Here is a 72089-nt window from a genome sequence, read left to right on the forward strand (position 1 = left end):
TTCAAACAAGGGACAAAACACAGAGAAACAGGGAGACGGCCCCAAATACATTGCATTAGCTCTTCAACAATGTCAATACAGACATGTGCGGAAGTACATGGAACAGACACCCACCATAAATCTTAAAATAGAGAAGTGAACCACATCAGTACTCAGCAGAAATTGTCCAGAGTTACCTTTAAACATTGAACCAAATTGAAAAATAAATAAAGAAGACAAAGTTTGGTCTAGCTATGAAGATAGTAAACTAAGTTTCCCAATAATCCAAAATCACTACTCTCGGAGTCCATGATGATCCTTCATGAAAAGAATTTGCAACATTAAAAGTCAACATATACTAGGAGCCAACTAAAACAAACTAATTTATGCTGACCTTTTGCTGAATTAACTTGGCTAAGAAGGTAATCTCTTTCATTTTGATCAAGTAATAATTGCTGAGCTTTGGCTAGTGCTGCAGACAAGTGAATAGCCCATCAAACATTAAAAAATGCAGACACTATTCACAAGAGCCATCTAGCCATGAAACTTATAATAATAATCGATATCCACTATCAGAAAACGTCAACTGCAGAAATAATAACAGAGCATGCACATATATACCTCCAAAAGCCTCCTTTGCCTGTGGATGGTTACACTTGTCAGGGTGAACCATCAATGACAACTACAACAAAACAAAAAATCATTATAAGATGTCCATGGAACAGTCAAAATTATCCCTTGCATTGAAAGAATTTACCTTACGGTATTGCTTTTTCACATCATCAATCGATGAATCAAATGGTAGGTTCAGATACTCAAATGGATTTAGCTTAAAGCAAGACAAAATCCTGTGGGGAAAAAACATAACAATTAAGTCAACTAAAATGTTGATCAACAGAGTGTATGTAGAACCTCATACAAATGAAACTAGCAATAACATAAGCATAAACCTAGAAATTGAAACTCCAAAATAAGTAATACTTATGCTTGCAGTCAACATTACCCCTCTCATAATCACAAACTTATGCCTGTCACCCTTTTTTTTTCCTCTCAATAACAACACATTCATAACCATAACCAAAACGCTACAACTTGGCTTGTTGTTCACAATAACATCAACACTCTCACTTAAAATCACATCACTCCCCACCACAATTCAACAATGAGAGGAAAAAACACCGAATTGAATCAAACAACGCAAAATTTCAAAATTCTGCATACAAATGTAAACGTCGCAGCTCATTAAACCTAATAACCTCAAATTAGAAACTATACAAATAACTGCAAACGAAAAAAATTATATATATAAAAAAAGAAACCCTAACAGAAGTAACCTCCATTGCAACAGAGAGAGGGAGAGAGAGAGACCTGAGGACTTCGTTATCTCTCTCAACCTCGCTGACTTCGGCGAAGAAAGCTTTGAGAAGAAAATCGTCGTCGACGGTGGAGCTCGTCTCTCCCATTTCTCGATCGATAGAATGATTATTCCAAATTTCCAATCGCTCCCCAAAATTGGACTCTGACTCGATAACCCTCTTTGTTTCTCTTTGTCGAAACGACAACCAAATGCGGCGTTTACGACATTTCCTCTCCAAGCCCAAGACGCTGCAGAAATCAGGATCTAGGGATGCCAACGACAACGTGTTTTGATTTTAGTTTTGTATTCTATTTATAGCTAATCCCGCTTTTCATCCTCATTTTGTATTAGTTATATATTTTATAGAGTAAAATATTGTTTTTTTTTTCCTAATCAGTGGGATAATTTTAAAATTGTTTCTAATATTTAAATTATATTATTTAAGTTTTAACGTTTCAAATTTTTAATATTATTCTTTTGTTAGTAATTTGTTAACAAAATTAATAATAGAATAAAATTGAGATGATTTCGAAACATTAAAAATTTAAATAAAATAAAAATTTTAAAAATAAAAACTTTACATTAATTTTAGAAAAATCATTAAATCAAATAAAATTATAATAAATTTTAATGAAATGAATTACATATTTATACCTTTAAAATTTCTGGTATATAAAGTTTTGAGAAAAAAAAACATAGCATATATAAAATATAAATTATACTTTTTATTTTCTAAAATACCGAATTTTTTTAATGTTTAATTTAATTAAATTTTGTTTCTAACTTTTAAATAAATTTTAATTTTTTTACGATAAATAATTATTTAAATTATTTTTTAATTTTGCTCTTAGTCAAAAATAAATTTACTTAGAATGAAAGTAATGTGATTAAGAATAAAATTAAAAAATAAATTTATTTAGAATAAAAGAAATATGATTAAGGGTAATTTATTTAGATGTAACAAATAAATAATTGAATAATTATCTATTGTAAAAAAATGACATTATTAAAGGATAAATTAAAATTTATTTAAAATTAAAAATAAATTTAAGTAAATTAAATATTAAAAAATTTTGGTATATTAGAGACAAAAAGATATAATTTATACTTTATTGTTTATTGTATATGTAATCATGTTCTTGTTTTTATAAGTTTATGTAGTAGTCATTCTATGAATATTTCATTATGAGTAAAAATCTTTAAGAGTAAATTTAAGAAAAATAAATTTAATTAAAATAAAAGTAATATAACTAAGAGTAATTTATTTAGATGTGATTAAAAAATAATTGAATAATCATGTATTGTAAAAAAATATTATTAAAGGATAAAATTAAATATTTATTTCAAAATTTAAAAATAAAATATATTTAATTAAACATTAAAGAAGTTGGATATACATTAGAGACAAAAAAATATAATTTATACTTTATTATATATGTATCGTATTTATTTTTTTTTTAAAAGTTTATCTGCTAGTCATTCTACAAGTATTTTATAATGAGTAAAAATCTTAAATTCGTAATATAATGTATTCCATTAAAATTTATTTTTATTTTACTTGATTTAGTAATTCTTCTAATAGTATTATTTTCTTCCTCAATGTTTTTGTCCTATTTAAGTCTCTAATATTTCAAAAATCATCTCAATTTCATCTAACCGTCAATTCTGTTGATAGATCTCTAACGATAGGACAACATTAAACCAATTTTAAAACGTCAGTGACTTAAACAATAAAGCACTATAACCAAATAAAATACTTAACCAACTCCAACCAAGTTGTTATAACAGTTTTTTACATCACGCATGCACTCTTCTTCTTCCTCTTCCTCCTCCTCCTCCGTACACCTCCCCCTACTGCTGCTGGTGCTTCTACTTCTTCTACTCCTCCTCATTTTTTCTCATCTTTCTTTTTCATTATATTCGTCGTCACCACCACTCAATGACAGACCCAAAAAAATTGATTGGCGGGGATAAAAATATATAAAGATAAATTTTAAATAAAAATATATTTATAATTTAAAATGAAAACTATATATATATATATATATATATATATTAAAAAATTAGAAATATACATCAATACATACATGCATATATACATACATAAATTAATTAACTCGTAAACAATATATTAATTTAAATTATGATTCTTTCTTTATTTTTAACAAAATTAAATGTTATTTTTATATATATATTATTAAATAATTATTTAACTATTTATTATTTCTTACTCAATTATGATGTTTATTTCTTATAACATTTATAGTACAAATAAAATTTTTAACTAAAATAATTATTATAGAAAAGACCAGTTTAATAAAAAATATTAATATATAAATAGTATATTTTTAGTGTTAACTAATATTTAAAAAATATTACTAATAACTAAAGTTACATTTAATTTTAAAATTAAGTTTTAACATGATTATTAACTAATTTGCCAGTGTAGTGAAGTTAATTATAATTATTTGTTGATTAATTTATTTATTTTTTTTAAAAAACATAATCTAATAAAAAGACAAATATATACATCTATATATATTTATTAATTACTTTATAAAATATTTGTGGGGGCAAGTATTCCCTCTCTACACCACTTTAATCTGTCCCTGCCACCACTTTCATTTCCTCCTTGTCGTCCTCCTTCTCTCCTTTCTTTTTTCATTTGAATTTTTTAGATCTTCTCCTCCTTCTCCTCCATCGTCATTATTATCATTGTTATCGTTATTGTTATTGTCATGATTTTCGTCTTTTTTATACATATAACATTTTTATTTTTGAAAATAATATATGATAAAAGTTCAGATCAGTTAAACCAGAGTAAATTAGATTATTGTTTTGAATCGAATCAACTCGACGAAGTTTAATTCATTTTTTTCATTAATGTAGTTTGTGAATAGTTGATACTCGTATACTAATTTTGTATATGAGTTGAATCCTATGTTTTTGTAGTTTTTGTATGCTAAATGACACCATAAGCACTACAATTATCTTGCATGGATTAATTACACCAAATTCAAGTCAATGAGACTAAGTGTATCTTATTTAAATTGAAGAATGCACCAAAATTATTTAATGATAGTGATACAAACTCAGTTTAAAACAAGTATACAGACCAAGTACACCTTACTTAAATTTAGAATGCACCGAAATTCTTTAATGATGACAACACACAAGCAAACTCAATTCAAAACAAACACACAAAACTAGATTTAATCATCTACTAAAGATACATGCATGTAAAATTTAAATCCAGAAAAACCATCAATATGGCTTAAATAACACCAAAAATACACAATAATTATCTTGCATGAACTAATTACACCAAATCCAAGTCAATGAGATCAAGTGCACGTTATTTAAATCTAGAATGCACCGAAATTATTTAGTGATATCAATATACAAACAAATTCAATTTAGAACAAGCACACAAGTCTCAATCAACCATAAAAATACATGCATGTAAATTTTAAATCTAGAAAAGTTATCAATATGTTGCTCATAATACTTGTGTCAGAGTTAAAAAATTTTAGTATCAAAATTAAGAAACTTTTGTGTAACAGTTAAAAAATTTCGGTGTTATTTCTTAATAAATTTTGCATAACTCAAAACTCCTCCCCTCTTTCTCCTCCTCTTCTTCTTTTCTTTTTCATCTTCTTTTTCTTGTTTTACCTTTTTATGATTCTTCTTGTTTTACTCTCTTAATAAGAATAAAAAAAATTAAACAAAGAACAAGAAACACAATGTTACAAAATTACCAGAAAGAGAAGGAGAAAAAGAAATAAAATAGTAACAACAGCAACAATAAAAGAATGACGATGAGGAGGAAACACGCAAAAAAAAAAGAATGCGAAGATGAAAGATGAGGAACACAAAAAAGAAAGAGAAGAAAAAGGAAGAAGAGGAGGATGGTGAGATACGAACGTTCACGTTAGTGGGGATAGTTGAAACGTGTATTCACTCTCTCACTAATAAAACTGATTTTTGTTAGAATTTGACCAATTTTGTTGGACTTTATTGTTAAGAAAGTTTGAATGTGTAGTAAGACTAGGACTTAAATAGAAAAATTTAAATATTAGGAACAATTTTGAGAATTACTTCAAATGTTAGAGACAAAATAATATTTTATTTTATATTTTAAAAGATTTATAATGACGTCCCTAGCTATATTAATTTTTTTTTAATTACAGTAATAAATATATCTAATACATCAACCTATATTACAAATATTTTGGTTTGATTGAATCTTTTTCTTAAGTATACACAACAAAAAAATTTGATTGAATAATGGATTTCTAGGGATTTAATCGAAAAATTGACATTATCCAAAATTATATTATAACATGGATTTTAATAAAAAAATGAGGTCAAACTATAAAAATCTATAAATTGAGGGACAAATTAGTTCATCATTCAAACGGGACTGAAAGATTGATTTTGTTGGGCTATGAAATTTTGATTTAGTTATCTTTGGGTCACATCCAAATTATGTTTTGAATTGAATAGTATAAGAAAAAAAATATTTTACATGTACACAAGTATAGTTATTTTTTGAAAAAAAAAAGAAAAGAAAAAGATCACCATAACACATTGAAAATGGTGTTGTTTGAGTGTCATTGTTCTATTGAAATAAAATATTTTTATTTTTATTTTTAAATTTTTGACATGTTTAAAAGAAATTCTTTAGTAAAAATAAAATCATTAAAAAAAACTGCAAAACATCTTTTTAAGAAAATTATGCCACTAAGTTTGCATCAAAAGCAAGAGAAAGGAAATCAAAACATTGAAGTATTTAACTCTCCAAAGAATGGTCATGCATGTTTCTTTTGATTATATTACATTAGAAGCTAAGAAAGTAGGTATGCATAACCTATATCAAATTATGGCAAAATTTAACAATAACAATGTTCAAGTCTAAGTCAAAGTCTTCTGATCTAGAATGCATGGAAAAATTATTTATAACGAAAACTGACCTATAATCTCACTGCTGCTGGTGCACGCAATAGTGTAAGGTATTGGGTTCATGGACATAAAAGACAAGGTAAATAAAGGAAAGGTTCCTTCTTCTAGGGCCCCAATCAGAGAAGAAAGAAGATGTAGATAAGATAACAAACTGAAGGTTAATACCAAAAGTCGTTCGATCAAGTGACATGTGAATCATGCAAATATCCAAATACCATTTGCAACATATTTGAAACCAAAATCACATCCAGTTCCATTTTAATTAGTCATTTATTTAATTATTTCTGCCACTCAGTTTTGTATTCTTTAATTTTTTTTAATTTTATGAATTTAATTTTAATATATTTTAATTTAAAATAACGTTTAAATCACATACATCTAATTACGTAATATTATTATATAAATAAAAATAATTACTTTTAAATTAAGCACACGAATAATTATTTAAAAAAATAAATATAATTAAACCAGGATATAAAACGTTTTAGATTATCTGGCATTAAAATTAAATTCTAATTTTATATTCCGCTCGTCCCCCACCTACATAAAAAGGCAGCTTAAATACATTTCAGTTAAAGTTGATGATGCTGTCATCATCCTTTAGAATGTACTTCTACACAACATAGCATTTGGATTCTCTTTTGAAAAAGTCTACGGTCCAACAATTTTTATGTTTTTTGGTCAGTATTTAACCATCAAAATAAAAGTGAATTATCTCTTATCATTAGATGTAATCTCAATCATTAAAAATATTATTGATGGCTAATTAATTGTTACAAAATACCAAAATTACTGATCCCCTAACATTCTTCTTTCCTTTTTTCTTAAGTATTTCTATATAATTAATAAATTAATAGGTATTTAGATACAATTTTTTTAAACAAATAATATATTTGTTTTTTAAAAAATAAGAAAACTTTAATAAATTATCTATTAAACACTTCTTATATTTTCTATCCAAATACAAAATTATCTTTTAATAACATTTTTAAAAATAAATATTTAAAGAAAAACTAATCCAAATTAACCCTTAATGTTTAATCATATCATATATCATATCAAATGAGTTTATGATGTTGCTAGACACATGGCTCTCTAACCGCTTTTTATTCACTTGTATTGGCACTTGCTAGAAGTTTTGTTTTGTGACCTTAAGAAAAAATAATTATTAAGTTAATGACTATTGATATTGGTTATTATTTCGAGATGAAAGTGATAGTGACAAAAAGTGCACTTTTTGTTTAATATTGGGCTAAAACGTGGTGTTAGCTACCAAAATGACTGAACAGGAGAGTTTAACGACGCTACGGAAGCTGTCAGATGCAACAAAAAAGACGTCGATGCCGTTATGTAAAAAACGTTACCGATATTTTGTTGTGCATAATCAATATGTGACAGGTTCCTCTTTCTTCTCACACGTTGTTAAAAACGTCAACTCCCTTCTTCCTTCGTTCTTTCTTCTTCGGTCCATAGTCTCCATTATTCATTCTGTTTGAAGAAGCTAAAAGTTGCCATTTTATTTATCCATATTCCCACAACAACAAAAAAATGGCAGCCCCACATTCCCGCAACAAAGAAAACGGCAACCAATCAAAGATAGAAAAAAGTTAGTATTTTAAACGTTTTATTAGTAGTTAGTTAGGGTTAATTCTATTGTTTTGAACTAAAAGTTTTAAAAAAATAGTATATAATATTTTTAAAATAATTTTTTGATTACGTAGATAAATAAATTAATTAGTAGTTGATTAGAAATAGTTAAAAATATTTTTTTGTTATAGTTATAATAATAGTATTAATTGTTAGCCTTGATAAATTATCGTTAGTGTATATTATTCGTTGATTGTTAGTATATCTTTTTTTAATTTTAATTTTGTTTAATTAATTTTTTTAAAAAACAGAATTTTTATTAATTTTAGTTTGATTTTATATAATTTATGTGAGAAACAGGTCGTTTTAGAATTTTAGTTTTGTTTTAATTTTTACTTTTTTAAAAAACAGACGTCTTTAGTGATTTTAGTTATATTTTAAATAATTTATTAGAAAAAATTTAATAATTTTAGTTTTATTTAAAATAATTAATTTTAAAACAGAATTATTTATTGAATTCGGATATAATTGTTTAGTGATTTAGATTTTTTGGTTAAAATTTAACTAAAATATATAACCTTGATTATTATTTAATGAGTATGGATTATTTTTTTATTTTTTTATATAAAATATTAGATGTTTCAGTTTTTATTAGTTTAAATTTCTAGTTAATTTATATGTGTAGTGCGTGAAGTTTTTAATAATAAAATTGAATTATTATTATTATTATATATATATATATATATATATATATATATATATACCGTTACTTTTTTATTTTAATTAATTATTGAAAAACAAAATCATTGTTATTAAATTTTAGTATGTTTAGTAATTTTAGGCATTTTTGTAATATATATTGAAAAATAATGGAAACATTTAGATCGGATAACTAGTAATTCTTAGGATATGTGTTTAGTAAATAGATTAAGAGTTATTATTATTGTTTTCAGTAAAAAAGAAAAAAGAAAAATATAAGTAATTTCTTTCTATATTATTTTAGTGTAGCGTTAAAGACAAAAATGGGAAAGCGTGATATCACACGTGCTGACGAGCATATATCAAAATATCTTCGACATCCTGTATATGTAAGTAATTTTTGTGTTTACTGTTATGCTTAATAATTAATAATTCAATTAGTAATTATAAATTATTTGGATTTTTAGTAATTATTAATTATATTTGTTACTAAACCGAGTATTAATTTAGTAATATTGACTAGTTCTGATTATTGATGGTTAGTTATTATTTTTGTTTTCAGTGTTCAAGAAATTTGCACACTAGACACTTACACCAAATAGACTCATATGATGCCAAAGTGGAAGAACAACTCAGAGAGAGCGGATTCTATCATGTATCTCAAATTGGAAGGATCATGCCTCACGGTCCAACTATAGATGCACTAGTTGAAAGGTGGCGGCCTGAGACGCACATGTTTAATCTTCCACACGGCGAGTGCACGATTACGTTGGAAGACGTCGCCATGATTTTTGGACTCCGAACTCACGGCTTGCTAGTTACTGGAATCAACTGACCACAGCACAAGTGGGTTAAAGAACGAGTGCATACCCAATTTGGTATTGCTCCTGGCTCAAACGACCATAGAGGAAGCGGAGTCAAGCTAGCATGGTTTCGCACCCTAAAACGGCGCCAACATTTGACTGACACAGTAAGTAGGGAAATTTATATAAAATGTCACATAATGTGTCTATTTGGAACAACGTTATTTAGTGACAAGTCTATAATCAGTGTGCACTGGAAGTATTTGCCGTTGCTTCGTGACTTTTCTCAGATTCACAAGTTTAGTTGGAGTTCAGCTTGCCTTGCACACATGTATCGATCCTTATGTCGAGCATCTAGGTATGATTGCAAGGACATTGATGGTCCTATGCCATTGCCCCTTGTATGGGCATGGTTATGAATGCCGTCAATAGGACCACTGCCGATAGATACTAGCTTTCCATTTGTTCGCAGGTAAAATTTAGCTAAAATGTGGATTTAGTGATTTTTTACTGTAGTAACTGATATTACGAATCACTTTGATTTAATTTGATGACATTGTGGTTGATGGTTGAAATGATTTATGAATTGAGGGAACCTTTAAGGGTGGTTAAGTCCACTTTTAGGGGAGGTTATGTCCAAATTTTTATAAATATATGGGTTGTTGCAATATGTTAGCTGGAATGATTATCAATCAGCTATCGAGCAGTATAAAAATTGGACAACTGCTAACGTCAGGAGAAGGTTGGACGATCTTTCTCTGGACGTGGTATGTGTTTCATCATTTAAATTTTTTCTTATGCTATATTAAATTCATGATTGCTCATTTATAACTTTGAGATTTGATATGTTTTTACAGTTTGTGTGGGATGCATATAGTCCCAACCGAATTACGCCGCATTTTACTTCATTTGAGATCAACAGTGGTGCAGATCTCTGGAGTGCGACTGTGTCTTTAATATGCTTTGAGACTGTGGAGTGGCATCCCACTGATAGGGTCAGAAGACAATTTGGTTTTCATCAAGACCCGCCAGTTGAACCGATGAAACTCGGCACGTCCCACAACATAGTGCTTACGGGACCCAAAAACAAGAACTGGGGCGTAGAACACAATAAATGGATCTCACAGTGGTTAAACAGTCCTCCATCCGTATTGACAGGTGCACATGGCGACCATTATCAACCTTTTGAGCAGTACGTGGACTGGTATGTTCGTAATTTTGGTCATCACCTGCGTCTCTCCGAGCATGTCAATGAAGACCAACAACCACAGCAAGAGCAATCACATCAACAAGAGCAACCAGCTCAGCAACAACACCCACCACGGCAAGATCAATAACTATATTCACAACCATATACATACCCACCGTATCCGTACCTACCACATCCACAAGCATATGCATACCCACCATATGCATAACCATATTCACAACCTTTCACTCAGCTTGTTATATTATATCCACCATACTCACAGAAATATGCACAACCTTTCACTCAGCCTACCATACAGCCATACACACAGTAAGTATAAACGATTCAAAGTATGCATAAATGATGGCTCTCTCGATGGATGTTGATCTACTAGTGCATTAGCAACATCTGCTACATCTCCCTCAACTGATATATTATCTTCTTTCACATCTTCAGTTGGACCAACAACTTCATAATTATCTTCAAACCCTTCGTCACTTTCGGTATTATAACCCATCCAGTCTATATTGGGTTCTAGAAAATCAATATCTTCAATTTCTTCGAACTCAACGTATAACTAGATAAGTGAGGCTCGTGCTCTAGTTTGATGGTAGGTTGAAAATATTCCTTGTATACTAGCTTCATCAGCCACGTGCATTATTTGAAATTGAACGAAACCACCAAATACTAACACAGGCTGCCTATATAAAATATTGGTCACTCTCTTCAGGCTTTGCTGACCTACACTCTGACAGAGTACACTCTTAAGTCCTTCATATGTTATTGAAAGAGAAACAACAATAACACATGGATTCTCACACAAAAAACTCACACCCTCATGTGTATCATACAAAATCTGACCATTGAAATATATTCTTAAACTAACATAACTCTCCATTTTATACACTTATTACATTTACCCACAACTTATTTCACTCAACAAATGCAGAACAACTTCAACTACTAAAGAATGAAGAACAACTTCAGCAGCTAAAGAAGTAAGAACAACTTCAACTGTTAAAGAAGAAAGAGCTCTAAGCTCTTCCGAAATTTGAAGGCAAATAACTATGTGTTGTTCACTTTCTACTCTACTCAACGTGTTTCTCGCATAACACTAGCATACCTTATATAGCTAATTTTATATTTTTTTATTCACACTTGTACTAAATGTCACTACCGTTTTAACTATCTTCAACGGTAAAATTTGTTTCAACATAAAACAGCACCGCTATTTTCTATTTTTAAATTAAAAAAATTTTGCCCCCTTGACAAAATGCAACGCCGTTTTCAACTTTGCTCATTTTTTTAATTATTTATTTCTAACAAAACGGTAGTGCTGTTTTGATTTTATCCATTAAAAAAATTTAAATCACATGCAAAACGTCTTCACCGTTTTGTGGCTTTTGACAAAAAAAAATTTTCTCTCATAGCAGTGTTAAACTCACCTAAAGAAAAATATTAAAGAAAAACACACCTTTTTACAATATCTAAAAAATTCAGCCACAAAACATAGAGGAAAAAATAAATAAATATAACAATACAGGAATGCATGAACAAGTATTAACTGATATAAAAATATTTAATAATAAAAAAAATAGATTTGGATCCTCTAAAGTTTGAATTTTACTTTAGAGAGTAAAATGTGATCTCTCACCATTAATTTCATAGGTGAGACCAAGAATAAATATGAAAGAGAAACTATTCAAGAGTAGAAAATCACACTTTACTCTCTAAAGTGAAATTTAAACTTTAAAAGATCCAAATCCTAAAAAAATAAATTAAAAACAGTTAAAATTTATCTTATTTAATATTTATTAATAATTGTAATAATTAATAAATATTAAATAAAATAAGTTTAGCCAGTGCATTACTATCACTGTTATTTCTGGTACGACATATGAGACAAACAATTATTAGTTTGTAATATATATATATATATATATTTAGTTTCATTGGTTGAACATGATGAATTAGTTACTTGTCTTAAAGCAAAACTTAGGGAGGGGCAAAACAAATCAAGCAAGTGATCATGTTGTTCCCGAAAAATAAGACCAACAATTAAGCAGGACAAGACCCCTATTGGAACCCCATTGGCTTCAATTTATATCAAAAGTTATAGAAGTTATGGAAACCATGATATAATTTAGATTTTAGAAGCAGGACAAGACACCCTACCAAGTCAATGATGACCTAAGATTACAATTTTCATAATGTAATCATAAAAACAATAATACTAGTAATAATGTAATGTATTATTATTATGTGTATATAACAAACTGTTCATGTCATTAATTTCTCTGATCTTACAAGACAAGGGAGTATCAATCTCTCTCACTATATTAAACCTCTCTCTCCCTCTCACTTTCTCTCTTATTTGACTAAAGCTCCATGAATGAGTGGAGCTACACTGAGATAAAAGGATGGAGTAATAAAAGTGTATAAGAAAATGGAATTAGCAAAGTGGTGGAGGCTTATGTTATATACCTCAGATAAATGTTTGGGAGGTTCACTCTTTTTTGTAGTGATTGGATGATGATGAGAACAAAATGACTATTAATAATTAATCTGTTAAGTTTTCTTTTTATGCAATTGGAGTGTCTCTCTCTCTCAGGAAGTGGCAATGCAATAAGGTTCCCAGAAGAGCAAGGACCTTCTAGAATCCTTGCAGCCCTTGAAATTGTGAACCAAGTAGTCACCATTCTTGGCTCTTAGCACCAGCAACTGTTGGTGTTGCTCATTGTTGTTGTTGTTGTTGTTGTTTGGAAGTTTAGAAGAAGGTTTTGGTGTCTTCCAAAAGTATTCATAGGCATTGAGATTGAAAGAAGGTGGTGGTGGTGGTGATGCTGCTGATCCTGGTGATGAAGGAATCAACCTTGCAACAACACTAACATTCACATCCTCCAAATTCATGTTCATCCCTTTCTTGTTGAACTTGTCTGACCAATTTGGATTCATGTTTCTATTCACCAACCCAATTGTTTTGTTGTTGTTGCTGTTGTTGTTCATCATCAATGTTAGCCTATGAAGATTACCACCGCCACTATTAACAGTAGTAGTGGTAGTAGTAGTAATCCCACTTGACATTAATGGCGCTTTCTTCTCCATAACAACTTCACTTTCCTCCTCCTCCTCTTCTTCTTCTTCTTCTTCATCATCTTCTTCTTCTTCTTCTTCAAACTCCTCCTCTTCCTCCATACCTTCATCATCATAATTCTCCTCTTCTTCGACTTCGGGAACTTCCTGATCATTGGCGAAAGTGAGGACGAGACGACCGTCTTGACGTTGAGCGTTGAAGTTGTTGTTTGAAGGGAGTGATACAGCTTGAAGAACCAACCTTCCATTGTCACGGTGCGGCTTCATGTGCAGTGAAGAGGAAGAAGAAGAAGAATCTTCCTTGTTCTTATTACAACCACGGAAAGAAAGTGAAGGAAGTGGTGGAGGAAAACACCTTGGATGCGATAACAACTTACTCTTTGTTATTGCAGCAACATGAATGTTCTCTTCTTGTTCTTGTTGTTCTTCTTGTTCTTGTTCTTGTTCTGATTCTTTCACTACCTTCTCTGATTCCCCTGAAGGGAAAGAAGGAGAAGAAGAAGAAGAGGAGAAGAGCAAGGAATCAGAGCCAGTCTCTGATCCAAGACTCTCAGTGCAGATTTCAAGGCTCTTATCACTGAGAGAGCTCTTCGATCTCTTCACAAGAGGATGAACATAAGGTGTAATCGTCACACTCACCGGCAACGATTTCGTCATTTCAAGGCTCTGATTGTTCTTGTTGTTGCTGTTGCCGTCGCTGTCGCTCTTCATGGACATGATTGATCCCCATGTATCGAACCCTCCCCTGGATTTCTCTTGCTCCTCTTTCTTGTTCTTAAGGATCGAGCTCCAAATGGCGAGCCTCTCCCTTTCTGCTTCCTCCTCCTCTTCTTCTCCTTCGTCAGAAGAAGAAGAAGAGGAATATGAATTATTGGGAAGGTGTTGCGTGAGCTCCTCCGACGAAGCGATCTTCTTCATCTTGAAGGAATCTTGGTTATCTTTTTCCTCTTGTTGTTGTTGTTGAAGATCATGCATCCATTTCTTGGAGGACATGTCAGCAGAGAGTGTCCTCCTTAAGGAAGAAGCAGAGGAGGGTGTTAAAATGGTGACTATGCCTTGCTTCAGCTTCACCATGCTTTCATCTTCTTCTATTTTCATCAATGGTGGTAGCATGCTTTGATTTTGGATCATGTTGCTCATCATACTGTCTCTTCAATAACCCAACGGTTAAGGAAAAGAAGAACCTCACTTAGCTGCATACAAGTAATCACAATTTAGAATAAATAATAAATAATAATAAACAAATTAATTGCTGTATGTCCTAGGGAAATTCAAATTTCAAGTTACAAAGCAAATTTTGTCAGCTACATGCATGTGGGATACTATTGGTTACAAGAAAAATAAAGAAATAATATAAAAATTTGGTTATTAAATTAATTACCTGATGAGGCAACTAAAAAGCACCCAAGGGCTCTACAAAGAGACCACTTTGGAGTGCTATGAAAGTATTTTTGTGTTTTAATTTTGTTGGTGTGGGTTAAGTAAGATATGGAAGATGATGAAGAGTGTGTATAGTAGTGTATGTGTATGTGTGTGTTTTGAGAGGAATGGGTGTGGTTTGATGGCAATGGAGAAAGGGGGATGAGGGTATTTGTAGGGGGCCAAAAAGCTTCTAAGAACCATGTTCAGTGGGCCCCAACTACGCACCACGCCCAAAAATAAAAATAAATAAATAAATCAAAATAAACTCCATTAAATATTGTTCACAGTTTCAATGAATATGTGGTTTTATGGACAAAGGTTCGTTTCATGGATTCTGAAAATGATAATATGTTTATCTATTGGGAAAGTATGAGGAGCCAATGAGATATTTATACAATGTGTACAATGGAGGTTTATAGAGTATTAGAAATATAATTATTAGTGTTATATTTTCCCATCAGCTTTTGGGATGAGTGGTATCATGACATGGTATTAAAGCGCTAGATCCGAAAGGTCAAGAGTTCGATCCTTGGTGAACCCAAAAATTAACTCAATAGCCATTGTACACATTGTACAAATAGTCTATTGTCTCCCTAGCGGGATCCTTATCTATTAAGTTGGTTTCTTGTTTTACATAGTTGTTTTTTTTATAACCCTTTTGAATATGAGAGAGACTTAATATATTCTATTTATGATCCACTAATTAGAAAGGATTTGGAGTAATATAGTAAATCAGAGAAGTTTTAGTTGGATAATTTAGTTTTGAGTAAAGTATTAAAATTTATTTGTGTCTCTGATGTTTAGATCGTTCTATTTGTATTTTTAATATTTGTAAAAGTAATTCAATGTTATCCTGTCATCAATTACATATTATGAGCTTTAAACATTAGGGATACAAATAGGACGATTTAAATTTTAGGAATACAAATAGAATTTATTCCAAATGTTAGGGACAAAAACGATATTTTATTCTTTAATTTTTAACAAATTTTAATTATCAAATTAATTTTTTATTTTTTATTTTATTAGACGTATTAATCTTTCATCATATTTTGATAAAAAGTTAAATAAATCAATCTCTATTGTTATTTCATAAAAACATAATAGTTCCTAATAATTTTTAAAATTTTAACATTAATTTTACTGTATAAACTAACCATCTAATATGAAAAACTGATTTGTCTAATAAAATAAAAATTTTAAAATTGATTTGATAATTTAAATTTATGAAGAATTGAAGTGTCTAACTAAAAATTCTTAGAATATGATATAGAGTATTATTCAGGGATTTATTATTATTTTTTTATGAATTTTTAAATTTAATTTTGATTAAATATAAATATTCAATTTAAAAATTAAAATAATTTAATATTAATAAAATATAAATTTTTGGAGATAAAGTAAATTGAAATTATTTCTTTTCTATTGTTATTTCATTTCTTTTAAAGATAAATTTTAGTTTATAGCAAGTGGGAAGGATGCCATCAGTATTTAACTATTGAGGAGAGTATGGAGAAAGCAGCCTTAACTAGTTGAGAAATTTAAAAAAACAAAAATTCAACAAAAAATGATGTTTTCTAACATAATAATATCTTTGTTATTATGATGATGTTTTAATAAAATAAGAATAAAATTTATAATTTATTACTAATAAGTAAGGATAGAAATAAGATAGAATTTTTGTTAAACTTTTAGCATTTTTATGTTTTATTTTTTTTAAATAAGTTTTATGTTATTGTATTGTTTTTTATTTATAAATTAATGAGAAATAGGATAACTCTTTGGTTTTGAATCACATGACATGAAGCGCGGTCCTAGATACCACACTTGATTGTAACAATCCATTCAGCTGTATACTCTGACTAAGATACGAGTATTGTACTGACATAACTAAAGGGTATGGTCCTCCCACCTTACACACACATTTATTTTTTTTAACTCTAAATACAATATTAGTATTCTACATAACTAAAGGTACGGTCTTTGCTCCATACAATTTGTTATATATTAATTTAAATAAAATCCAATCTAATTTAAATTAATTAGTATTGTTTTAATTCATTTTCAGTTTGAATTGAATTAAAAAAATAAATTTATTTAAATTAGTTTAGATTTAAACTCTCCTAATAAACCATGCAAGAACGGGTTCTAAATTGAAGCTCGGATTAATATAATTAAATCAAACTTAATGCATGATATATGCAAGTTGACTAGAGAATGAGATGGGATTCGTCTAGCTAATTGTGTTTCAACCGAATGCATGTGTAGTCATAACTATATTATTAATTGTGAGTTAATGATGTTATATTAATGGGTGCCAGAAATCCAGAGTGAGTCATAATAGCTCATCGGTAACTACTATTTGATTTTGCGTTGATCTATCAGTTGTTCTTCAATATTTTTTAGTCTAATATTAATTGCATAATTGAAAAACAATATAGGTCACTGTACTTGAATCTTTGACCACTAAGAATAAGAAAATGTTAAAAAAGTAATATTTTAGGATAAGTATTGTTTTGTCCCTCACATTGAGGGTTAGAATCGAAATCGTCTCTCGTGTATATTTTGATTTAAAATTATCTTTAAAGTCGTATTTAAATTTAAAATCGTCCTTTATAACATTTTTGGACATAAATGCCCTTGCGTCGTTATAAGACAGTTATGACCACCGAAAATAATTATAAATATATATATGTATAGAAAATTAAAATGAATGGAAAAGTTTAATAAGTATACATTGAATTGAAAGGAAAAAAAGGTAAAGCATCGTGGAAGCCACTGATGCAGAGTAGAGATCACTGTGGAGGACCTGCTGGACGGAGAACACCATGGCTACACAAAGCTCAACCTCGTCTCGTAGGCTTCGTCACATGATAGGCTGCTATTTTGTTCCCATGGTAAGAAGCCAGTGTTGCGAATCTCAGGGACCAAGGAGAACCCAAGTCGCAGATTTTGGGGTTGTGTCTACTTCGAGGTTTGTTTTGTTACCTTTCCTCTGAATTGGGTCTGTTGGGTGATGGAATGGTGGATGATCTTGGTGGGTATGTGCAGGTGCAACAAGGCTGCAATTTCTTTCGTTGGACAGATCCAGAGACAGAGGTGGAACATTCAGAAGTTGCCAGAACAAGGAAGAAGCTTTCGATGATGAAATCAAGAACCAAAGCGGCAGATTGAAAGCTGAAGGTCCTTGCAGTGTTAGGGTTTTTTGGGTGGGTTGGGTTTCTTTGTTTGTTGTTGCAGAGTTGGTCTAAAGCAACGCAATAGTGTGTAATTCCATTGAACCTGGTATGAAATATGTGTAGGTGTATTCTGCTGTTGTTATTGTTGGTGAATTGGGTTAGGATTTATCTATTAGGGGGTTCCTGATTGTGTTATGTTGAATCTATTTCAACATGTATATATGATTGTTTTGTAAGCATGGTTGAATAATGAAATGAGATTGAAACTTTTTCTTGGCACAAACATGAGTTTTATTACTGATCAATAACATAACAGTGTCATTAAAATGGTAAATGTCTGAATACATAATAAGCATAAGCAGAATGTTTGACATTAGCAGAACCTTAAAAGAAACTTAAATCAAAATAAAGTAACCATCAAAAGGATTGGTTGGGAACAAGCCAATAATTCAGTACAAGAGTTTGACCAGAACCTTAACAAGCAAAATATAAACAACAAAAAGTAACCAACAAGTTCACATTGTTTAACCAGAACTGTAACACAAACTTAAAGCAAAATAAACCAACATCCATAGTATATAACTATGACAATTTGATGCTAAGTGTTGTCATTTTCCTAAAGCAATTCCCATTTTTTTGGAGGCAACTTTGCCATTAACTTCAATTTCCTGGGAGAAACATGAGGTCCTCCAGTAAGGCTGATAGAGAAGTGCCCAGTGATTTATACTCTAAATCAACGCTGTCACTATCACTATAGTTACCCATATCAGCTTCCAGATTAACATCATCACCACTCTCACTATTCTCTGCCCCAGAGATATCAGCAGCTGGTTCAGCATGTTTTAAATCAGCATGTTCTCCTCCATACACAACCAGCTGTTGTTCCTCATCATCCATCCTATGATCCCCCCAACATCAATGTAGCTAGAAGCAGGAAACACGTCTTCTTCCTCAACCTAGCTTGTGCACTACATACAACTCAATATAATCTCTTAACTCAGCTATTTTGCACATAGCAATGAAATCTGCATCAGATTTAAACAACTTCAAATTTTTTTTCCAATTCTTCGTGTGTAGGATCCTTGAACCACAACGAAGGGATATTCTCCTGCACATAACCAAACTGCCTAAACTCTGCATAGGCTTTAAATATGGACCACCGATCACCATCAATCTCTTCTATCACTGTTGTTTCTCCCCCCACATACTGTAACGGCCCATTCCGATAGGTAAACAACCCTCCATGGTAGACTTTCAGTTTAAAGTACACCATTGTCTTCTCCAACAACCTATAGTGCCATATCACAGAAATAGAAGAAAAAATTAAAAAATAAACCGCACAGTGATGTTTATCCCTAATCTCAGTAAACAGCGAAACATACCTGAATGCATGTGCACGACCCTGCCTTCCAGTAAAACAGACTCGGCTTTGATCTTCAGTCTAAGAAAACCTTCTGTCATTTTAGATTCTTACTTAGGGCACGGTGCAACTATATTGGTGAAGTGAAATGTTCTGATTAGTTTTGGTGTTTACGTTGAGGGTTTGGAAGCATATGAAGGGGTGAAGTGTTTCGCGCGTAACACTTCAAGGTCAGAAGGGTACTATCGTCATTTAGAAAAAAGTTTACACTGTAAAGGACGATTTTAAATTTAAATATGACTTTAAGAATGATTTTAAATCAAAATATACACGAGGGACGATTTCGATTCTGACCCTCAACGTGATGGACCAAAACAATACTTATCCCTAATATTTTTAATAAAAAAGTTGACTACTATTAATTTAAGAGAAAGTATGAGGAGCCAATAGAATATTTATACAATGTGTACAATTGAGGTTTATGGAGTATTAGAGATATAACTATTAGTGTTACCTTTTTCCATCAGTTGAAGCTTTTGAGATGAGTGGTATCATAACATAGTATTAGAACGCTAGATCCGAGTTCGATCCTTGGTGAACCCCAAAATTAGTTTAAACTTTTGGGAAGATATTTATTATAATTATAGTACTCGGATGGTTATTTTAGATAGTATGAATGATATTCATTTTATAACTCAATAACACATTGTACAAATAGTCCATTGTCTCTCTAGCGGGACTCTTAAAATCCCTAATATTTTTGCTAGCTACAAATTTACCACCACAACTACTGGCTACTAATTTTTAATTTTATTGTAGATTTATAATTTTAATCTTTTAATTTTGGTTGTAGACCTTCTAATAAGTTTTAGAGTTCACCTTTTTATTTATTAAATATGATGAATAATAATATATAAAAATTAATTAAAATGATAAATATCTTAGTTTTTAATTAAAAATATTGGTTTTATATATATATATATATATATATATATATATATATATATTTATTGTGGTAACTATAAAATTTTGAGAATATTTAAATAGTATTACTAAAATTAAGGTCCACTTTTTTAGTTTTTAGAAACACTTTTTAACTTTAAAAAAATAAAAATTATTGTTAAATAATAAAAAATATAATTTTAATTTTAATAATATTTTTTAAATATTTTTAAAATTGTGTAATCATTGTAACTTCATAATAATATTTTTAAAAAAATAAAATTATACGATAAATATTTTTTTTATCAACTATAAGATATATATCCAAGTAAGAATGTGAAAAATAATGCTAATCTAACGTAACATGTAGAGCCAGGCTAATTAGCTTTTAAATAAAATTGTGGTGATTGCATGTCCCTACTGCGTGCACACGCCCCATTGATATGAACATTATATTGATTCAATTTATAAGTCACTTTCATGTAGCTGTCCACTACTAATTAATAACTTACTGAAAATGTAAAAGTTTTAAAGCGTGCATAGCTAATAATCTGTTGGTTTAGTGACATAAACTCCCTTTTAATTTGAATTAGTAAGAGGACCAAAAAGTTGGTCTACTATACAAAAAAGTAAGAATAAGTCATCATTCTCCTCCATACCTCCCCTCCCCATCCCTAAAGAAAAGAGATCCTTTTTCAAATTATATATATCATAACAAAGTAATGGTCAAATGCAGGTGAGCAGTAATATAAAGAAATTATTAAAGCAAATGTAAAGTATAAGCCAACGATAGTAGCATTAACAGGCGTTAATATTAAAAAGGTAAAAATCATAAATTGAAATACTTAATTACAAAAAAACCTTTTTTTAAAAAAAAACTTTTAAGACTTTAATTAAGTCATAAATTCTAAACAAATTATCTATAAATTTTAAATATCATTTGTAAAATCAACTAATACCACTATTTGTGGTTTTTTTTAATATATATTCCACATATTTTTTAATAAAAAAATAATCTTTAAAGTAATGAAGTTTATTTAACAACAAAATAATCACTTTTTACAGTAGATATAATAGTCAAATTTTCTTGCAAGTGAATAATAAAACTTTTTATAATAAATATTAAAAATCAATCGTCACTTATATTTTTGTATTTTTATTTGTATTTTAGCTATAAATACGAATCACTTTCAATTATGTAGTTTATACCATTTGATTATAAATGTAATCTAATTTGATATGTTTCATGAAATTTATTATAAACATAAACTCATTTTATATTAATCCCATATATACATATGATTAATTAGCTAGTAACATATTTTCAATGACTATGTAATATAATTATTCTTTTGAAAGTACAAGTATTTCAATCTTTTTCGATCTACTAAATAGGAAAATTTTTGCCTATTCTTTTACCATGCATGAGTGTTGAAGCACAAATTTAAAGAGAAAATTTTAATCAATATTATAAGAGTCCAATATTTATGGACCACAAACAATAAAAAAATATATAAAAATAATGAACTCTTTTTTTGGACATTACAATAATGAAATCATATGAATTCCTTTATACATAATTAAACATGATATGTCTTATGTCTACCAACAAAATTTGGGGACCAAATAACAAGAAGGGACTCTTATACTCAAGAAGATTGTGAACTTGGCGAGGCTATGGCCCCTTTTTAATGTACTTATTTGATTTTAAAATAATTTTTTATATATTAAAAATTAATATATTTAAATAATAAAAATACTAAAATAACAATTATTTTGAAACAAAAGAAGTATCTATCTCTGCTCATGTCAAATGGACTTGGAAAATAATAATAAGAGTTGTAGTTTCATTTGTTCTTTTTCCTTAAATAAATTTCGGTAAATTTTATCTATAGAAAAATCAATAGTATTAAGAGAGTCTTACTTTCTGCAAAATTTCAAAAATTTAAATAGAATTGTCTATAATAAATTAATGCATGCGATTTTACTTAGAAAACACAAAATATAAGTGTATTAGAATTTCTCTTACTACTATAATCTTTCCTATCAGCGGTGTATCAAAATTTTATGGCTTAGCGATAGATGTTCATGTTAGCAATAAAATTAGCAATAGATATTATCTATCAATAAAAGTGATGTCGCTAATAATTATTGACAAATTTTTTAACGGCCACTAGTTTATGACAAAATTTAGCGATAGATATTTGTTCGGTTGTCGGGTTCCGGACAGATCGGGTATACGGGTGAAGGGGTGAGGACGCCTTAGTTTGGGTCGCGCTGGTTGCGGGTTTGCCGAGTAGACGAGCACTTGTCCTGGAGAGAGGATGAGGGGGGTGCCACCTGCAAAGACACTCCGACGCTCTAGTCAGCTAGTATGCAGGTGGGAGAAAAGGATACGGAAAGGTGACATACCTCGGGGGAAGAGCCAATCTTCCCTTTATATACATGTCAGTAGTGGGCCCCTCATGGGGACAGGCCCATATTCTCAAGGACGTTGTCCTGCAGCCGCGTGTGAGCCGTACAGGACGCGTGTCCGGGTCGGTTAGAGGGCGCGTAACCGGGCCGGGTGGAGCTTGGGCCGGGTCGACCCGAGCGAATCTTGGGCCAGGCCGTAACAGTGCCCCCACGCGCCAATGGTAGTCGTGGGAGCTACCAATGGCGTGTCGTCTCGCATCTCACTTGTGCTCGCTTGGTCGGCCGCTCGTGTGAAGGATATGCCCCCGACGCGCGTGTCCTTTGGTTGCACAAGCAACCGTTTCATCGCATCGTTCCCAGTGCCGAGCATTAAATGCTCATAATGGGGTGGAAAACCCTTGCTGAAAAGACCATTCTGCCCCCAAACGTTTCGCGCTTCCTGGGGAGGTAGTTTTTTAAACAGGCCAGTTTTGGCACTATTTTCTTTCTTTCATATCTTCCTCTTTCTGCCTTCCTCTTGCTGCCAAACCTCAACATCTCTTTGTAGTGTCCCTGCGCGTCTCTCCCTTCGCATCTTCCATTACCAACTGCTCCGTCTCTCTTCCGCTAATTCAGGTAATTTTCAAACTATTCTCCCTTTTATACATTGCTCTTGCATGTTTGCTGTTTGTTTTTCGTTGTTGTTGCGTAGCCTTTTAATGGCGGTTAGATATGTCAGGGGGGAAAGTACCATTCCAGGGTAGGTTTTTCTTGGTCTTTTCGTGTTTTAATCCTGTTTGGGCCTTAGTCGGGAAGTCGTGGGGGTAGTGTTTGTATTCGGCCTGAGCAACCGATCTCTTAGACTGACTGGATAGTCCCCCCATATAGGTATGGCTTGCACGGTTTCCCGGGCTTCCCCTAATCCCGCGGCGTACGATCCCTATGCTTGGGTCGTTTCCGACGTAAAGGATTCGCCTAACCAAATGGGCGAGGAGGAGCTCACCGAGTTCCGACAAGCCGAATACTTGTGTGGAGGGACTGACGAGGAAGCTAATTATGACGTTTTTGTCCCGGCCCCTCACGAACGATTATATGAGCTCAACTTCCAACCCCGCCAAGTCGCCGACTGGATTTGGTTCTACAAGTCCATGTTCACCCAAGTCGGGGTTCGTATTCCGTTTTCAGCCTTTCAAATGGCGCTCTTAGGTCGGATTTCCGTGGCGCCGTCGCAGTTGCATCCGAACAGTTGGGCCTCGATCCGCTGCTTCGAGATGGTTTGTGAGTACCTCGAGCTGCCAGTGTCCGTAGATGTTTTTCTCTTCTTCTTCAACCTTACGAACCCTTCGAAGGAGGGGAAACAAAAAATGGGGTTCATGTCCTTCCGGTCTGCCCAGGGTCGGAGGATCTTCGGTCTGTTTGAAGATTCCTACCATGGGTTTAAGGACAAATATTTCAAGGTCCGCCCTGTCAAAGGTCGTCACCCCTTTTGGTTGTCATTGGAAGGGGTACGGCTTATCCCGACCTATTGGAGTTTCGGGGCGGGGTCCAATACCTTTCTCAAGGTAACCCGTAATAACATGTCGGCGGTGGATAGGAAGATCGCCGATGTGTTGCTGGCGGTTTTCGGGAGGAATCACGTGAATCCTCACCTTCTCATGGGTGATCGGGAGGCCGGTCGTAATTATATTTGTGAGAACCTCCGCTCGTCTTGTCTTATATATTTCCTTGCTTTTATTAATAGTTTGTTGTGACTAACCGGCTTCACGTCCTCTCTCCCTCTCTTTTTTACAGTGGAAATGTCTGCCGAGGTAACGGGTCTCCCTGACTTGTTCCAAACCTTCCTAGGTGGAAGTGACGACGAGGAGGGTAACGAGAAACCCGCCGCTGGGGAGCCTGCTACCCCTCCGGAGGACAAGGCTGCTCCCGAGCAGACAGCATCTGTTCCCGAGGCCGGTACCTCGGCTCAAGGCGCCACGACCGAAGGTGACCAGGCGGTTCATGCCTCTCCATTTCGCGAGGTCATTGGCACTGGGGGTTCCACGCCCAATCTGGATGCTGATGAAGAGGTGGAAGAGGTTCCCAACTTGAAGAGGAAAAGGAAGGCGTCGTCCAGCCCTGAGGGGGCCCTTACTGTCATGGAAAGGAATTTTGACGCCGGGAACTTCATAGACTCCCAGCTGATTCCCGGCACTGAAGAGTATTTCCATGAGTCATCCCTTGCCGGGCAGGCGAGATGGATGTATCGCACCCTCCTGCGCGGCGCAGTGATAGCTCGGAAGGCCGAGTTCGAACTGTCCGGAATGGAGTCTCTACGCAGGAGGTTGGATTCTGCCGGGAAGGCTAACAACGGGCTAAAAAGTGAAGTTGAGACCCTTCGGGAGCAATTAACCCAATCTGCGGAAAAACTGGATGCCGCCGAGAAGAAGGCCACCGCTGCCGAGCAAAAGGCTACTGCTGCCGAACAGAAGGCCACCACTGCTGAAAAAAAAACAGGAAGAGTCGGACGCGACGGTTGCACGTTTGGTCGAGCGCGAAATGGCTTTGGAGAGTCAGGTCGGCGCGGCGCAGAAGCGTGTGGCCGAAGTCGAGAAAGAGAAGCAGGCCGTGGAGGCTGAACTGGCAACATGGAAGGCGAAGTATAAAGACGTCGTCAAACAGGGCAAGGGTGCGATTTTGGCTACCGAGGAAGCCCTCAAAGCTGAAGTTAAAATTGTGGCCCCTGAGTTCGACACGTCGACAATCAGCGTTTTTAAGGTCATTAAGGACGGCAAGATCGTTGACGTCCCCAAGAAATGAACTTCATGATGAATATTTGTAATGTGGCCGTTTTATTTTGGCTTGTGAACAATTTGACTTCTTAATCGTTTGTCCGTTTTAATGTAATTAGCATTTTCTTAATCGTCTGGTCGTGCTACCATCTCTATTAACCGTTATTGGTTTATAGTCGTCGCTTATATTAGTAGGTCGTGGCCTTTTGCGTGGCCGTTTTCAACCACGATGGTTGACGGGCTCCCGGGGTGATCAATCCCGGGGCCGCGCATTGTTGTCGGGTTGTGATGGGGTGATTCGTCTGGAAAAAGGAAAGGGAACAATACACGAGAGAAAATTTGCACAAGTATATCTTATTCGGTAATCGCATAAAGGACTCATAGGTTACTATGAAAAGTTCAAAATTTAAATTTGCAAACTAACTACTTAGCTAGATTGGTCGGTTTGTCGAGTCATCCTCTAGGAGTAGAATCTTCTTAGGTTGTCCGCGTTCCATGTTCTCGGGACTTCTTTGCCGTCAAGCCTTTCTAACTTGAAAGCTCCTTTTCCCATCGCTTTTTTGACTCTGTAGGGACCTTCCCAGTTCGCTGCTAGCTTGCCTTCTCCGGGGGTCGGTAGGCCGATATCGTTTTGCCTCAGGACGAGGTCGTTCGGCTCGAATTCTCTCTTGAGCACTTTGGTGTTGTAGCGCAGAGCCATTCTTTGTTTTAGCGCTGTTTCTGTCAAATGGGCCATTTCCCTGACTTCATCTATCAGGTCCTTTTCTACGGTTTCCTCCACTCCTTTCAAGAGTAACCGTGGGCTCGGTTCACCGATCTCTACGGGTATTACTGCGTCCACCCCGTACGTTAGCCGGAAAGGAGTTTCCTTAGTGGAGGATTGTTCAGTTGTTCGGTAGGACCAGAGAACCGCTGTTAGTTCGTCGGCCCAAGCACCCTTTTTGTTGTCCAACCTCTTTTTTAGCCCTGAAAGGATAACCCTGTTGGCGGACTCCACTTGTCCGTTCGTCTGAGGGTGTTCTACCGAAGAGAACCTTTGCCTTATACCCAGGCCATTGAGAAATTCCGTGAACTTTTTGTCAGTAAATTGCGTGCCGTTGTCCGAGATGACGACTTCCGGTATCCCAAATCGCGTTATCACCTGCCTCCACATGAATTTCCTGCAATTGGACGAGGATATGCTAGCTAGTGGTTCGGCTTCTATCAATTTGGTGTAGTAGTCAATTGCAACTATGAGGTATTTGACTTGACCAGGACCGACTGGGAAGGGCCCTAAGAGGTCGACTCCCCATTGAGAGAATGGCCGGGAGGTCGTTAGCATGCTTAACTCGGAGGCCGGCGCCCTGGCAAAGTTGGCGTTCTGTTGGCACTTCGCGCATTTTTTGACAAACTCTTTGGACTCCGCCATCATCGACGGCCAATAGTATCCGGCTCGGATTAGTTTCCTCGCTAGGGCCTTGCCTCCGATGTGGTGCCCACAGCAGCCCTCATGGACTTCCCTGAGGACGTAGTCCATCTGGTCGGGGTGTAGGCACTTCAGTAGGGGTTGGTTGAGCCTTTTCCTGAACAACTGTCCTTGGATGACGGCGTATTTGGCCGCTTCCCTTCTCAATTTCGCCGCGTCCTTTTCATCACCAGGGAGTTTGCCGTGTTCTAGGAAGTCGGTAATGGGGTCTAGCCATGAAGAACCTAGGCTTGTCATGTGCAGTGTGATTGCTGGTTCTCTCGTCATGCCTTGGATGAGAGACCGGTTCCCTTCTCCCGGCTTTGTGCTGGCTAACTTTGATAGGAGGTCTGCCCGTGTGTTCCTTTCTCTAGGTACGTGGTGGATCGTGACCTCTTCGAACTTTTGGCTCAAGCTTTTAACCTTATCCAGGTACTTCTGTAGCAAAGGGTCCTTGGCCTGGTAGCTACCGTTTACTTGGGAGGTGACAACTTGGGAATCGCTGCATATTTCTAGTCTTCTTGCGCCGACTTCTGCTGCTAGGGTTAGGCCGCCTATAAGGGCTTCATATTCTGCCTGGTTGTTCAAGATGGGAAACTCGAATCTGACCGACTGTTCGTATACAACCCCAATCGGGCTTTCCAGGATGATCCCGGCACCTCCGAAGGTCTGGTTGGAGGCTCCGTCCACATGGAGCTTCCACCGTGTACTCATTTCTTCACTTGGATCCCCCGTTACTTCTACTAGAAAATCCGCCATCGCCTGTGCCTTGATGGCTTGCCGGGGTTCGTATCGTATGTCATACTGGGAGAGTTTGATAGACCAAGTCATCATTCTACCCGCCAGATTGGGTTTTTGGAGTACTTGCCGGATCCCTTGGTTCGTTCTGACGACAACTTGGTGACTCTGGAAGTACTGCTTTAACCTTCGTGAGGAAGTTAGGAGTGCTAGGGCTAGCTTTTCCAACTTGCTATACCTTATTTCTGCCCCTTGCAAGGCCCTGCTTATGAAATAGACTGGCTGTTGAGCTTTTCCGTCCTCCCGTACCAGAACTGCGGCCAGGGCTTCACTCGTTATGGCGAGGTATAGGTATAGTGGTTCTCCGTCCTTTGGCTTCCCGAGGACGGGTGGTGCCGCCAGGATTTCCTTGAAGTGCCGAAAGGCCTCTTCACACACGGGCGTCCACTCAAACGCCATCCCTTTCTTCATAAGGTTAAAGAATGGCAGGGCTTTTGTTGCCGAAGCTCCGAGAAATCGGGATAATGAGGTCAACCGCCCCGCCAACCTTTGGACGTCCTTGATGCAACCCGGGCTCTTCATCTGGAGTATTGCCTGGCATTTCTCCGGGTTAGCTTCTACCCCTCTCTGAGTTATCATGAATCCCAGGAACTTGCCGGCTTCCATGGCGAAGGCGCACTTGAGGGGATTCAGCCTCATACCGTGTTGACGGAGGGACGCGAATACACTTGCCAGGTCGTCCAAGAGGTCGTCAGGTTGTGTCGTTTTTGCCAGGATGTCGTCCACGTAGACTTCAACTGTTTTCCCTATGAGGTCGTGGAATATCCTGTTCATCAGCCTTTGATATGTCGCCCCCGCATTTTTCAGGCCGAATGGCATTACCTTGTAGCAGAAAGTTCCTCCTGGCGTTATGAACGCCGTCTTGTCTTCGTCAGGACGGTGCATCGGTATCTGATTATAACCGGAGTAGGCGTCCATGAAACTTAGATACCGATATCCTGCTGCGGCATCGACGAGTGCATCTATGTTAGGGAGGGGGAAGCAATCTTTGGGGCATGCTTTGTTGAGGTCAGAATAGTCCACGCACATTCTCCACTTGCCGTTGTGTTTTCTCACCAATACCACATTTGAGAGCCATGTCAAGTAGTCCACTTCTCGTATGAAGCCTGCTTCTAGGAGGCTGGCCGTCTGCCTGGCCACCTCCTCTGCTCTCTCCGTCGACATCTTTCTCCTTCGTTGGGCCACCGGGCGTGCTTCCGCCTTGACGGCTAGATGGTGTGAGATGATTTTTGGGTCTATGCCCGGCATGTCGGCTGGAGTCCAGGCGAACAAGTCACTGTTGGCTCTTATCATTTCGATCAAAGGCTCCTTCAACTCATGTGGGAGGTTCTTGTTAACAAATGTGAACTTTTCCACTCTGTCACCAATTCTAAACTTCTCCAGATCCCCTTCTGGTTCTGGCCTCGGCTTGTCGTCCACTCTGGCATCAAGGTCGGCCAGGAACACACCGGATGCTTCCTTGGACTTCTTTCTAAGGGAGAGGCTGGCGTTGTCACAAGCGACCGCCGTCTCGAGGTCTCCCCTTATGGTCCCTATGGATCCGTCATCGGTAACGAACTTCATGACTAGCAGCTTTGTGTTGATTATGGCTTCGAAATCGTTGATTGTTTTTCTTTCCAAGATGATGTTGTAGGCAGTGGAATCTCGGAGGATTACGAATTCGGCCATCGCCGATCTTCGGCCTTGGGCTCGCCCCACCGAGATTGGTAGGGATATTACTCCGTCCGGTTTGATGAAGTGGTCGCCCAACCCGATAACCCCGTGCTGGTGAGTCGTCAAGTCGGCATCTTTTAGTCCTAGTGCGTCGAACACGTTACGGAACATGATATTTGAATCAGCTCCTGTGTCGACGAGGATCCGTTTGACGAGGCCGGTTCCCACTCTGGCCGTAATGACCATGGGGGGATTTTCCGGGGCGTCGTTGAACCATTGGTCTTCCGGGCCGAAAGAAATGGAGGGAGGCTTCTTAGAGCTTTGCACCGGCGGGGATGAGATCGTTAAAACCTTAACGTCTCTCCTCTGTGCCGACCGGGATCTTGGTGCGGCATTTTTGGCCGTTACCACGTTTATCACAGTGAGGCCGTGGTCTCTGTCTTCGGGTTCTTGTTGCCGTTTGGCCGAACGGGTTTTGCCTTCTTCGTCTTGATCGCGATAACGTCTTCTCGGCTCCCTGATGAGGTGGGAGAACGCGGCTAGCTTTCCTTCCCTTATCGCTTGTTCTAGTGCATCCTTCATGTCAAAACAGTCCTGTGTTTGATGGCCATAACCCTTATGATAATCACAATAGAGATTCTTATTTCCTCCCGTACGGTCCTTAAGTGGTCGGGGTTTCGGTAGGATTCCCTTCTCCGCTATTTGTTGATAGACTTCCACGATGGGGAGAGTGAGTGGAGTGTAGTTAGTGAATTTCCCGACCCGAGGGAACGGTCGAGGTGCCCTGTTTGGTGCCTCCTCCCTGGCTTTTTCTTTCGCTCTCTCTCCGTCGCCTGGTTGCCGGGCTTGGCTGTAACCGGACTGCCGCTTATTGGCAGCCACGACTCGGCTGACTTCCTCGTCGTTTATATACTCCTTGGCTACCGTTTGGATCTCATGCATCGTCCAAACCGGTTTCGTGGTAAGGTGTTTTCGGAAGTTCTCGTTGAGGAGGCCGTTTGTTAGGCAAAGACTGGCCACCGAGTCGGTTAAGCCATCGATTTCCAAGCATTCGTCGTTGAACCGATCTAAGTACCTCCTCGTCGGTTCTCCTTGTCTCTGGGTTACCCCTAGAAGGTTGATAGGGTGCTTGGCCTTCGCGATCCGCGTTGTAAATTGGGCCAGGAATGCACGGCTAATGTCCGAGAAACTGTATATGGAACCTTGTGGGAGGCCGTTAAACCATCTGATCGCTGGCCCTGCTAGGGTTACCGGGAAGGCGCGGCATCTTACTTCGTCCCCAACTCCCTCCAGATTCATCCTGGCCTCAAAGGCCGTGAGGTGTTCTAGAGGGTCTTGAGTTCCGTCGTACCTCATGTCCGTTGGTTTGTCGAAGTGTTTCGGCAACCGGACCTCGAGGATAGATCGGTGGAACGGGGTGACGCCCATTATCACGGGTTGTCGTGTTCTCTCGGATCTTCCTTCCCCGTCATCGTGACCTCTTGCCGCTCGACGGGTTGGTCTGCCGCGGGAGTAGATGATCGTGTCATTTCGTCTTCTCATTATGGGTGACTCCTCCCGCGTGCTCTCCGCTTCCGTCCGGGATGCGGATGTACGCCGCGGGCGGCTTCGGCGAGAGTCTTCCTCTTCGCTCCCGGGAGATGGGGTATAGCTGGGATCGGTAGACCGTCCATCCCGCTCCCGGTCGGCCAGCTGTTGTTCTAGGTTCTGGACTCTGTGGCGTAGCTCCTGCATTATTATGGCGCTATCGCCGCCCGTTCCCCCGAATGGTCGTGTTCTCGTGTGTTGTTGGGGGGATCTCCGCCCCCCCCCCTTTGCGAGGCGACGGAGGCTGCCCCCTCCGCTCCGGCTGCTCGAGCTCGGTCGCCGAGACCCAGCGCGACTTCCATTTAGGCAGGGGTTCCCACAGACGGCGCCAATGTTCGGTTGTCGGGTTCCGGACAGATCGGGTGTACGGGTGAAGGGGTGAGGACGCCTTAGCTTGGGTCGCGCTGGTTGCGGGTTTGCCGAGTAGACGAGCACTTGTCCTGGAGAGAGGATGAGGGGGGTGCCACCTGCAAAGACACTCCGACGCTCTAGTCAGCTAGTATGCAGGTGGGAGAAAAGGATACGGAAAGGTGACTTACCTCGGGGGAAGAGCCAATCTTCCCTTTATATACATGTCAGTAGTGGGCCCCTCATGGAGACAGGCCCATATTCTCAAGGACGTTGTCCTGCAGCCGCGTGTGAGCCGTACAGGACGCGTGTCCGGGTCGGTTGGAGGGCGCGTAACCGGGCCGGGTGGAGCTTGGGCCGGGTCGACCCGAGCGAATCTTGGGCCAGGCCGTAACAATATTTTAAAATATCCTTCGATAATTTTGGCCAAAATATGTTTTTGACAATTAGTGATAGATTTTTTCGGTCGCTATTGCGATCCCATGAGAAAAAAATTGTTTGCGACGGAAATATATCTGTTGCTAGTTGTAAAAAAATCCAATTATTTTCTTAATTTTTTCTTGCAATTTTGAGCCTAATTGTATGTTAAAATCAATATTTAAAATCTAGTTACACACATTATGATTTTCTTGTAAATTAAGGTGATGCTACTGCTTAGAAATTAACATTTAGTAGGTAATTAGATACCATGGGTAGAAACACATGATTGTCAAACCACTGATACAAAACCAAGAAACAAGCAATGACACAGAGTAAAAACATGAATCGAATTACTATATATAGCCATTGTATGAGATCAGATGGTAGTGTATGTTTTGAGTCATGCATGATTCTATTACAAAATAGATGGATAAGCATCCTCATATCTCATCAACTTTATTACTCCCATGAAAATGATCAATATAGCATGGATTATAGATACATGACATAAACAATGATATTCATAAAAAATATATATTTATTTTGGAAAAGTATAGGTAGACAATAAAAATATTAAATAATGTGAATAATAGATATATGGGATGTTCAATTTACTATGTGCGCGGATGGTTATCCTAATATTAAGATTTAGGTGAGTAATTTAGGGGGTGTAGTGTGTTTTTATTTTATTGGGTCAATTTTAGAATCTATTGTTCACATTGTTCACAAAAAACATTGTCTACCTAGCAAAATTTTTTATTTTTAAACATGGATGAAGAAATCAAAAAATTAATGACATTAGATTTTTTTAATTTTTTTTAACTATTTGGTATAAAATATAATTTCTTATCATTTAATATTTTTTCTGGTATGTTTTCTCTTGATCCTATTTAAATAATATAAAATAAAAAATTATGTTTTACTAAATAATTAAAAAAATTGAGAAGATTTATTTTCTAAAATTAATTCTCTCACCAAGTGGCACCAAAGGAGCAAGTAAGACAGGTGTCATCATAAATATCATCTAATCTCAAAGTACATTGGGAATTCAACTATTTATTTAACTTACCTTAGTTAGGTTTTATTTAATTAAATAGTTTATACTTTATATTGACATGAAAAAGTAAAAAAAAAAATGAAAAAACAAAATTTCATTAGCGGAGGAAATGCCATATTGAGGCCATACATAGAATGGATGATGGGGTAATTGATTAGTGGAGGAAATACTATAATATGGAGGATAAGGTAATTTAATTTGCACCAGCCATAATAATTAACCCTACTTAATGGAGAAAAAAGGCATATTACACAAGCATGCACGTAATTAATTTACCAATTAGGTAATGGAGAAAGCGAGATTTATTATTGGGCTGAAAATGGCTTAAGAAGGAAGCAAAGGAATCAACTTTGAGAAGTGGGGTGGCTAATATGATTGGCGGCTAAAAACCCCACAACAAAATTATCCCATAGATAGAAGAATAATACACTAAGTTACATACACATGTATATATTAATTTAAAATTAGAATAGTTTAATTAATTAATCACAAGGAATAATGTATGTGGAAACAAATGAACGCGCGTCACTTCTTAATTCTGGGGACCCTTTTGGATACAAAGCTTCACTATTCAAATGGTTTGTGTCACTGTATTGTTTGCATTTGTGCGTGTAGAAAGTCATTTTTTTATTAATTTATGGCCAAATATACTTACCACTCAATGGACACTAAAAGGTGATGATGGTGATGAATTCAAAGCAAGGGTATATAGAATAATGCCCTAAGAAGAAAATACCAAATAGCACAAAACAAAAAATAATTAATTATATGAAATGAATAAAAAGAGAAAATTGAAAGGCAATAGGGGTATGCTTTGCATGCCATGAACTGAGGAACGCAAAGAGAGGGGTAACAAGATGCCTCTTGTCTGCCTATAAATTATAAAGCAATGCCACTACTCAACCTACAAAGCTTATCTACTAAGTTCAACGCTATAGGGTCTAATATATTCATTATTATATATTATATATTATTATTATAGTTATTTACCTACATAATTTTAACGGAATAAAAGTAAAAGTTTTAAGTTTTTCAGTGTAATTTAATGTAAATAAAATTTAATTTCAATTTGAAAAAATTTAAGGTAATTAACAACTTTTTTATTTGGTCGACATGTAGTCAACAAATTTATTTTGACTAATATGCAGCCTAAATTTTTTTTCTTTTTTTTTTTTCAATTTTTTCACTTGTTTGATTTCTTCAGATTTATTGAAGTTTAGTTTTACTCTTTTTATTTACCAGCGAAAGTATATACGTTCATTATTATTATTATTATTATTATTATTATTATTATTATTATTGAACCAAATGGGCGACTTGCCAAATGACAAGGCAGATGCCACTGAAAGATATTTAGTTGGCAACTGGAAAGCACCACCAACAAACACTATTCAGGAATGACCTTCATCATGTCATGGCATATATAGCTTATTTTTGTTTGGATTCAAATCGAACCCCTGGTTCATTGTTCAAAGCTACATGGACCAACTTTATACAATTTTTTTTTTTTATTTCTAGGTGAATACTATATTAATTAACTGTTTTATTTTCTCTATAAGATAGAGAGATTCCTGATGTAATATCTATGCCGCGTTAATTACTTAATTAACTATATTGTGGTTTCGTGCACATTTTTTTTCATAAAGAAACCAATATATATTTTATTAGCCAACATTAGTTTTAGTATTAAAATTATTTTTTAAATTCTTATTTTTTGAAGAATTTTGGAATTAACCTTTAAAATTTAGAGTTATAGTTTAATATTTAGAGTTTAGAATTTAAGATTTATAATTTAAAATTTAAGCACGGTTGGCGACCACTGTAATGAAGATGGTCGGAGGTGGCGGTGGATGACCAGCTGGGAGGTCAAATTGTAGTGGTGTTGTGAGAAAAAAAAAAAGAAAAAAGAATGAGGTAAAAAGAGAAATTGAAAATATAATAGTAAAAAATAAATTAAAAAATTGGCTGAATTGATAATGTTAGCTAATAAAAAATTAGCTTTCCAGTAAAATTGTTTTGGCATAATGTTCAATCCATTCAATTTTGTGTGTGCAGCCAATTGAATCAAACCAAACCGAATTAAAGTGGATGAGATTGATTTGGTTTTTGCAATTCTCCAACTAAAGAGAAAAGACCAACTTGTTCTATCAAGTCATATTTGGTCTACTAAAATCATGTCCTATGTTATTTTCACTCAACATTATGCAATAACATACCGACACATAAGAAGTAATATATGCACAATCACATTAGACATAAGACACTTGATATGAAAGTTGGCAAAAATCTTTGTGAATTGAGCTCGAATTTTATTGAATTTGGGGGTTCCTTATCATAATACGATAATGAGATAAGAAACTCAGTTTAACACCAGTACTACTATAAAAAATGCATTGAGTACCGTCGGATTTAGCATCGTACATTAATGTTGATTTTACCTACAAATTTAGTGACAGTTTTGTTGTGGAATTCTTCATGCCAAATAATTACCGGTGGATAGTCTCTTTCGACGGTAAAGTCGCCAATAACCTTTAACAAGAAAACAAGACAACTAGACGCCAAATTTAGTGTCGAAGTTTTCCGACAGTAGACACTTTTAATGAAACGTTGCGTTTTAGTGATCCGCACTGCGTTATCGTTGGAGAAATCCGTCAGTAAATCCGACGGTGACCGTACCCTAAATTCGAACTGCGAATCCTCTCCCCCTTCATTTCGAATTCGTTTTCTCTCTCTAACCTCTCACCTTTCCATCTCTCTCTAACCACTCACTATTCCACTCTCTCTCTAACCTTCTCATCTCTCCTCTCTGTCAACCTCCTCCGCTGTTGCTGCTGCAAACCCCCTGTCGCTTTCGCTTCTGCCGCCACTGCACCTTTACTCCTCTTTTCCGTTTTCTCTTATTCTGCATTCAAGGTTTTTTTATTCTATTTCTTTGAAATTCTGTTATTTCAAGTTAATTAATTAGTTAGTAGAGTTTAGTTAGTTTAATTTTCTGTTTTAGTGGATTTAGGTGGTTAGGATAGATTAGAATATGTTAGATTAGGCTCTAAGATTGCTGAAAAGTGGTTGAATTATTGAGCTGTTTGCTCATTTCTGTTGCTGAAATTGTTTTAAAAATGCTTGAATGTATTGATGAGTCACTGTTTTATTGCTGATTTTGATGAATTTTGATACTAAAATTATTTGGATAATTTTGACTGCGTTCATTCATTGCGTTAAGGTCATTTTTGTTGAAAATTTTTTGCTGGACTTATCTGCATTGTGCTTCATTATTGCTTGTTATGACTGGCAATAACTTGATTAACCCTTGTTTTGAATTGTCTCTTATCAATTGTTAATTGAGTGCATCAATTTTGTATCTTTAATGTTTGTGATATTACCTTAAGAATGTTCTTTGATCTTTTGCATTACATGTGTGGCCACCATGTGATTTAAATTCATTATCTATATCTCAACAATTGCTTATAAATGATGCATTTGGTTACTGGGTGATGCTTGTTTTTATGGTTTTATTACCTTAATTATCAAGTTTTTATGATCTTTTGAACCATGCTTGTTATGTGATGGAATTCAACTTCTATATCTCTTTTACTAAGTAACATAGCATCCATGTTTCTCCACTTTTTTTCCATTAGGTTGTGTAAGCAAATTTTAAAAGTGTTGTTGATTGATGTGTAAGTTCAATATTTTATTTAGTTCGTTAAGTCCTTTTGCACATTCTTTATGTGGTACCTGGCCTTGTGAATTCAAATTGCATTTTCATAAGGAGCATCTTCATCTCTGCATGATTAAGTCTGGCCTTGTATGTTGTCTTAATAATGATTGAAAAAATAAAATTGAGAAGGGTTGATAGATATTTGGTTGTGATGGAACCCTTGAAGGGTAGAGAAATCTGAATTTTAGGAGAGACTCTGTCAAAATTTTTATAAGATTTTGAGTGAAATTGAAAAATTAGAATTATGTTTGGAAAAGTTAGAATTATGTTCATGAGTTTTAGTGAATTTGAATTTGTAACATCCTTACTATCAGAATGTCACACTTCTGGCTACGTTATTCTGATAGAGCGGATATTATGATGACTTACATAGATATATAATAAAATAGGAGTTTTTAATTCAAAACCGCACACACACACACACACACACACACACAGACATCTATAATAATACAACCATAAAGTGCAAAAATCACGTCAAAAGCTTCCTCGTCCACTTCCTGAAAAGAGAAGTATGTAGCGGGTGAGAACCTAATCACACAGTCTCACAAGAGGAGTTTAAGAATTGTTATAGAAGGATATATGTATAAAATAAAAAATATGTTTAACAACAGTGATCATTGCTCGCCTTATAAATCCCTTTCTCTAATTTAGTTTATTTCATTCTTAAACCCGTCCAAAATCAAAATCTCCATTTGAAATTCATGTGACTATCCATTCAAAATCAAAATCATCTATCACACCATCAAAAGTCAAAATACATATCATATTTCACCAAAATTTATTGAATCACGGCATCCGGCCCAAACAAAAATCAAATCACGGCCTTCGACTCAACATATAATCAAATCATGGCCTCTGACCCAAACAAAATCAATCATGGCCTCCGACCCAAGCAAAACAACCAAAACTCAACCACCACAAGTCAATGTGCATATCCAACTTACCAAGGCGTATAATTTACCAATCACGGCCTCTGGCCCAAACAGTCACGGCCTACAGTCCAAATCATAATCAAATCACAGCCTATGGCCCAAATATATAAACAGTCACGGCCTCCAACCCAAATACATAAATAGTCACGGTCTTTGGCCCAAAAATAATCGATCACTCTCAAATCAACATAACCCAAACCAACAAGTCACAATCACATAGACAGTCAAACAGTCACACATAGAGAGCAAGTATGACAAGTAGTACAATTAGCGATTAACAGGATGTCAATTAGGCAAGCCAAGTAATTATGCAGACCCAAGCAAATGCAAACAAATGCATTATGAGGCATGTCTATCCTACTGGCCATGAGCTCATGTGTCGGTTAAACTGTCAGAACCTAACACATCCGGTAGCTAACCTGGACGTAGTCTCTAGTTTGCGCATATCCAAGAGAAATACAAATGAAGGAGAGTGACTTTCTACCTTCTCCTAGAGGTATTACGAAGGAGTGTGCCTTTCCACATCAAAAGAGTGTGCCTTTCCACTTTGTAACCAGAGAAAGATGTTGGAAAAAATAATAAAAGGAGAGTGCTTTTTCACCTCCCCCACATCCATACCACAACAAGAGAGGGAATCCTTCATCCTCAACTTGCCAAATCCGTGAGCGGGACAACGCCACTATCCTCACCGTGGGCGGGAAAAAACCACCATCCCCACAATATCAATCATAATCATGTTAATCATAACCAAGCATAATCAAGACCACAATCAAATCCTTATTAATCATAAACACGTAAGTGGGACAAACCTCCGTCCTTGCCAAAAATAGATATCCAATCAACACGCAAATGGGATTCCATACATACCTTGCCAATCCAGCCATTTTGGCCACAATCAGTCAATAGCAATGTCTTTTAGTAATATCATAAGTTATTATACTCATTAACCCAAATTCATTATCAAATTGCCTATTTCTTTAACATGTGAGCGGGATAACACCACCGTCTTCATCACTGGTGGGACGAAATCACCATCCTCGTAACATTTTCAATATCCTTTTTAGCAAGTCTCAAATAAAAAAAATTAATTCAAATTTATTAAAATCCAACCCAATGTACATAAGGTCTTAAAATAATTTGTCAGAGTTCATATGGGGGCTATAGGGGTTTAAAAATTAGTTGGATAGGTTAAACAGTTCAAAAATAGCATTTTTGAAAAATCAGCACAGTCATGCGTACACATGCCCTGTGCGTATGCACGATTCAATTCGTTTTAGGGCATCATGCGTAGCATAACCTATGCGTACGCACAATTTCAATTTTGTTTCCACTTCATACGTACGCAAGCCCTGTGCACACGCGCAAAGTCATTTCATTCGTTTCTATTTTACAATTCATGCATACACATGACCCATGCGTATGCACGACCCATGCATACGCACAAGCTCAATTTCGACAATTCTGTATAATTCAGTTCTAAACCCCAATTTTTCAAAACTCATAATTTTTGGTACAAAATTCATTTTTCACCTGTTCTTAGACTGTTTTGAAGATCTTTTCACTAGCTTTAATTCAAGATAAGCGAATCCAAGCTTTGAGAATCAAGTTATGGCCCGTCAAAATTGGTCCAAATTATGTTTTTATCAAATTCACCCAATTGCCAATTCTTACCAAAACTTAATTCAATTTCAAAACATTCCATAAACCATTTCTAAACATTCTCAATACTCATTTATCAATTTCTACCTATTCAACACCAAATCAACAATTCCAACACAACAATCCATCTTTCCAAGCTTCCATCAACAATTCAATCACACTACTTTAATCACCCAACCTAACTATATCATTCCACAACCAAAGCAAAACATGGCAATTATCCAACTTACCATAACTTACCAAATAGGGATACCTCACCCTATCACGGCATTTGGCCCAAACTCTCACAACAATAATAATAATAGGCAATTACACTGCACCATTATAATTATGCACACATACACATACATATATCCATATCATAGTTTAAGCTACCATCCAATCAATTAATTACCACAACAATCAAACACACTAATTTATGAGACTCACATGATCACCAAAAATATAACTCTCATATCGATATCGATTTATAACAATTCTCGACAATAAAATGCTTTTAGGAAAAAATTCCTACTTTGTTGACAGCAGTTCTCAACTCTTGAATTTTCTTCACAATCCAACCCGAGTCTCAACCAAAGCTCCACATGTCAAACCAAGCGTCCAATTTGAGACCAAATTAATCCAAGTACTCAAGCAACACTAATTACATCAAATTCTACAATGTTCACACTAGGTTCTTTACTCAAATTTGGAAAAAAAGAACAAAGGAAAAAAGTCTCCTTACCTTATATCACATGGCCTTATGTCAAAATCCCACTAGAACTCAAGATTGATCCTTCCCTAAACATAAAAAATCAAAATCTTCTCAACACCTCAACTCAAAAATGCGAATTGGAGTGAAATAGAAAATAAGGCAAGAATTTTGAAGTTTCTTACCACAATACTTAGAATTGAAGAGCGCGACGAGAGTAATGCGTGACTGCAAACGTCTCATCAATTGGAGTTACGGATTGGAAGTTATATGGATTTGAATGATGAAGGTGAATAGTATTAGGGCTCATTCTCTCTTCTCTTCCTCTCTTCTATCCACCCCTCTTTCTAAAAAATGGGAGAGTGAGTGCTGATTTGTGTTAATGTGAGGCTTATAAGCCTTGGACTTGGGCCCAACATAGATCCACTTGTGATTTTTGGTCTGTTAGCTCTATATTGGGCCAAAACCTTTAAAATTTGTGCTCGAGTTTATGTTCTAAATATTTTTCCTTGTCATTTATAAAATATTTTTTAAAAATCTCAAATAACTCATATTTTAATTTTCAAAAAGGAAAAATTCGGGGTCTTACAAATCAATTGTTTAATTGGTATACTTTAAAATTTTACTTTTGCACAAATTCACCATAAATTATTGTTGTCTTTTGTATTTGTATTAATAATGTTAGAGTGGATGAATTTAACTGTGTATTGAATGATGTTGTGGACTGAGATTGGTTGAATTTTTGTGAATAATAATATGTGCTGATTAGTGTTAATAATACATTCTGTTTGCAGACATGACGATAGGTAGCAAAGGTAGATCAAGTAGGTCTCGAGGTTGTGGTAAAGGGCGGGTTTTCACCAAATCTCCTGTGACTGTTCAGTCATCGCCCTCTACCCTGGCTATCCCGTTGACCCTTGTGACGTCACAAGCGGGTTTAGCGGACCAACAATTCATCATGGTCCCTAACCCAAACTACGTGCCTCCTTCTGCTATTCTCCCCTGCAGATCCAGTGACGACAGAGCTTGCAATGGGTGATTCCTCCAGTGCCCCCCAGCAGGATGCCACTCCAACACCGCCTGTCATCCGGCTGAGGATTCGGCTCGATCGCATGCAGTCGTGAGTTTAATTTTTTAATGTTAAGTTTGTTAATCTTAAGTTTATGTGTTTCTATGTGTTTGTTAATGTTAAATTTTTCTTTGATAGGTTTGCACCAAACTCCAATACTTGCACACAGGAGATTTCTGAGGTCATTAAGTCCATGTATGATCACCTGTGGCCGACCTACACGCAGATCCCGGCTAAGACCAAAGAGCGATAGTTTCAAAAGTGGACGATAAGAACCCAACTTGGTTTGAATTAAATAACTGTATTTAAACTGTATTTTATTCCGACTAACTAATGTTGGTGAATCGCTTTATGCAATTGAAATTCATATGGGATGTAGAATATAATCTCATGATCAGAAAAAGCTACAACCACTGGACAACCAAACGACTTCAGCAGATGATGAGCAACGTTCATCAGGGGTACGACCACCTAACAAAGTGGATCCGTCCAGCCATCAAGAATGAACTGGAGGCTTATTTTAGAGATAATGAAGGGTTCAAGTGTCACCGTCTGATGAACGTTGCTAACAAGACTCCGCCCAGGTCGTCGAAGTATACAGGTGGATTGGCGATCTTCATGCAAACAAAGAGCAAACCGGTAAAAATTTTTCCATTGTTTAATATTTTAGTAGTTACTTGAATTAGTTTTTTTATTTATTCATTTATTTTATTGGTTGATATATTAATTTGTAGTATAAGTCGTTGGATCATAAGGCGACACTGGCGGAGACCTTCAAGTATACCCATATTTTGAAAGCCAATAAGAAGAGATTTGCTGATGAGCGGTCTGCGGCCCATTATGTGAGTTTAAATTAATCTTAAGTTTCAAATTTATTTGGTTTAAAATCAATTATTTAACTATTATCTTAATCACAACTAACGTGTATGACACAGGAGGATTACATGCAGAGGTTGGAGTCCGCGACCCAACAATCTCAGGCACCTAATGGGGATGATGAAGTTGGCTCCGAGACCTCAGTGGTAGATCTTGATAGGGTTTGGCGTCAAACCACCTCTGAACCGTACAAGAATGGCCATTTTGGGTTAGGGTCGTTCTTTGCCAGTGGCTTTCGCTTCTCCGCGTTGGCGGCTTCTTCTGCCACCAGCCCTGATGATCCATAAGAGGTTGTCGACTTGAAAGAGGAGGTATAGAAGCTAACACAGGAGCTTCACCAGCAAGCGGAGCAGTCTAAGCAGAGGTACAACAACCTTCTTGCATGTGTAGGAGGAGCTGTTGCCATCAGCTCGGACCTGACGGAGAAGCTGGAGGATCTCGATCGGTTGTGACAACAAATGGAGGAGTACAACCAGCAGATGCACGCTGGAGGCAGCGACACTGCTAGTTCCAGCGGCAACGCTGCTGGTGGGGCACCGACGGCAGCACCTACTCCACTGCCTCAGCAAGGGGACCATGACGACGACGATGACGATGACAACGATAATCAGAATCTGTAGGGGTTAGGGTTTAATGCATTTTCCTTTGTCTACTTCATTGTATTCTACTTCTGTGATATTTTATTGTATTCAGACTATTTATTTAAAAAAATAATTTGTTAATTTCTGCTAATTTTATATTTTTGCTAACAATTTTGTTAACAAGAGTTTTAATTTGACTACTAATTGTGGCTTAATTGTACCAAAAAATAAAAAATACTACCGTAGAATTTACCGGCAGATAAATCCAACGGTAATTTGACACTTAAACATGTGAAATGGTGCCAAAGTTGTCAAATTTATCCAACAGTAATCATCAACTCAGTCTCGACAAATCCATTGGAGATACCGACAAAAATTCCGCTGGTAATTGGCGTCAGACGAAAAAAATCCGCCAGTAAGCAGCTTCCGGCGATGTTTATACTGTCAACTCCAGGATGACGGTAAATCCGACAGTATTCAGCATGCTCAAAGTAAGGCTCATATATATATCTTAAGTCTAGTGAAGATTTGTTCGTCTTTCTTACCTGACAAAGAAAGTCAAAATTAATATGAATGTATGCTTTATGTGCATTGCAAAAGAGAAAAAGAGAAATAGTCGATAAACACTTAAGATAAAAGACACACTTGTAGAAGTTGATATGGAAGACGAAGATCAATTCTACTACTTTGGATTGAGTATAAAGGTGGTTTCGAAGTTTTTAATGCTTCTTCATCAAGATGGAAGGCATCCAAAACTTTGAGGGGCATCTTGGTTAGCCAAAAATTTGGCACAAATAGTCGACGTCAAAAAGAGTTCAATAGTTAAAATCGAAGATCATATATGCATGAAGTACATCATGGTTGGAGAAAATAAGAATGAGTTAGATTTAGTGGTCAAGTTACCTTATGCTTGATGTCCAAAATTACTTTAGGTTCAAGACTATTTGAAGTCTAAGTTTGCTTGAAGTCAAAAACTACTTGAAGTATAAGTTTACTTGAAATCCAAAATTTTACTAATTAACTTAGAATTTTTTCTCAATAAATAGGATTAGTTTCAATAAGAAATTACGGAACTTCCATTCATTCGTAGACTCACTCAATCTAAAATTTCCTAATCATACTAATGCATAGAAATATGTGTCACAAGTCCATGTAAGTATTGGGAGACTCTATTTTTATTTCAATAATTTCAATTCTGTTTTTTTTTTTTTGTTATTCAAATTCTATTATTTCATTCAAACTCTTGTCAATTTCTGCACATTTTTGTACAAGTAGTCTTGCAATTTTTTATTTTTTATACTTATTTTTTTTATTTTTTGCTTTTTATAATTATTATTTTTTTACACTTTTATTAGGTACGATTTCTAAATCTCAAAAATAACTCACAAATAAAAATCGTATCTACTCCTCAAATTAAGATCGTTGATAAAAATTTAGTCGACACCTCTTATCAAAATCTAAAAAACAAAATCCAGGCCAAACAAATTGATTACACAATTAATCGTTTAATGACCTAACTTTAAGTGACTAAATCCACTCCTCATGATGATCACCCCAAAAATGGAATGGTGATCCAAAAAAAAATGATAGATGGAGATAGTTGGGGTGCCAAATTCGGACGTGCAATGCCTAAGCACATTTGGTGTAGTTTAAACTTTTCATCATCTTAAAATCCCATTCAATAAACAAAAATTAAAGACATAAGAATCACATTCTGATTATTTGGGATGTGAAAAGGATAAAGAACTCACGGATGATGAATCAATACAGTCGGTAATAATAAGGCCTTCGTTAATCCTATAGTGATAAATCGATACACGTTTTCTTTATTTTCAATTGTTTTAGGTGGGTTTTTTATATTTGTTTTTAGCTATATTATTATGAGCTGAGATATTAAGTCTATCAAATTTAAAAGTGATGCTAGTTAAATTAAAATTCAAGTCTATTTATATACACTTGACCTTTACTAAACTATTATTTTTTTCCTTATAAAAAATGAGTCTTTATAATTTTAATTTTGTCGAATTGATCTAATACTTGTTGAGTATTAATTAATTTACATTTTTTTATAAATAAAATTTTTATCTAATATATATCCTAAAAACACATAATAAAGTTATTATTAATGAAAAATTTTAAATATTTTTATTTAATAAATACAGAATAAACATATTAAAAATTTTAAATTTTATATTTTTAATAAAAAAATTTTTAATTTGCAAACTTAACATATGTTCTAAGAACGTATAGTAGTTAAATCGTTAAAATTATTCGGTACTCAATTTTTTTATGGTCAATAATGGTAACTTACTTGGTATTTTACATATGAAACACATTTTCCTTTTTACCACAAACTCACAAAGTCACAAGAATACTACATTTGATTTAGCAAAACATATTCAAACATCAATAAAGATTAATGAACATATAGATAGTTATAACACAAAATATAACAAAAATAAAGTTGCATTATATTTGGGGCATAATTTTGAACGCATTTTGGGAATCCGTGCTAATTAATAATCAAAGCGTGTGAGATTAACCAATGAAGATTCATAAGCTTTACACTAATAATTTTGAATTAAAAGAATTTACGGGGAAATTAAATAATCGGTGGTGGGGGATAAAGATTCATTTCCAAACTTCATTTAGTAAAGGATAAACAGAGAATTAAGGAATTGGTGGATATACGTACGCTTAAATAAAAACCCAACGCACCAAAATAAATTGAATAAATAATAAAAGTTTGACATTGACACTTCATGGAAGCATTTTTCTGGTCTGTTTGGAATATCTTTTTAAGGAAATGTACAATTCAAATTCTATATATATTATCAATGGTCGCTCGTTGAGCTTTCCCAACAATAAAACTTAGTTTTTAATTTATTTCTTTTTTAAAATATTTTTGGCCTTTACTATTTGGTATATGGTTCTATTCTAAAAAAATTGATTAATTTAATTTTTGAAAAATTGTGATTCCAATAAGCTTTTTATTTTTGTTTTTATTATTAAATTCAAAACTACTACAAAAAAATGATTTTGTTTACTCCAACCAATTTAATATAAAAAAGTAGATGTGAATAACATAAATATTAAACAATGTGAACAACAATTTAAAATAGATATGATTTAAATCAGATTAACAATTAATTAGATTCATTTAAATTTTTTAATTTGAATAATTAGGATTAATTAGTAACATGTTCTAAAACATACTACGACCCCTTCTCTCTAATCGCACCATAACCATACGCAGTTCCCACCACCACCGGAGAGAGCGCCAACCCAAGGTGATCGATCACCACCACTGGAGAGAGTACCAACCTAAAGTGATCGACAAAACCACAATTGCCGCCAAGCGTGCCTTTCCTTCTGAGAAGGTCGCTGTCCCCACATCTCGTGCAGTCGCAGCTGTGCGTTTTTCATGAACTCGTACTCCTGCCATCACTGCGATTCACGATACCAGAAGTGCCGCCGCAGCTGCTGACTCGTGACCACTGAGGGCGGCGCCCCTGCTACTAACCCAAGTTCATTACCCAATTTTTGTGTTGAAGGTGTGTTATTGGGACCGTTGATGGAGTCATCAATGGGTGAAGGAGTTTCTAATGTCCCATCGTCCTACATCAGTGATCATTCCAATCAATGAGGTGGCAACATTGTGAATTTGAGCATTGATGAAGGTCAACATGATGATAAAGTATGCAATGGAAGTTTTATACGCATGCGAATGTTTATTTTTTCATACAAAAGAAATGTTTGTTCTTCATACGAAACGACTCACCTGTACTCGGGGTTGGTGACAATGGAAGATGGCACTCGGGGTTGGTAATGGCGGGAGACGGCGGCGCTGGGGAGCTTCTTCACCAGCGAGGGGAGTTGCATGTTGAGATATAGGTGACAAATGGCTAGTTGTGGTGAAAAGGAGATTTGGGTTAGAAAGGGGGCGTAATTAGGTCAAAATGAAATTAGATAAACGTGACGTGTTTAGGATGAAAGTAAAATTGGATGGTTAGTGGGCCTGAATCGCGGCCCGTTGTTCACACCTCTCATTGTTTATTATCAAGGTTTTGAAAATCGGATTAGACCGCCTAGTTCGACTAGATTAACTGAGAATTTTTCCTTTAACCGGTCTGAGTGATGTCTAAAACCGTTATACAAAAACTCGATAAAAAAATTAGTTAAACTGGTGGTTAACTGACAAATCGTTTGAACCGGATTGATTTTTTGGACTACCGATTCTTATTTATATATATTCTGGTATGGCTGTTGATATGTTGAGGTTGATTGAATTTTTAATAATTTTGGTTTATATTTAATTAAACCGATTCAATTATAATTCGATTTTGATTGGACTATTATCATTAAATCTATCACTCGATCAATTTATTGACCGGTTTAATTTTCGTAACATTGCTAATTATTTTACAATAATGCTAAAGAAATAATATTTAAAATTATCTTATATAACATAACATTCATAATTTTATACACATAATATTCGTAATTATATATTTATTACATCTAAAATTAAATAATTATTCTAATAATAATTAATAAATGTTAAATAAAGTAACTTTATTATGATACCAATCATTCCAAAAGCTTACGCCAATAAAAAAAAGTAACACTAATAATTATATCTCTAATACTCTCTAAATTTCTATTGTACGCATTATACAAATATTCCATTGGCTCCATACTTTTTCAATAATTATATATAGAGATAGAGTGAGTCTATTGCAATTGGAAGAAGCAAGATACTGTATAATTCTAAAAGAAGTGTGTTGAATGCTAAGAATCGTTGAAACCGTAAATAATTAGTGCATGCAACAAAAAAAAAAAAAACCCTAAAAACGTGTTTAAAACTAACTATTTTTTAAAATTAAAATCAATTTGAACTGGATTGAATTGAAACAAAATGAAAATAAAATATTTTGTGAATAAGGCATAAAATGATAATTGAATTGATTTAAAAACGAATTTTTATATTTGGATTATAAATAAATAAAAATTGAATTAATTTGAGAGTAAAAATTTATTTTTTACCCTTTATTCTCTAATTATATGACACAATCCTCCACCACTATAGAAGTGCTATCAGTTGGCTAAGGTCGGTTATCCGTCGGACTGGGACGGCTGGGCTCAACAAGCTCCCTCTCAAAGCCATTCTTTTTACAATAATATCTAAATAGTAAAATTGACTTTTTATACTTTTTAAGTATTTACTTAGTTTTGATAAAATTTTTACTTTGCAAAAATAATTTATCAAAATTAGTTTTTAAAATATAATTTTTAAAAGTGTTATAATATTTATATTTGGCAAATTAAACTAAGTAAAAACAATAATAATTATATTTGATAAAATACTAAAACATTTCTTAAAAAAACTTTATCAAAACACAAATACATTACCCTTTTAATTAATTCCTTTGAAATCGTCTTACAAAATGAGAGGATTTGATATTAGCTATAAAATAATAAACTTATAAAATTTATAAATCAAGTCAATTCCTATATTTTATCTGTTGTAAAACAAAAGGATTGCAATTTCAATTCCAAAAGATTTCAAACACATCCTAAATTAAAAATTTCATTAGAAAAATAGTTGTATATGCAATGAATTGATTCGGAGTTGACTTATATACATGTCATAAGTTTATAAAAAAAAAAACACATTCATGGAATCGGAATTCACTTTTTATTTTTTAGTCCTTTGCTATATCTTAATAATACAATAGGTAAAAGTAAATTATACTTTTTATTATTAAAATATTAATTTATTGGTTAGTAAGGCTAGCTAGTATCATTCATGCGCACTATTATATTCACAAGCATATTGATATTGTAATTAAAAAACTTATGAAAGTTTGTGGCACCAGTTGCTTCATCTAATTAATAAGTAGTCATTATAAATTTAAATCGGTTGAATAGTCAATTTATTTATTTATTTAAATAAATATAAAAATTTTTGATAAAATTTTAAATAAAATTTAAATTTATTATAAATTAATTATTGACTTGTCAAATTTAAAGCGACGTGTCACGGTAAATTTTTAGAAGGTTAGATTTAACAGTGTTTGTATAGTTTTCTGGAGTATTTGAGAATACTCTAGATGGTTCTGGAACGTTCTAGAATGTCCTAGAAGTTTCTGGAATACTCTAGAAAGGATCTAGAAGATGCTAGAAGATCATAGAATATTCTAGAAGAGTGTGGATTGATATAAAAGTATGAAGAGTTGTATGGAATAATCTAGAAGTATTTAGAAAGTAGTGGTATGATAGATATTTATAAAGAAGGTTCTAGATGATTAATCTAGACCATTGATTAGATTTAATCCTAACCATCCATTGAGGAGGTGGATGGCTATAAATAGGAGGTAAGAGTTAGTATGAGGGTGTGTGAATCATTTGTAACCAACACTTGAGTAATAAAGTGTTCTTCCACCAAAGCTTCCTTTCTCTTGTGTTCTCTTGTGTTCTTAGCTTTCTTGCTAAGTATTGAGGGTTAGGCTGACTTGGTCTTAGCTCAAGAGGTTGAGTAAGTCCGAGTGCCGGCACGGTAGCGTTGGAGTGTGTCCAAGGCCGTGACAATTTGGTATCCGAGCAAGGTTCGAGAGGGAGCACAAGTGGTTTGTGGGTATGGCTTCAAATATCACCATGGAGCATGTTGAGTCACAAAGAGGAAGGGATACTATTCCTTCTCAATGGGGAGGCAAGAAGGTACGTTCTTCAAGTGAGCCTAGAGGTAAGGACTCTAACTTCTTAGAAGAAAGAGTTTCTATGTTGGAAAATGTTCTATCCTCTATGGATGAGCGGTTCCAAAGGATAGAACATGACAAGGAGACCCTCGAGGCTCACGTGTTAGGAGAACTAGATGCTTTCAAAGAAAGCATGCTCCAAATTGAAGAGAAGCTTGAGAATTCCTTAAAGCTATTTGAGGAAGTTCGAGTTTGGTTCGAGGAGGCGAAATCTCGACCAACCATTATAAGGGAGACGACAAAGATTGATCTCCCCAAGCCAAAGGAGTTCAAGGGCGTAAGGGACGCTCGCGAGGTGGAGAACTTCCTATGGCAAATGGAGAGGTACTTCGAAGGCCAAGGGGTGGTCGAAGAAGCAATAAAGGTACGCACTGCAGCTCTCTACCTTTCTGATAATGCTACTTTGTGGTGGAGGAGAAAGTGCGTAGATATGGAAAAAGGTACTTGCAACATAGCCACATGGGAGGATTTCAAAAGGGAATTGAAAAGACAATTCTTCCCTGAGAATGTGGTTTATGAAGCAAGGAAGAAGTTGAGGGAGTTGAAGCACAAGAGTACGATTAGCGACTACGTAAAGGAGTTTACTACTCTCACGCTTCAATTCCCCAACTTAGCATCAGAGGATGCATTGTTCTTCTTCATTGATGGACTCCAACCTTGGGCAAAGCAAGAACTACAAAGAAGGAATATTAAGGATGTCGATGAGGCCATCGTGGTGGCCGAATCACTCACTGAGTATCATAGGGGAAACTCTAAACCCAAGTCTTCTTCCAAGCCTAGTTCTACTAAAAGTGGAGGAGACAAGGGGAAGAGTTTCTCAATCAAGAAGGAAGGAAAATACTCTTCAAAGAAAGAGTACGAGGAAAAGAAGAAGGCTTTCGTGCCCAAAGGAGGATGCTTCGTGTGTAAGGGGCCACACCAAATGAAGGACTGTCCCAAGCTAGGGACTCTGGCATCTATCGCTGAGGAACGAGAAGCTCAAACTCAAGTAACTGAGTGTGTTGGATCTATCCAACACATAAATGCTGTGAATACCAAAGAGGCAAGCACTGCAGAAAAGAAAGGCTTGATGTATGTCAAAGCCTTTATCAATGAAAAACCTGTCATGGCTATGATCGACACTGGTGCTACACACAACTTCATCACGCCTGATGAAGCAAGGAGGCTTGGGTTGAAGATCACTGAAAAGAATGGTTGGTTCAAACCCGTGAATACCAAGGGTGAACCCCTTAAGGGAGTAGCAAAAGGGGTTGAGATGACTCTTGGTTCTTGGAAGGGCCTTGTGGATTTCTCAGTAACACCCATGGATGATTTTAAAATAGTCATCGGGCTAGATTTGCAAAGGAAGGTAAATATAATACCTATGCCATACTACGACGTAGTATGCATCATGCAGAAAGGGTCTCCATGCATGGTCCCTACAGTCTCTAAAGTTGGAGGACCACCGATACTCTCCGCTATGCAACTCAAGAAAGGGTTCAAGAAGGGAGAGATTACATATTTGGCTATACTACAAGAGGAGTTAACACTTGAAAGAGAAGACGTTCCTCTCGAAATCAAGGAAGTCCTTGAAGAAAATAAGGATGTGATGCCTCCCGAGTTGCCAAAACAACTACCACCTAGGAGGAAGGTGGACCACAAGATTGAATTGGAGTTAGGAGCAAAGCCACCCGCCTCAACACCTTATAGGATGGCACCGCCAGAACTCGATGAGTTGAAGAAGCAACTCAAGGATTTGCTAGATGCTGGGTTCATCCGTCCATCGAAGGCACCTTATGGCGCACCAGTCTTGTTCCAAAAGAAGCATGATGGTTCATTGAGACTATGCATCGACTATCGAGCACTTAACAAGGTAACCATCAAGAACAAATACCCCATTCCTTTGATAGCCGATTTGTTTGATCAACTTGGTAGAGCTAAGTGGTTCTCAAAGCTAGATTTGAGGTCAGGATATCACCAAGTGAGAATTGCCGATGGTGATGAACCTAAGACCACGTGTGTCACGAGGTATGGATCGTATGAGTGGTTGGTGATGCCTTTTGGCTTGACCAATGCTCCTGCGAACTTCTGTACCTTGATGAACGAGATTTTTCGACCTTACCTTGATCGGTTTGTAGTGGTCTACTTGGATGACATTGTTGTCTATAGCAATACTTTGGAGGAACATGTAGAACACTTACGAACCGTGTTCAAGATCTTGCGAGAGAATAACCTATATGTGAAGAAGGAAAAGTGTTCCTTTGCAAGGGACGAAGTCCACTTCTTGGGACACATCATTAAAGGTGGAACTCTCTGCATGGATCAAGGAAAGGTGAAGGCTATCAAAGAGTGGGAACCTCCAAACAAGGTATCTGAATTGAGGTCATTCCTTGGGTTGGCTAATTACTATCGGAGGTTTATCAAGGGATACTCCGCCAAGGCTGCACCATTAACTGATCTTCTCAAGAAGAATCACTCTTGGGAATGGTCAAAGGAGTGTCAAAAGGCCTTTGATGAGTTGAAGGCTGCTATCACAGAAGGACCAGTATTAGCACTACCCGACTACTCAAAGGTATTTGAAGTCCACACTGATGCTTCTGACTATGCCATTGGAGGGGTTCTGATGCAAGAAGGACATCCGATTGCCTTTGAGAGTCGCAAGTTGAATGATACAGAGAGACGATACACCGTCCAAGAGAAGGAGATAACCGCGGTAGTGCATTGTCTGAGAACTTGGCGTCACTACTTACTTGGTTCACACTTCATCGTCAAGACAGACAATGTAGCTACAAGCTACTTCCAAACTCAAAAGAAGTTAAGCCCCAAACAAGCTAGGTGGCAAGACTTCTTGGCTGAGTTTGATTTTGAATTTGAATATAAGTCAGGCAAGACTAATGTGGTAGCTGATGCGTTGAGTCGCAAGGCTGAGTTGGCGGCTATTTCTATGGCTGAAGGAGATATTGTGCATACCATCAAGGAAGGGTTGCATCACGATCCACTAGCCAAGAAGTTGGTGGAGTTGGCTAGAGAAGGTAAGACCAAAAGATTTTGGTTAGAAAATGACCTTCTCTACACAAAAAGGAGAAGATTATACGTTCCTAAGTGGGAAAATCTGAGAAGGAAGTTGGTAAGAGAATGCCACGACACCAAATGGGCTGGTCACCAAGGTCAGCGAAGGACCTTGGCACTCATTGAATCTTCTTATTATTGGCCTCAAATGAGAGATGAAGTAGAGAGCTATGTGAAGACTTGTCTTGTTTGCCAACAAGATAAGATTGAAAACAAGACACCAAGCGGGTTGTTGGAACCTTTGCCTCCATCAGAGCGACCGTGGGAAAGTGTCTCTCTAGATTTCATCTCTGCCTTACCGAAGTCTGAGGGGTTTGGATCTATTCTCGTGGTAGTGGACCGATTTTCGAAGTATGCTACCTTTATACCCGCCCCTACTGACTGCACTGCAGAGGAGGCAGCACGACTATTCTTCAAGAATGTGGTGAAATATTGGGGATTGCCTAAGAGCATCATTAGTGATCGAGATCCACGCTTCACAGGACGACTATGGACAGAGCTGTTCAAACTCCTTGGGTCGGAGCTTCATTTCTCAACAAGCTTCCATCCTCAAACCGATGGGCAGACTGAGAGAGTGAATGCCTTACTCGAGTGTTACTTGAGGCATTTTGTAAGCGCTAATCAGAAGGACTGGACAAAACTCCTCGACATTGCTCAGTTCTCATACAATTTGCAAAGGAGCGAGTCCACAGGGAAGAGCCCGTTCGAGATTGTGACTGGACAACAGCCGCTTACACCTCACTCTCTTTCTTCTTCCTACTCAGGGAAGAGCCCTGGAGCTTATCATATGATTAAGTCTTGGGAAGAACAAGCAGATGTCACTCGTTCTTACCTTGACAAAGCTGCAAAGAGGATGAAGAAATGGGCTGATAAGAAGAGGAGGCATGCAAGCTATCAAGTGGGAGACAAGGTAATGATTAAACTTCTTCCACAACAATTCAAAGCCTTTCGCAAGGTTCATAAGGGCTTAATTCGCAAATACGAAGGGCCATTTGAGATCATTGGACGTGTTGGGGAAGTTGCTTACAAAGTACAACTCCCTCCCTCTATGAAGATCCACCCGGTCTTCCATGTGAGTATGCTTAAACCATATCACGAAGACCAAGATGAACCGAGTAGAGGTGATTCGAGTCGTGCTCCGCCTGTGGTGATTAGATCCTTCGATAAAGAAATCGAAGAGATCTTAGCTAATCGCATTGTGAGACGAAGAGGGGTACCACCAAGTATTCAATATTTGATCAAGTGGAAAGGGCTCCCGATAACTGAAGCTAGTTGGGAAGCTCGTGAAGATCTGTGGCAATTTCAAGAACACCTAGAGCGCTATCATGAACAGAACGCGACGAGGACGTCTGCGCATTAGGTGGGGGAGAATGTCACGGTAAATTTTTAGAAGGTTAGATTTAACAGTGTTTGTATAGTTTTCTGGAGTATTTGAGAATACTCTAGATGGTTCTGGAACGTTCTAGAATGTCCTAGAAGTTTCTGGAATACTCTAGAAAGGATCTAGAAGATGCTAGAAGATCATAGAATATTCTAGAAGAGTGTGGATTGATATAAAAGTATGAAGAGTTGTATGGAATAATCTAGAAGTATTTAGAAAGTAGTGGTATGATAGATATTTATAAAGAAGGTTCTAGATGATTAATCTAGACCATTGATTAGATTTAATCCTAACCATCCATTGAGGAGGTGGATGGCTATAAATAGGAGGTAAGAGTTAGTATGAGGGTGTGTGAATCATTTGTAACCAACACTTGAGTAATAAAGTGTTCTTCCACCAAAGCTTCCTTTCTCTTGTGTTCTCTTGTGTTCTTAGCTTTCTTGCTAAGTATTGAGGGTTAGGCTGACTTGGTCTTAGCTCAAGAGGTTGAGTAAGTCCGAGTGCCGGCACGGTAGCGTTGGAGTGTGTCCAAGGCCATGACAGACGACTGTGAAAAAAATTAAATAACCATTAGCTATTTAGCTGCGGCATATAAAATATTAGTTAGCAAATAAAATTTTCATGGATTCCGTCAACTTCGTGATATATATGTTTATTGAGTTTCACACGAATCATGCATATTGATTGGATTAGCATGCATCATTATTCATAAGTGGACCTATTCTGGAAATAAAGCATGCTTGATTTTGGTTACTATTAGATTTATGAAACTTTTACGCATTATTTTTAAAGATTGGTGCATGATAGTATAGTGTTTGACCTAGTAATTTATTTTGGGTTAAATATTCATCGTATATCAAATTAATATATTTTAAGAAACATTATTGAGGGGCCTTGGCATTTTATAACGTATATACCAATTTGCCGCATAAATAATCGAAGTCAACATTATAAACTATTTATTTAAAAATTTATAATATTTTGGTTTTTTATATTTAATTTTTTCTTGAAAATTACAAAAATCGTACACTAATTAATTTTGATATCTTTTGTGAAATAATTATTTATTCGAGAAGTTTAAATTATTACTTAAAGATATATAAATAATTAATTAGATATCTAATAAAAATATTTTATTATTAAATCAATTTTTAATTAATGAGTTAGTGATATATATAGTCCCACCATTTCATTATATTATTTATTCACGACTATAATATTTTGACAAAAAAGTCTATATATAATGAACAATATTACATAATCAGTAAATACATTATCTTTAGTAAATATTTAGTCAGCAATAATTACATTAATATTTATAAAATTTTATACACAAAAAATATATAATTTATAGTTATATTTATTAAAATTTTATACACATAAATTAATATAATTTACATTCATATTTTTTAAAATTTATATACATAAATTAATAAAACTTATTTATTAAAAATAATTTAATATTTGATCAAATAATAACAAAAAATATTAAAAATTATTCACCTCCAAAAAGTTCTCATGTATAATTGTGTTTCTTTGGTTATAACATCGCTGAAAGTAACATTAACGGCTCTTAACATTAGGTAATGTGCATTATTTGAGTAATTAATTTTTTTTTCCTTATATTTGGATCGGTCGTTGACAATAATGGCTTTAAGTTAAGAATACTAACCGACAGAAAAGAAAAAAACTATAAATAATACTCGGCGCCGCAAAAGAAGAATCAGAATTTTCTCCCATAATTACACAGTTGTAAATTAAAGAACTGAATAAGAGTGCGCTCATCCCTTTTATTCTTTCTTTACACTAATTTACAGCTTCAATTCTTTAAATAAAATATGCTACTAATAATATTATTCTAATAACACATTTTTTATTAATTGGAGCTCCCAAAAAAAAGAAAAAGAAAAATGAGATTCCAGTTATGTTCTCAGAACTTACAACGAATAGTTAAAGACAAGAGTGTCAAGTTTATGTATGATAATGTATATACGCAGTAAAGCACATTATCGGTTTAGCAAATTAGCACAAAGCTATTTATGAAAAAAGTAGTGTTTTCTTTAGTTTGGTTCAATGTATAGGAAAGTTTTCACATGTACCAACCACTTTAGTGGTACTTCAGTAAATCAAGTACGGATTTGGTGAGCAGAAGGTTTTTTGTCCTGTTCTACTATGTAAAATGGCAAAAAAGTATATGAAAGGACATGATAAAGACGGTTGAAAGTAGTTCTTTTGAAAGGCATGTCTGAGTATAGAGCTGAGCCAGTCATATAAGTATGTGAAAACTTTACTTTGTTGGATCCTCGATTTGATGGACTTTTACAAAAGTAATTTGAAAACAAAAAATAAAATAAAATTCAAATAAATAAAAAATCAAAATAAAACTAAAAGAAAATATAAAATAAAAAAATTAAATTATTCCATATTTTATATATATTATATTATTAATAAAATAAAAAATACTAAATTTAAATAAAAATTAAAAATAATAAAATTTTTAAAAAATTCAACAATGATACAAATAGCATGATCATCAAGTTTTTAATAAAATTAAAATAACACAAACAAAGATAAATTAGTTATTTATTTTAGGTTAACTTTATTAAAAACAAATATACTAAATTAATAATTTAAATGATTATTTTAGTAGTTACTTTGAGTTTTTATAAGAAAAAGGTTTTAATATTCACTTTTTTCACTACACATATAATTTTTAAATATATATTATATAATATATTAGGAATATGAATAGACTAAAATATGGTATATCATGAACCCACACGATCTAATTTTTTAATTAGTGTTACAGAATACATAGGTTATATAATTAATTATTTACCTATTTTGCAGAAAATAATAAATTAAGAATAATATAGTAAATTTGTTTTTAAATTTTTTGGTCGAAAAGTTTAATTTTCAACAAATTTTAATTATTAAATCAGTTACTAAATTTATTACACAAATTAATTTTCATCTTAAATTCTGTAACAAATAGACAAATCAACTTTTATTATTATTTAAAAAAATGTTAAAAAGTCATCAAAATTTATTATTTTTTATCATTATTTAGCTATTGGCTCAATTCTTTTAGTTTAATCTTTTTAATCTAATAATCTAAGAATATATTTTATCCCATAATAGATCTTTTTATTTTGTAAAAAAAATAAAAAATATTTCAAATAAAACAGAAGAATTAAAAAATAATTTAATTAGATAAGATGTATCAATTAACCACTTAAATTGACGTAGCATAATATTAAAAAATTAAAAAATTAACAATGCATTTAGAAACTATCTTAAATTCTGTTTTAATATATTATTAATAGATATATAGATAGATAAACTAGTAAATTAGTAGGTATAAAAGTACCTTTTAAATTCTTTTTATTTATTAAATATATATAATTATTACAATACAAGATTAGTAAAAATGATGAGTATATAAATATCTAATTCTTTAATTAAGAAATTTTGGGTTTAAGTTTTGTAAATGGAAAAAAAAATATTTTTTTTATCTATATACATATATATGATAAATACTATTTTGAAAATAAAATAAAAAATATTAAAAATTATTAGAATTTATTATTTTTTGTCATTATTTAGTTATTAATTCAATTTTTTAGTTTAATAGTCTAATAATATACTTTATTCTGTATTTTTAAATATTAATGACTAATTAATGACAAAAATAATAAACTTTGATAACTTTCTAATATTTTTTATAAAAAAAATACATTAAATTTATCTTTTTTTATTTTCTTTTATTATATCAGATAACAATTTTTATATTGTTAAAAATATTATTTGGTTAAATCTCACTTTTCAATTATACCGATATGATAAAGGATTACTTTTTTTTTTAATATCAGAAAACAAAAAAATTTTATGTTATATAATACTTGTGTAATATCTAAAATAATAAGACCAAAAATAATGCTGGTAAAAAATTATACAAAAATAATGTATCAAAAAATTATTCACTACCCACAAATTAATACAAGAAAAATCATGCACCAAAAAGGTTCATTAGCCGTGCAATAAGGGAATAAGCCAAATCAAAACAAAAGATCATGACACAAAAAAAAAACAAAACAAAAGGTAAGCCATCCAAGTTGGCTTTGACTGACTTGTACCGGATGCGCTTGCTTGGTGTAGGTCGTATAATTGAAAGTGAACAGAAACCGTTATTTCAATTATGGTTGAGCCTTTTTTTTATGCTAGGAACAAAAAAAAATTTAAAAGTAAGAACAAAAATATATATATTAAAATAAATTTTTGTGAACATTATTAATTATACTAAAAATATAATAGAGATATGAAAATTAAAAAGTGTTAGTGAATACTTTTAATTTTAAAATACTATTCATATATAATTTATAAAAAATATTTTTGTTATTTCTAAAACTTGAACTTAGAACCTCTTAATTAAATTATAAATAATTTATCATCTTTATTAATTTTACCTTTATTTACTTGTATGCATATTTAATAATAAAAAAATAAATTAATTGGTACATTAGCCTTTATTGATATACTAGTATTTATAATTTGAAACTATAATTATATATAAATACCAAAAAAGCTAAATCTTAATATGAAAAATATGTTTATATAAAATAATAGAAACTTAATTTACAAATATTTTTCTTTTTTTTAATAATTAAATTTTTATATATTTTTTAGTTTAATTTTGATATACTGTCAGATTAAAAATTTTATCCATCTATTTAATTATGTATTATAATTAACAACATTATCTTTTACAATAATCATGTAAATAGTTATTTAAAAGAATAAATGCGATTAAATGACTATGTAAAAAAATATAAATATTGTTCATACCCTGCCCCAAATGATAAGTCAGGCTCAAATTAAGCTAAAAGGCCCAATTTATAAGATTGGCTTCCATCGTCTATCCGACTTCTTCAAAAAGATCGGACTCAATGTGAGCATACACCTAACACTTATATAAGTAACTGCTTTCGTAAATCTCTCTCCCATTTTTAGAAGAAAGATCTCAACAACGCTAAAATAAAAGGACGGTTATCCACTATTAGAATTCAGAAGTAAAACTATTTCAACGGTGATTATTACTTCTTCTTCTTCTATAAATATCCTATATACTTAGATACATCTAATAATTTAATTTAGACTAATTTAAAAAATAAAAAATTAATATATTTTATTTGATTGAATGACATATAATGACATATTATAACAAATGTTTTAGTTGGATAGTGGATTAAAAAAATTATACATGGAACAGTATTTTGAGAATCTGCTAAAAACTAGATACCACACGTGTTAATTGGTAAAAGTTTTGGTAAATTACCTTCTTCGTTTTTACCGTATTTGAAATTGGTTAGTGGTTACATTACGTATTTTAATACAATCGAACAATATATTTTATCAGATATTTTTGAATATTAATAATAAAGTGATAATAAAAAATAATAAATTTTAATAATTTTTTAATATTTAATAAAAATATAAATATCTATATAGATAAATAATTTAATATAAAAATTAATTGTTCTAACAAAATAAAGTTTAAAAAATGATTTGATAATTAGAATTTATTAAAAACTAAAATAATATTTCGTAAAAATTTTCTTAAATATCGATCTAGTCATAAATTAATTAACACTAACTTATTATGACTAAGACTAGTAATTTTGTCAAAGGCAAATTTTTAATTTTTTGTTGTTAGAATCTCTTCTGCCACTAATAAGTGGAATAGATATATTGATAATGAATTAGTCATGATATCAGTTTGTTTGAGCTTTATACTATCCTTTTTATTTTATTTTTGTATATAAATTTTTTATTTGAAGATATTTCTTGAATTTTTTATATTTTTTTTTGTGTAGTGTCTTGATTAATATACAATTTTTTTTAAAATATTAGTATTTGTGTTGGTTTTTATATTTTTTTAAGAAAAAAAAACTTTATGTAAATATACAATATAAATGGTATTTTGAATAAGGGAACTTTTTTAGTATTATCTATTTTATTTAGCAAAATAGAATAACGGATCATTTTATTACATAATAAATATAAGAATAATAATAGATCTTTTTATTTTGTCAAAAAAATAAAAATATTTCAAATAAAAACAAAAGAATTAAAAAGTAATTTAATTAGATAAGATGTATCAATTAACCACTTAAATTGACGTAGCATAATATTAAAAAATTAGAAAATTAACAATGCATTTAGAAACTATCTTAAATTTTGTTTTAATATATTATTAGTAGATATATAGATAGATAAACTAGTAAATTAGTAGGTAAAAAAGTACCTTTTAATTTCTTTTTATTTATTAAATATATATAATTATTACTGTTACGTTGGGTAACCGGAGATCGTGCGTTAGACCAAGAAGGTTGGCCCAAACGTTTGATGATGGAAGTCTTCGATCTGGTTCGTATCAGGGAGCCTTCGTCCGACTAATGCACGAATGGAAAGACGGGGGGTGGTATCTGCAATGCAAAGACACTCCGATGCCTAAGTCAGTAGGGGCCTAGGCAGGTTTAGAGAGTATCAAAACTTAGGAATACCTTAGGGGTGTCAGTGTGTTTATAGTGGTGAACCAATAACCACCGTTGAAGTAGTTCCACATTTTAAGGAGGATAACTGTCCATTTATCTTAGGAAAGTTGAGATATGGCTCCTGGAAGTGGGTTGAGAAATTTTAGGAGCAATTACTTATTTGAATAAGTGTTATATGCCAGCTAACCATCATTCCTAACTTCCTTAGAGTGGAGTCCGTGTCGAATCCAACCTCTTGTGAGGAGATCGGTTACGTGGGGAGGCCAATCTATGGATTGTGCCTTTTTATTTCATTTGGTCTTGGACCTTAGTGTTGAGACATGGTATGAATAATTACAATACAAGATTAGTAAAGATGATGAGTATATGAATATCTTATTCTTTAATTAAGAAATTTTGGGTTTAATTTTTGTAAATGGAAAAAGGAATATTTTTTATCTATATACATATATATGATAAAGACTATTTTAAAAATAAAATAAAAAATATTAAAAATTATTAGAATTTATTATTTTTTGTCATTATTTAGTTATTAATTCAATTTTTTAGTCTAATAGTCTAACAATATACTTTATTCTATATTTTTAAATATTAATGACTAATTAATGACAAAAATAATAAATTTTGATAACTTTCTAGTATTTTTTATAAAAAATACATTAAATTTATATTTTATTATATCAGATAACAATTTTTATATTGTTAAAAATATTATTTGGTTGAATCTCACTTTTCAATTATACCGATATGATAAAGGATTATTTTTTTTTAAATATCAGAACAAAAAATTTTATATTATAAGGTATTACAATACTTGTATAATACTTGAAATAATAGGACAAAAAATAATGCTGATAAAAAATTATACAAAAATAATGTACAAAAAAATCATTCACTACCCACAAATTAATACAAGAAAAATCATACACCAAAAAGGTTCATTAGCCGTGTAATAAGGGAATAAGCCAAATCAAAACAAAAGATTATGACAAAAAAAAAAAAAACAAAACAAAAGGTAAGCCATCCAAGGAATCAGCTACCAAGCCACCAAGCCACCAACAAAGGAAGTTTGTGTCAAGGGGCAGCAGGGTGTAATTTTCATAAATCATATCTCGTGAAATGCAAAATTTAGTACACACCTCACAATACTTTTCATTATAAACTCATGTTACATAAAAGATCTCATCCATTCATATTTTTAAATTAATATTCTGATGGTACAGATTTAATATACACCAGTGTACCAATAAAGGTGACTGGATCATTTGAAAACTTTTCCAATGTATATATATACGTACAATCCTTGTTTCGTACGTATCGTTGCAGATGGGAAATTGTTTTTTTAAGAACGTTCATACAACTTGGATACATAAACAGGAGAGAAAAAAAAAATCTTTTGATATGTAAGGCTGTCGCCATCTCTTTTAATGTGTCGTCAAAGACAGATCATAAATCACAAAAAAATTACAATATAATAATAATTATTATATTTTACTATTCTCAATACTTAAGACACGTAATATTATATATCGCCTATTAAAATCAAGGGGCCATCTAGTGTACAGATGTGCCTGTACAGATTTTTGTCTTTTTGTGGTTGAAAAAACGTGTCATTAAAAGTGTTGCTTAAAGAGAAAGTGTTACCCTTAACCGTTAACTTGGCTCTGATACCAATTTTACTACTACTATTACTAATTCTGATTTCATTTTTATAGTTTTTCAATCTTGTTTTAGTTTATAATATTCTTTTTTGCATGGATTATTGTATATAAAATCTTTTATCTGTTTGTCTTTTTCTTTAATATAATTTTTCAAATCCACAAAAACTTCTTTTATTTCTACACTTTCTGTTGTCTCTAAATATCTTTTTAATTTTTCAACTTCATCCTCCATTTTTTCTTTCAACAGCTTTAATTCTTTTATGTCATAATATGGTATTTCAGGCATTTATATACTTTTTAAGTTTAGCTCCAACTTGTTTATATTTGTTTTTATTTCTATCCTTTTTATTATAAGGTCATTAATTTCGAACTGAAGATTATTTAGTTCCCTTTTATACTCTTTTATTTTACTTTTTAATTTTTTCGTCCTTTTTCTTTTTATTTTGTTTTCTGGTCTTTCAATCTTTGTATACTTCATTATTTATCTTAGAATTTCTGCAAATTCTATCATCGATTCATCACTATTTTCTAAAGATTCTATTAATTTTTCTAACTCTTCAACTTCTCTTTTTGATTTGTCATAGATTATTTTTAGAGTTTCAAATGCTCTTTGATTTATTTCGGAAAACTGTAAATAATTCAACCGATTTTCTCTTTCAAAGAGCTCTTGTTTCTTGTCTTGATAAGTTACATATATTTTTTCTTTATTTATTGTCATAATTTAATGTTTAGAGTTTCATTTAATTTTTCAACCTTTTTTGTTAATTCTTTTATTTCAGAATTTTCTTCTTTAATTTTTAACTTGGATAAACTTAAAGGGCTATTAATTTTAGATTTTCTTATTTGAGAATTCGATGAAACTAATTTTTCTGATGGTTCTTTTAATAATAGAACTGGGTTTTCAATAGTTTTATATTTTGGTATTTCTGTTTTTACAATTTTCTGAAATAATTCATCAACATAAATTCTTTCTCTGTTTTTAAATATTATACTATGATGGCTATTTGTTAAAGCATAATTTATTGCATATGTAATTGAAAAAGGTTCATCGTCTTGTTCCATTAGATTCTTTCTATGAAATTTATAAGCCAAACTTATAGATCTTCCAAGATTTTCAGTTGACAAAGGTATAGCATATCCAAGATGGGCATTGAATTTAACATTTACGTTTGCCAAGTTTCCATGAACAATTCCAATTATTTGATCTATTGGGTCATCAGTAATTCTTTTGTCACAGATTGCTAAGCTTATTGGTGAATTAATTCCTTTCATATATGTAGATTTGATTAAGACTTGTATAGTACTAATATGGATCCATCCAATTTTAGATCTTTTTTGTTGATCCTTAATTTTCTCAATCTGTTTACTCAATTCTTCATCATTTATCAAAGCTATTTCAAGTTCTCCATTGGCAGATTTTATCTTTATAGGGGCTTCAAGTTGAATTTTTCCATAGTATATTATATTTTTTCTATTAAAAACTTCTTTTAAAAGATTTTGTTTATTAAAATTTTCATTTGATTTGAGATTTAATTCTGTTTTTAGAACAGCCTGTTTTTCATTATCTAATAATGCAGATAATCTATAATAGTCAGATTCTTCCGTTAATTCTAAACTTTCTAAATAATTCATAACTAAGAGATTAGGATAAAGGCGTACCTTTCTGGAGAAAAACTTCTTTTATTTAGAATATTTTACATAAGATATTTTTTATCTCCAGAGGGGAGATTGTAAATACTAACTCCAGAGGGGAGTTTAGAATTGGTTTTTCCTAAGGGAATTCTTCTTCAAACTATAGAATCGCCTCGGCAGCTTCCTCCTTGCTCTCCTAGCATATGAGTACTCTTAGCCTCCTGCTTTCTATGGTTTGATGATTTCTACAATTGCCTAAGCAACCTATTTATAATGGTTGGGTCTGATGGACAATTCCCATCCTTACCCTTCTTATGACGTCATTGCTTACGTCATTGTTTATTATCTTGCACCAACTACATTGTTGGTGCTCTATGACCTAAGCGCTTACATCATTATGCAATAATGTTGAGAGATGCTTCAGATGTGCTATCCTCCTCTTTCATTATGTGGCCTTCAGATGCGTTGTCTCCTTCCTTTATCATGTGGGTTGATTCCGTTTCATTATTGCTTTCTTCAGATAACTCTGAGACACATAGCTGGCACTTGTGGTCTTCTCTGTCTTTTATCAAATAGCAGAGATTCCTCTTTATCCCTTCGGGGAGCTTTTCTAAGAGTCCAGATAAGTTATAGAATGCTGATTCAAATTCCACTAAGAGTCTCATCTCTCTTTCTTCAATTTCATTCTTTTTACTGGACACAAGCAAAGTATTTCTGCTTTTATAATTGATTCTTGTGTGAGATTCCCTTGTTATCTTTTGAGTTCTTTCGAAGACCCTTGCTAGTGTGCTGGCTAGTCTTCCTTCATGACTGTAGATTGCTAAATCTTGAACTTGATCAATTGGTTGAAAATTTCCTGGGAAGACGGACATGAAGATTACTTGATGTGCTGGAACCAAGCATTCTTCTTCTTCATTAAAAATAGGTTGACTATTCGTAAATTTTAGGGATATATCCCTTGGATTTACGTTGTCAATCATATTTTTAAATCTCTTTACTGCATCAACAAATCCTGCAGGAAACTCACTAATAATTTTCAAATCATTAAAAATTAAAATTGTATCAATTAATCCATACTGGAAAAACTGATAGGTGTCAGATGGGGAAGCTTCTGGAAATATAACCAGCTTTGTTAACTGTTCTTTGGCAATAGGATAATATCCCAAGATTGCCCTTTTTTCTTCAGTCCAATTTAGGACTATGTTAAGGGTTTCTCTGAGATTTGATCTACAGACCCTTTTCTTTTTCTTGATTTCAGCCCTTGTAGGAATGTTTCTTATTATTCCTGTTCTCTGGGTTTGAATTGGAGCTTTATCTGCTCTTTTTAGGGTTTGCTCTGGATGAAGAGCTTCATATTCCCTGAAAGATTCCTTTGCTTCTTCCAGTGTTAAAAACCCTCCTTTATGAATTATCCTTGATTGATGTGTAAATGGTGCTGCTTTTTCCCAGGCATCATATACTCCTTTCATGGGGCCATTATAAATTACATAATATTTTTTATCTTGGGTGGATTTTTTGATAATTTCAGCAATTATTTTATTTTCTGGAATTTTTTCTTCACCTGATTTGTCCACCACGCTTAGCTGGCTGAACTCTGATGGTTTTGGTTGTTGTGTTGATTTCATTGCTTCGATGGCTTTCTTGAGGGATTGGATCTGTGTCCTTATTTGCTGACAATGCTTGCATTTTTCGAGTTCTTGTTCGTATTTTTGAATTTCTTGATCTAATGCGTTGTAGACGAACTCCATTCTCTTGTTAATGTATCTGCAATAACATTTTTGTCACCCTTAATATATTCAATTTTTATTGGATATTGTAACAAAAATAATTGCCATCTTACCAATCGTCCATGATTATAATCAACTTTTAAATTATATCGTATAAAACCTGTTAGGTAACTTGAATCTGTCCTTAATGTAAATTCTTTGGGTAGTAAATCGATTTTCCATTTCTTAAGAGATTTAATTGCTGCCAGAGTTTCCTTTTCATGAGTGGTATATCTCTGTTCTGTTGGAGTAAAAGTTCCTGAAATATACCTGCAAAGTAATTCCTTTGGGGATATTTAGAATCTAGTGATTCTTTTTCTTGTTCTAAGCTTTTTATAGCTTTCTTAGCTTTTAGACATCCTGACCAGGTTATGTCTGAGGCATCTGTTTCTACTATTAAGTAGTCATTTTCTTCTGGAATATAAAGTTCTGGAAGTTTTTCACATAATTCTTTAATTCTTTGAATTTGCATACTATCTTTTTCATCCCATTTCCATTCTTTTTTAATACTTATTTTTGGAAATAAGCTTTTAGTGTATTCTGTTATATTCTTTAAAAATCCTTGATCAGAAATATAATTTATACACCCTAAAAATCTTTGTAATTGTTTTCTATCTTCTATTTTATTAGGAAATAAATTTACTTTTTCTAGAACATTTGGTTGTAGTTTTAGCTTTCCTTCAGTGGATAGAATTAATCCAAGAAACTCTATTTCTTGTTTTGCTATTCTTGCTTTCTTTTTGCTAAGAACTAATCCTTTTTCTTTACATCTTTCTAAAACTATTAATAATTTTTGAAGATGATCTTCTTTATCCTGTTTTGTAAAAATTAGTATATCATCAATGTATACTAAAACAAATTCATTTAACTCCTTTAGATTTTCTTCCATAAATCTTTGATAAATACCTGGGGCTTGTTTTAATCCGAATGGTAATACATTCCATTCATAGAGCAACACACTTGTTGATTCTTTTGTTGGGCAAGTAAAAGCAGTTAATTTCTTTGTTTCTTCGTCTAAACGAAGTTGCCAATATCCTGATTTTGCATCAAGAGATGAAAACCAAGTTGCTCCTTTGATTTTTTCTAAAATAGAATCTTTTCTTGGAAGTTTATGAGCATCACCAATAGTTGCTTCATTCATTTTCTTATAGTTTATTACCATTCTTCGTTTTCCCCTTTCAATTTCATTATTGTTTTCAACGTAAAAAGCTGGAGCCGCATGAGGACTTTTACTTAATCTTATAATTCCTTTTTCCAAAAGATCTTTACATTCTAGTGAGAACTCTTCTCTATCTCTTGCGGAATAAGGAATTTTATTTGGAACATTTATCTCTTTTGTGGGATCTTTTAATTTAATGCTTACTAATTCGTTATTTGTATTTTTAATATCTAAAGGATTTTCAGCACAAATTTCATTCAAAAGTTCTTCTATCTTTATTTCAAGATTATTTTTTGGAATATTTATCTGAAAGTATAGATTTAAATAACATGTTTCTAATGTAGAAAATATTTTAAATTTTAAGATCTTATCTATAGTAGTAGTTGGTATTTTTATACGTTTTGATTTTTGATTTATTGAAGAATCGTGTGGAGCTTTTAAAACTATATATGTTAATTCTTGAATGAATGGATGATATAGTTTTAAAAAGTTATTTCCTATGATAAAATCCATTCCAGAATCTAACATATATATAGATGGAACAATGAATCTATAATTTTGAATAAAAATTTCAACCATCTCTGCTTTTTGGTCAATTTTATGTATTGATTTGTCAGCTATTCTAACTCTTAATGGTTTCTTTAATTTTTTCCAATCAAGTTTTATATTTGAACTAGCAAAGCATTGTGTTGCTCCAGAATCTATAAAAGTATTTATAAATTTTTCTGTTATTTTTATAGTAATAAATGTGGCATTATTACTCAGTCTCTGAGTCTGTTTCTGAGACATATTCAAAAATATAGTCTAGGTTATCATCAGATTCCTCTAAAGGTTCCATAAAACAAGACTTAGCAATTTCTATTTGTTAAGTCAGATCTTTTTTATCCTTCTTTTTCGGACATTCATTTGCATAGTGTCCTTCTTCTTGGCAATACCAACACTTACAGTTTTCTTTTTTATTTGGGCAATAGTCACTTTTTTGTCTTTTATTTTTATTGTTATTTCTTGTTCTAAAATACCTCTTTTTTCTCCAGTTTGGATAGTATTTTCTTTTTCTAAATTGATATTTTCTCTTTCTCTGAAAATTTTTACTAAGCCCATATTTTTGGGGTATCTCTTCATTATCCTGACAGCAGATTCTAATTATATTTGCAAATCTTTTTTGAGTTGCTTCTTGCATACAACGTTCTTTTATTTCCTCTCTTATTGCAGCGGTTGCTCCGCCAAAATTATTTTCAATTGTCCCTCTATTTATTTCTCTTATAAATCTTCCCATTATAAATTCATTAGCAGGATATGGAAGTTTTGTTATATACATACTAAGATAATGATTTTTATCTTCTTCTTTTAATTTGTAATAATGTATTCTATATTCACATATATAAGATTCCACATTACATAGATCATATATCTGGATATTAGCTAAATGGTTTTTTTGCTTCTTGATATTCTTTATTATAGACTTCTTGTTTATGATCTATAATATTTTTTCCAAAAAATTCTTTATATAGAATCATCATTATATATAATATCTTATCATAAGCTGTTATTTTTGTTGCTAAATCTTCTATTATTTCATTTTCTATTGATGTCATATAATCTCTTATAGTTCCTTTAGTATGAAATCCTATGTAATTCCAAATATCTCTTCCAGACAATTCACTAAACTTTGGATTAGTAAAAGCTTCTAATAAAAAGGAATTCAACCAATTTTCGAAAATTTCTTTTTCATTCTTTTTACAGTCTAAATCAAGCATTCTTTCTCCTTCCATTTCCTGGATTTTAGGAACGTATTTTGATGGTATCTTTGTATATTTTGAATCTTTATTTATAAACCCTTTTTTAAAAGCATAATTATCAAAACCTGTTTCCCATTTATATTGAGATTGGTTATCTTTAGATGTTCCAGCTTCATTTTTTACTTGTATTGGAATTGCTGGTTCTTCGTCACTTGAATAATCTAGGATGTGTTCTTCATTTTCTATGTTTTCAGAATTTACTAATTCTTCTTCTATTTGAAATCCTTGTTCCATAATATTATTTTCTTGAGCCATTTTTAATTGTTTAAAAAGCATTGTAACTTCTTCTAATTTTTCTTCAATATTCATAATTTTAGTGGTGGTTTTACTTTTAGATCTGTTATGTTGATTATATTTTGAAATTTTTCTTCTTTGGGATTCTCTTTTTCTTTATTTCTTTGAAATTTTATGGATACTAATATTTCTTCAAGCATATCTACTATAGAATTTAATTGTGGGTTAAAAGTATGATAAAGATATGGGGAATCATTTCCATGATAACATTTCTTAGAAATTCCGTGTGAAAAATAAGTTTTTTCAGGTTTTTGAAGTCCTTCAATAAAATTTATAGTAAAATAAAGATTTTGAGAAAAATCATTTTGTATTGATTTTAAGAATTCGGTGTCATTACAGTTAACATTAGTTAAAATCATTAATTTTTGATCTATTAATTTTGATAACTTGATTATTTCTTCTCTTAAATCTTCTAATTTACTTTTTTCCATTAGGTGACGCTTTTCTTTATGAAGAGTTACGGTTTAAAGTGTGGCTTTAAAAAGTGTGGTGTAGATAAATCTTTAAATCTGTACCACTTTAGCTCTGTATACTAAAATTCTCCTAAAATCAATCATCTTTAGTCGTACCTAAAAATTTTATCGTTACTTTTTTATCTTGCAATTGCTACTCATTTTTTTTTAAAAAAAAATGAACTCCTTAAAGTTTACTTTCATGAATTTAAGCGATTTCATTTTAGTAAGTTGTTCAGTATTAGTTTATTTTTTTTAAAAATAAAGTAATAAATAAATTCTGAAAATTTATATTTTAGATAAATTAATCTTTAAAAATTAAAATTTTTTAGAATAATAAATATGGATAAATGAATTTAAATTAAAATTTTTTAATTATAAAGACTAATTTAAAAATAATGTGTTTGTATTTATTATTATAGAAGACTTTATTGATATTCTTTTTTAAAACTAATCTATTCAAAATATAAATTTTTAAGAATTTATTTTTTTATTTTATTTTATTTTTTATTTTTAGTTTAACCTTCATAAGAATTTCTCCTTATCTGCTACAGGCATTACTCTTTTGTTTTGATAATTATCTCTCGTGGGAGCTAACCGCTTACTGACCAAATAATAAAAATAATAACGATAATAATAATTCCTGTACAAGTGCAACTATATTGATCTCTACACTCACTCATATGCCAATAAATCACAGATGTTTGGACGGTTAGCTCAGTACTTTTATAAGAAAGCAGACAGGCTATTCCGATCCCATTTCCCAATTGGCCAATTCTCAGTTAATTATATATATCTATAAAAATACTATTCGTTTATTAAAAATATTCACTAAAATAATCAATCACAAATATGTATAAATATATATGTATATAATTTAATTTATTTTAATATATATTTATATTTCAATATATATTTTATACTGATAATTAATTTTAGTATATACGTAATATAGTCTATATATATACACACTATTTTATTATTAATAATTAACACTTTTATTAAGTATTTTTTTTTGTTTGCAATATTTTTTGGTATGATAGATTAATGATTAATTTGTTGTAAATTTGAGTTATATTTAAAGATGAATTATTATATACACAAAGTGATATTTAAATCTTTGACATTTATTTAAACAGACAGATGAGCTGACGACTCAATTAGGGCTGGCAATTCATACCCTACTCGCGGGTACCCAATCCGGTCCAGTCCATTCGGGTAGGGTAGGTTACCCGACCCACTACGGGTAGGGTAGGATAGGGTCCGGGTATGCCTGCGGGTAGGGTAGGATACGGGTTTAGGGTATACCCTACGCTACCCTACCCGCACCTCATATATCACATGACATATTTTATAAAAATTAGGTATACAGTGAAGGAAGTGAGAGTTGAATTCTCAACTTTCTTTATGTAATGACTTACAATAAGTATGCAATCACTAAACTAGTTAGTTAATTTAGTAATTTAGAGCATTAGTTTTTTATTTTTTATGTTATTAATATGTATAAAATTCAAAATGATTGAATTTTATATTTACTTTGAAAAAATTTGATATTTCTGCGGCTAGGGTAGGGTAGGGTAAGGTTTAGAACTTTAGGGTGCGGATAGGGTTAGGGTTGAGAGATTCTCAACCCGCGGATAGAATAGGGTAAAATTTTAATAAAATTTTCAACTCGATGATAGAGTTAAGGTAGAGTCCAAACCTTATCCTACCTTACCTATTACCAGCTCTAGACTCAAGCAATCTAAGTTGACTTTTCACTAAGTATAATGAGGAGTATTATTTGTTAACAAAACCCATTATATAATGATAAAGAAAGGTTTTCAAATGTTTCAAAAACATTAGTGTTTCCATAATTTTAATTATAGCCATTGTTATATATATAAAATTAAGATTAATAATTAAAATTATTAAAACATAAATAGTCTTAGAATAGTTAAAAATTTTTCAATAATATATATATCAATGTCATAAACAATCAATTATCTTAAAGAGAAAGTCTAGTAGATAATAATTCTTTTGGTTTAGCTAAGATTTTGGTTCTTACAAAATACCTATTAATTTTTGTTTCGATTTAGTAAAATTTTAAAAAAATTGCTTAGTTTTAATCATTGCTGTTAATTTATTCCATTAAGTATTAATCAGATAAGCTAAAATCCTAATGTGGCAAGATGTACAATATCAATATTTAATCTGACAAATCAGTACTTTATGAAACGAATTAATAGCAAGAGCTAAAATCTAAACCTTTTAAATTTGTCTGAAACCAAAACAAAAATTTTAGAGGGATCAAAACCAAATAAGGGAAATGTTATAAGAAAAAAAAACTAATGACGTGGACTATAACCATAACTTTTTAAATTTTACTAGACTAATGTTGAAGAAGAATCAATCGGTCTTGAAAAAAGTTTGGAAGAAAAGAAAAGCTTGCTTGGAAAGTATGCTTTAATATGACTAAGATTTCGGGTTACATTTACAGGTTCATGAGTTTGAAGATGATAAAAAGAGTAGTAAATTGAAAATTTAACATGTTAAACTAACTACTCCCTTTTTTATTTAAAATTAGGAGAGAGATTTGAACTCAAAATTTTTAAGTGAAAGTATAAAAATTATATCATTTAAACTATATTTTATTAGCAAATTAATTATTTTTTTAATGAAATTAATAATGTAGATTTAATATTTGGATATTTTTATCCAATGTAATTTATGTTTTATGGATTCGTAGTAAATTTAATATTCTATTATCATAATATTAAAAAGAGAAAAAAATCAGTACAAATAATTTAAATTTATTTTATTTACCATTTATTTATTATAAAATATATCAAATAAAATTAAAAATAATAAATTTTAATAATTTTTAGTTAAAAAATTTTATTTTCCAAGAATTTTCGATTCTAAAGCCAAATATAAGTATATAATAGTTTGAGTATGCTTAAATTTCATGTCTTCAATTTGATTTTTAAAGAACAACGACCGACATGTATATATTAAAATTTGAAATCATTTTTTTAT

The 72089-nt window shown here is 33.2% G+C and overlaps 3 protein-coding genes and 1 non-coding gene across 4 annotated transcripts in view; all 4 read right to left on the bottom strand.

Moving 5' to 3' along the window:
- The window catches only part of LOC130967432 (uncharacterized), a 3637-nt gene extending 2008 nt beyond the window's left edge, over positions 1–1629 (bottom strand). Inside the window, exons 1-4 of the mRNA XM_057892285.1 lie at positions 1348–1629; positions 737–827; positions 601–661; positions 374–451 (exon numbers count right to left, since the gene is read on the bottom strand). Of these exons, the coding sequence (XP_057748268.1) occupies positions 374–451; positions 601–661; positions 737–827; positions 1348–1442 (325 nt within the window). The 5' untranslated portion in view covers positions 1443–1629. The remainder of the gene's footprint in view (positions 1–373; positions 452–600; positions 662–736; positions 828–1347) is intronic.
- Positions 1630–12810: 11181 nt separating this feature from the next.
- On the bottom strand, positions 12811–15246 carry LOC130969041 (protein FAF-like, chloroplastic). Its single transcript, XM_057894599.1, has 2 exons — positions 15051–15246; positions 12811–14862 (listed from the first exon to the last, which is right to left on the bottom strand). Exon 2 carries the CDS (start codon positions 14810–14812, stop codon positions 13184–13186), a length of 1629 nt encoding a protein of 542 aa, XP_057750582.1. The 5' UTR covers positions 14813–14862; positions 15051–15246; the 3' UTR covers positions 12811–13183.
- A 13653-nt stretch (positions 15247–28899) lies between these two features.
- Positions 28900–31363, bottom strand: LOC130965539 (uncharacterized). The gene is made up of 2 exons (XM_057890298.1): positions 29033–31363; positions 28900–28938 (listed from the first exon to the last, which is right to left on the bottom strand). The coding sequence occupies exons 1-2, from the start codon at positions 31361–31363 to the stop codon at positions 28900–28902; spliced, it is 2370 nt and encodes a 789-aa protein (XP_057746281.1).
- Positions 31364–32354: 991 nt separating this feature from the next.
- LOC130972345 (small nucleolar RNA Z195/SNORD33/SNORD32 family) lies at positions 32355–32435 on the bottom strand. The gene has a single exon (XR_009083529.1). It is a non-coding gene; the product is annotated as a small nucleolar RNA Z195/SNORD33/SNORD32 family (small nucleolar RNA).
- Between the last annotated feature and the right edge of the window lie 39654 nt (positions 32436–72089).

The sequence above is a fragment of the Arachis stenosperma genome, chromosome 3 (assembly GCF_014773155.1).
Source record: "Arachis stenosperma cultivar V10309 chromosome 3, arast.V10309.gnm1.PFL2, whole genome shotgun sequence".
Taxonomy (NCBI): domain Eukaryota; kingdom Viridiplantae; phylum Streptophyta; class Magnoliopsida; order Fabales; family Fabaceae; genus Arachis; species Arachis stenosperma.

Bases quoted from the DNA above. Each gene is read 5' to 3' on its own strand.
- LOC130969041 (XM_057894599.1), bottom strand. From the start codon at position 14,812: ATGATGAGCAACATGATCCAAAATCAAAGCATGCTACCACCATTGATG.
- LOC130965539 (XM_057890298.1), bottom strand. From the start codon at position 31,363: ATGCAGGAGCTACGCCACAGAGTCCAGAACCTAGAACAACAGCTGGCC. The intron at 28,939-29,032 runs GTGAGAAAACAC...TCCCTAACATAG, and splicing joins GGCTCTCAAATGTGGTATTG to ATGCACTCGTCGATGCCGCA.